General features: G+C 44.8%; 4 protein-coding genes across 4 annotated transcripts; 2 read left to right on the top strand and 2 right to left on the bottom strand.

Moving 5' to 3' along the window:
• Positions 1-19,101: 19,101 nt before the first annotated feature.
• On the bottom strand, positions 19,102-20,118 carry LOC101758981 (NAC domain-containing protein 48). Its single transcript, XM_004954749.1, has one exon. It carries the CDS (start codon positions 20,116-20,118, stop codon positions 19,102-19,104), a length of 1,017 nt encoding a protein of 338 aa, XP_004954806.1.
• A 1,702-nt stretch (positions 20,119-21,820) lies between these two features.
• Positions 21,821-24,336, bottom strand: LOC101754766 (UV-stimulated scaffold protein A homolog). Its single transcript, XM_004952223.3, has 2 exons — positions 24,025-24,336; positions 21,821-23,920 (listed from the first exon to the last, which is right to left on the bottom strand). The coding sequence occupies exons 1-2, from the start codon at positions 24,289-24,291 to the stop codon at positions 22,055-22,057; spliced, it is 2,133 nt and encodes a 710-aa protein (XP_004952280.1). The 5' UTR covers positions 24,292-24,336; the 3' UTR covers positions 21,821-22,054.
• Positions 24,337-29,523: 5,187 nt separating this feature from the next.
• On the top strand, positions 29,524-37,456 carry LOC101754110 (CLP protease regulatory subunit CLPX1, mitochondrial). Its single transcript, XM_004952222.2, has 15 exons — positions 29,524-30,177; positions 30,599-30,660; positions 30,743-30,843; positions 31,396-31,475; positions 32,034-32,084; positions 32,936-33,010; positions 33,106-33,183; positions 33,888-33,944; positions 34,611-34,681; positions 34,764-34,863; positions 35,007-35,111; positions 35,705-35,767; positions 35,854-35,976; positions 36,537-36,692; positions 37,165-37,456. Exons 1-15 carry the CDS (start codon positions 29,692-29,694, stop codon positions 37,237-37,239), a joined length of 1,683 nt encoding a protein of 560 aa, XP_004952279.1. The 5' UTR covers positions 29,524-29,691; the 3' UTR covers positions 37,240-37,456.
• Positions 37,457-52,509: 15,053 nt separating this feature from the next.
• LOC101753703 (E3 ubiquitin-protein ligase SINAT5) lies at positions 52,510-57,052 on the top strand. The gene is made up of 3 exons (XM_004952220.4): positions 52,510-53,074; positions 55,734-56,120; positions 56,359-57,052. Exons 1-3 carry the CDS (start codon positions 52,784-52,786, stop codon positions 56,719-56,721), a joined length of 1,041 nt encoding a protein of 346 aa, XP_004952277.1. The 5' UTR covers positions 52,510-52,783; the 3' UTR covers positions 56,722-57,052.
• Positions 57,053-69,152: the final 12,100 nt, after the last annotated feature.

The raw sequence follows: 69,152 nt of genomic DNA, 5'->3' as shown, positions 1-69,152 counted from the left end.
TGTCTTGCACAACCTAAATAGAACCAAACACAAGAAAGAATTTACACAGGAATGAAATCCAGCATGGTAACTCAAAGGTCAACACAACTATAGTAGATAACAAGCCGACCCCCTCCTATGGCACGAAATCGCGCTGGCACATAAGCATGGTTTAGGAACCGGATATCCCTGGTTTCGGCAAATGGACTCCGTCGAGGTAAAAAAAAACTTTAGGTTGTTCTAGCACCGGCAGGCCAGCAAGACACTTCCTTACGCTTAGTTTAAGAGGTTGTGTTTAAAAATGGTTTGCAATACATATACTCGAGGGACTTCCTCATGCTGTCAGTACTGAAATCTCTTATTTGCTAATCATATTGTGATGCACAGCCCCAATGGGCCCTGACCCTAGCCCTGAGTTGCAAAGCAGACATTGGTGAAGAACTGATCTCCGATCCTTGGACAAAAGTTTCTGACGATTTTTGACCCAGAACTAAAAAGGCATTAGCCCCGGGTCCAACAGCCACAGCCAACAGGAGCTCTTTAGTCCCGATTGGTAACAACAACCGAGATAACAACCGGGACTAAAGGGGGATGGGACTAAAGAACCCCCTTTAGTCCCGATTGTAACGGTCATCATCAACCGAGGGAATCTGATGGGCATTTAGTCCTGGTTGGTACCACCGACCGAGACTAAAGATTTAGTCCCGACTGGTTGGTGTGCATTAGTCCCGGTTGGTGTTACCAACCGAGACTAAATGCCCACCCTACAAAATGCAACGTCTTCCTCCCCGAGCCCGAGCCACTCATTGATCGAGAGCTCGGGCTCTTTCTTCTTCATGGCGACCAGGCAAGCTTAGAGGAGGTGTTGCCCGATTTTTTTGCGATTTCGTGGGGGTTTCACTCATCCAAAGTTTTGTAAAGGTTAGCTACTTCATCCTCCCTTCTTTCATTGTTAATATACTTTGTTTTATGCTTTAGAGATAGAGAAATTTGAGATTTTTAGAATGAGGGAGAATGGAGAGATGTTTTATTTATACATGCATTTGAGCTACAATTTTTTTATAGTTTGCATGTTATGCTTCGTATTAGTTAAATAACTTGATCAATATTACTTAGGAAAGAAATAGAGTAAATATGTTTATAATATTTGATCCTTGCAAACATGAGATAAATAAATTATAGATCAAAGAAAAAGAATTTTGTCCTTCATAAGTTACTAATATATTATGTCAAATTTTAAAAATAAAGTGTTGTCGAATTAATATGGATACTACTGCTAGAGGGAGTGGTGATGGTGGGGTAATCCTAGTTTCTCTCGCTGCAAGGGAAAACTCCAATTGACCCTCATGACAAGCCGAAGAAGAAAGGAGCGTTGGAGAGAGCAATGTTTCGATATTTACAAAGATGTCATGAAGATGCATTGGGAAAAAAATCAGGATTAAAGATAGGAACTTTTAGTCACAGTTGAAAATTGAGCTCTTTGCGGACTAAAGTCAGGTTTTCCGGCAATGAGATGAGCGATCATTGGATGTGGATATGAAGATTGGACCGAATGTAGAGCAAGTGTGAGTGTGACAAAGATCCAAAGGTCTGTCTTTAAAAAAAAACTCGAAACCAGACTTAAGTGCTCTCGATTACGATTCACATTAGTTTAGGTTTTGTACTGTGTATAGAAAAATGACCCACTTTCTAACTTTAGATGTCATACAACTACTCGGACTAATGTGCAGCTGTGTTCTCTCTGCTACTACTGACTAGAAACGTAGAGGCTGACAACATGTTATTGCTACTGTTAGAGTATATTAGGCAACTCCGGACTAATGTGCAGCTGTGTTCTCTCTGCTACTACTGACTAGAAACGTAGAGGCTGACAACATGTTATTGCTACTGTTAGAGTATATTAGGCAACTCCGGATATAGTTATAGTTAGTTTAGGATTGATTGTAATCCTGGAATAACCTTCCTTATCTCTAGGAGAGGCTACTTTCCCAACAAGCCATGTACTCCTATATAATCATCCTAAAGGTCTCAAGCAATATATCCCACACATTATACATAATCTTTCATGGTATCACGAGTCTAGGTTACAAACCCTATGTCTCCAGTTTCCGCTGCCATCGCGCCGCCCCCGGGGAGATCAATCTCCGCCGGGGGCAGCGCCCTCGTAGGATGCGTGGCCGATTCCTCTGATCCGCCGCGCCGATCGTGGTCAAGCAGCAAGCAGATCTAGGCCACGACAGCCCCCGGCGGCAACCGGTGCGCCTTCAGGCTGCGCCCCCGCGGCAGCCCTCGTGGCGACGGGCGCCCCTCCAGGCCGCAGCGGGCGCCCCACTAGGCGCATCCTAGCGCCGCCCCCAACCGCTCCGACCGGCGACCACCCCTGACCACCCCGGTGGCGGTGGGCGTCCCTCCAGGCCGCAGCAGCACCCGGCGGCGGTGGGCACCCCTCCAAGCGCAACCTGGCGCCGTCCCCGGCCGCCCCGACGGTGGCGGGCGCCTCTCCAAGCTGCAGCGTCACCTGGCGGCGGCGGGCGCCCTCCGACGAGCGCCCGACCGTGCAAGCGAGCGCTCCGACTGTGACAGCGAGCACCCGACCGCAACGACGAGCGCCCGACGGCGCGGTCGAACGCCCCAACCGCGCGGGCCAGCGCCCCGACCAGTGTATCCAGCTACCCCGACCGCTCCGTCGGCACCTCCGACCAGCGCATCCAACCACTCTGACCAGCAAGGTCCCCGACCGCCCCGGCGGCGGCGGGCGCCCCTCCAGGTCGCAGCGGCACCCGGCGGCGGCACGCCCTCCGACGAGCGCCCGACCGTGACGGTGAGCGCCCGACCGCGCGGGCAAGTGCCCGGGTTGGTGCATCCAGCTGCCTCGACCGCTCTCGACTGCTCCGTTGGCACCTCCGACCGGCGTATCCGACCGCTCCAACCAGCGCGGTCGGAGGTCAGACCGGTTCTCCGTGGGCCTCTTCCTGCTGCTGCTGTTTTTCTTTTTCCCGATCAGAGATCGAGTTGCGTAGCCCTGCCGTCCCGTCGCCGATTCATCATTGATACTCCCGACGATGAGGTTGTCATTGCGCCCTTCAGGCTGCAGCGGCACCGCTCGTGATCAAGCCATCCTCATCGGCGACGCCACCTTTTTTTAAGGCGGTGGCGCCACCCATGCTGCTAGTCCTCGTCACACTGGCTCTCGGTTCAAGTCGCACCTATTGCCGCACACTCGCGGACACCGCCGCCGATGCTGCTGAAGGAAGGTGCAATTGCGCTCTTGAGCTGCATCATCTACCATCACGCTCGGCTCATCGTTCTACTGACCCTGTCGACAAGAAGCTGCTACTTTTGTGTATTCGAGCACCTTCATTGACGTTTCGGACCCGTGCCCTCTTCCACGGCTTTGATCACGTCCACCTCAACCTCAGCTACTTCGGCACTAAGGGGCTACCATCTGCTTAACAAGCATTTTCGGCTCCCATTCCGGCCACAACATCTGCGACGCATCAACGGTTGCAACTGCAGGGGGAAGTCATCTCTTCGGCTTATTCTCCAGTCTTATCGTCTGCGTGCTCCCGTTGTGACTAGGGGGGATGTTAGAGTATATTAGGCAACTCCGAATATGGTTAGTTTAGGATTGATTGTAATCCTGGGATAACTCTAGGAGAGGCTACTTGCTCTCCAAACCATGTACTCCTATATAATTAGCCCAAAAGACTCCAGCAATATATCCCACACATCATGCATAATGTTTCAGTTACATGTACACTACTCCTGGTGTTCCGGGCGCGCCAACAAGTCATCAGGCACCGCCGGGCCATGAACTGCGCGCGCGCCACATCCTTGATCTCCTTGAGGTACCGCCACAGCGGTAGGCGGCCCTCCTGCAGCTCCCGGTCCAGAGCCTCCTCGGCCGCCTCGCTCTCCGCCGCCCCGCTGCTCGGCTACGACGGCGTCCATCAGCTCCCCCTCTCTGATCGAGATCCTCTGTAGCTCCAGCTCCAGGTGATCCCTATCGTCCTGCACCACTCGAAGCGCCCTCTGCGTGTCCGTGTCGCCGTCGAGGCGCCTGACGTCCTGGATGGCGCATGTCGAGTCCGTGGCGACCTCTTCCAATACGTCCTGTCTCAGCTCCTCCGGCGCCGGTGGCTGATCGTCGTGAAGCCTGACGAGGACGTCCAGAGACTGCACAAGGCCGACAAGGTCCGAGTCCGGCCACCGCCAGTGCCGGAGGTAGGGCGCCATCACGGCGCCGGAACCGTCGACGTAGGATGGGCGTTTCGTCGTCCCAGCGCCAGCAGAAGGCGGCACGAAGAAAACGAGTGGGGAGATGTGCGGGTAGGCCTCGACGAGCCACATGGACACCTCCGCGCCGGTGGCCGGGAGCGCGCCGGCGGCGTTGACGAGGACGACGTCGCGGTCGTCGTCGTGGGTGAAGGGCGACAGCGTGGCCTCGAAGGCGGACGAGAATGCCGCAGCGAGGGAGAGGAGGTGGTGCTCGATCTCGCGGCAGGCCGCCTGCGGGTACGGTAGGTAGGTGTGCCCGTCGAGGCCGAGCGAGCTCGCCGCCATGGACGGTTTTTTGTACGTACAAGCCCTGCGCGATGGATCACGGGCTCACGGCTCAACGACGCTCCGTGCATTAATTACGATCGATGCATGTCGTTGGATTCTTGTACTGCTCGTTCTGTTGTTGTGCCCCTATCTATGATTCCGTCTCAGATTGTGTGAAAAATCTGAAAAGAGGCCGTCAAGCCTGCCGAGAAGTGTCAGGTTTGTTTCTGCCGCCACATCAGGAATTCTGGATATCCCGGGATCTCAAGCAGCTGCAATATATCTCATTCTTCCAAGATCGCGAATTGGCCACTTCCATTCGAGCCAAGACCACGTCCAATCCACTTGGATTCGACGTCTCGGTCATTGCTAGCGACCACCTCAAAGGTTCTGGGTGACGACGATCTCCTCGGAGAGATCCTCATCCACCTCATCTTCCCCAGCAGCCTCGTTCGCGCCACCCTAGTCTACCGGCGCTGGCTCCAAGTCGCCTCCGAGCCGGCCTTCCGCCGCCGCTCCTCACCCTCCACCCGCCGCGCCTCCAGGGTTTCTACGCCGAGCACGCAAGCCCCAGTTCCCCAAGTTCGTGCCAATGCCTCACTCGTAGAGAATTGGCTTTCGATGCGCCCCCTTTTATCCCGGTTTAAAGTTGGCCCGGGATAAAAGGGAGTGCGCCACGGTAGGCAAAAATGGAGGGGAGAGTTAGTCCCGGTAGGTAATTGCAACCAGGACTAAAGGGGCGGTTGCAACGGCTAGTGGAGGGCTGTCGGTGGCGGCCCCCTTTTATCCCGGTTGGAGTCTCCAACCGGGATAAAAGGGTAGCCCTTTTGTCCCGGTTGGAGCTTCCGACCGGGACTAAACTTTCAACCGGGACAAAAGGTGTTCCTTTTTGTCCCGGTTGGAGTTTTTAACCGGGATAAAAACTCATCCCCATTAAATACGGCCAAGACAGAGGACTTTCTTCCTCCTCCAGCCCGAGCCAGTCCAGCACATTGACAGAGAGAGCTGAGCTTCACCTACTCTCCGGTGGTGCCGAAGCAAGGGAGGTGCTTCCCGAAGTTTTTTCCCTCATTTTTGTGGGAATTTCACTCGGCCAACACAAGTGTTGTGAAGGTTTGCTACTTCATCCTCGTGTTATGCTTTGATTTATACTTTGGAGATGGAAAGATTATTTGCTAGAATGTGATGATGAAGTAGAAAAATGGAGAGGTATTTTGAGCTAGAATGTGAGGGAGATTGATGTGTCATATATATAGTATGCATTATTGCAGTGGTTTAAGAATGATGCTACCTTGTCTAGACTGTTTATCTTATCAAATTCAATATGGTTTTTCAAATCCATACTTGTTGAACTTGCATACCGTGTTCATCTCTGCGATTATGTTCTCCGCCGAGCAGCAACGTATGTCAAGAAGGAGGTTCGATTCTACGAGAAAGAGTGGATACGGACATCGTGACCATGTCCCCTTTTCTGTAGCATCTAACCTCTTTCATGACGAAGTGCGGTGCCGCCCAGTTGAGGACATGCTCGCGAGATGATCACGGTCTTCAAGTTCAACAACTTCTGCAGTGGTAAGGAAAGAATTTTTGTACATAGATGACTTCTGCTACTTTTTGAACTTATCAAATTCAATAAGGTTTTTCAAATCCATACTTATTGAACTTGCATACCGTGTTCATCTCTCCGAGGATGTTCTCCGCCGAGCAGCAACGTATGTCAAGAAGGAGGTTCAATTCTACGAGAAAGAGTGGATACGGACATCGTGACCGTGTCCCCTTTTCCGTAGCATCTAACCTCTTTCATGACGAAGTGCGGTGCCGCCCAGTTGAGGACATGCTCGCGAGATGATCACGGTCTTCAAGTTCAACAACTTCTGCAGTGTTAAGGTAATAATTTTTGTACATAGATGGCTTCTGCTACTGGAGGAAGTGGCGATGGTGGGGGCGATCATGGTTCCTATTTCGGCAAGGCAAAAATCATAGTTGGCCCTCAGCATAAGCCGAAGAAAAAGAGCGTGCTGGAAAAAGCAATGCTTCGTTATTTGCAGCAACGTCATGAAGAAGTTGTTGCCGCGGGTCAGGAACCTCCTTTTGGTGGCCGTTATGCTCCACCCTCAGTCCCGGGTGTTTCATGTCCACTTAGTATTACCGTTTCAGGCGGCACAAATAAACCTAAGGATGAGGTTGGGTCAGCGGAACCTTCGTCTTCACCGTCCAAGGATGCTTAAAGTCCTCCTAGATAATAACCAATGGATGGCTTGTTGTATTGTATCATGTTGTTTGGGACTTTAATTTAAATATGTGTATTTGGATCTTCATGTTGTTGTATTGTACCATGTTGTTTGGATCTTTAATCGATTTTCACGCGTAATCCATTGTCAAGTGTAATCCATTTTCATGCGTAATACGATGCAGATGGACCGGCAATGGATGTATAATGCAGACAGGTGGAGCAAGGCGTTTATTGATGGCTTGCATTATTTTCTCGAAGTGGCCAAAGCGAACAAGCCAGAGAATGGGTTCGTATGTTGTCTATGCTTCCAATGCAATAACAAGAAGGAGTATTCAAAGGATTCCTGGGGGACTATTCACAGCCACTTGTTTAAATACAGTTTCATGCCTAACTATTTGGTTTGGACCAAGCACGGTGAACTAGGGGTCGTAATGGAAGATGGCGAGGAGGAGAAGGAGGAAGATGACACCATTCCGGACTGGGTTGCAGGCCAAGCTTTTGCAGGTACTACAATGGGTGAGGCTGATGAAGATGAGTTTGCAGAAAATGACCCTACTGATGACCTTGGTCAGATGATACGAGATGCATACAGAGATTGCGAAACTGAGAAGAAAGCAGCAAAGTTGCAGCGCATGATAGATGATCACCAAAAATTGTTGTACCCCGGTTGCCAGCAGGGCCATAAAAAACTAGGTATGACACTAGAATTTGTGCAATGGAAGGCAAAAAATGGTGTGTCCGATAAGGCATTTCAGGAGAAGTTGAACATTGTCAAGAAGATTCTCCCCGAGAATAATGAATTACCGTCCACAACATATGAAGCTAAACAGATTATTTGCCCCCTCAGATTGGATGTTCAGAAGAAAAACGCATGTCGTAATGACTGTATCCTCTATCGTGATGATGAATATGAGAAATTGGATGCTTGTCCCGTCTGCGAAGCCCTACGGTATAAGATCAGGCGAGATGATCCTGGTGATGTCGAGGGGCAGTCTCCCAAGAAGAGAGTTCCCACGAAGGTGATGTGGTATTTCCCTATAATACCACGCTTGAAGCACTTGTTCAGGAACAAGGCGAATGCTAAGTTGATGCGATGGCACAAAGAAGACCGTAAGGAATATGAGATGCTGAGACACCCCGCAGATGGGGCACAGTGGAGATCAATTGATAGAACATTCCCGGACTTTGAAAGTGAAGCAAGGAACATAAGGTTTGGTTTAAGTACTGATGGATTCAATCCATTCGGTGAGTTGAGTAGTGGCCATAGTACTTGGCCTGTGACCCTTTGTATGTTCAACCTTCCTCCTTGGCTGTGCATGAAGCGGAAGTTCATTATGATGCCGGCGCTTATCCAAGGCCCAAAACAACCCGGCAATGACATTGACGTGTACCTAAGGCCGTTGGTTGATGACCTTTTACAGCTCTGGAAGGAAGAAGGTGTACGTGTGTGGGATAAGGATAGATAAGAGATCTTTAATCTACGAGCATTGTTGTTCGTAACCATCAATGATTGGCCTGCATTGAGTAACCTTTCAGGACAGACAAATAAGGGATATCGGGCATGCACCCACTGTTTAGACGACACAGACAGCATGTACTTGAAGCATTGTAAGAAGGTCGTCTATATGGGTCATAGTCGATTTCTCCCTGCTCACCACCAGCTGAGAAAGATCGGGATGCATTTCAAAGGGGCGCCAGACCATCGTAAAAAACCTGCACACCATAATGGAAAGCGTGTCTTCGAGATGATGAAGGATGTAAATGTAGTCTTTGGAAAAGGACTTGGTAGCCAACCTGTTCCGAACGACGATAACGAACATGCACCCATGTGGAAGAAAAATTCAATATTTTGGGAGCTACCTTATTGGGAAATCCTAGAGGTTCGCAACGCAATAGATGTGATGCACCTGACGAAGAATCTTTGCGTGAATGTGCTAGGCTTCATGGGTGTTTATGGAACCTAAAAGGATACATTGGAAGCACGACAGGACCTGAAAGCCATGGGGCAATGAGATGACCTACATCTGGAAAAGAAAGATAATGGACAGCACTACTTACGTCCTACCAGTTACACTCTCAGCAAGGAAGAGAAGGATAGCATGTTTGAATGCTTGAATAGTATGAAGGTCCCGTCTGGGTACTCCTCGAATATAAAGGGAATAATAAATATGAAACAAAACAAGTTTACAAATCTCAAGGCTCATGACTGCCACATGTTGATGACCCAGTTGCTTCCGGTTGTACTAAGGGGTGTTCTACCAGAAAATGTTCGGTTGCCGCTCGTAAAGTTATGCGCGTTTCTCAATGCGATTTCGCAGAAGGCAATCGATCCATCCAAGCTATCAAAGCTACAGAACGATGTGGTGCAATGTCTTGTCAGTTTTGAATTGTTATTTCCACTATCCTTCTTCAATATTATGACGCACTTACTAGTTCACCTAGTAAAAGAGATTGGTATTCTCGGACCTGTATACCTGCACAATATGTGGCCTTTCGAGAGGTTCATGGCAGTCCTAAAAAACTATGTTCTTAATCGTGCTCGTCCAGAAGGAAGCATCGTCACGGGATATAGAACAGAGGAGGTGATCAAGTTTTGTGTTGATTTTATTGATTCAATTGACTCGATTGGGGTTCCAACTTCACGCCACGAGGGGAGGCTCCGAGGAATAAGCACCCTTGGAACGAAATCAAGTTTGAGCAATGATACTGATTTGTTCGACAAGGCACACTACACTATTCTACAACAGTCATCCTTTGTGTCTCCGTATATCGAGCAACACAGGCAGATGGTAGCTTCCAAAAACCTGACCAAATCCGATGCTTGGCTTACCCGTCATCACATGGAAACTTTTCCCTCCTGGTTGTGCCAACAACTTATGGGTAACTCTGAGATTTACCCACAGCTTGCCTGGTTAGCTAGGGGACCTGCTAGCACAATCGTCAAATTCCAAGGCTATGAGATAAATGGTTACACATTTTACACGAGAGCCCAGGACCAGAAAAGCACGAACCAGAATAGTGGTGTCCGCATAGATGCCATGGACAGAAATAATAGCAAGGAGTCGTATTATGGTTTCATACAGGAGATATGGGAACTCGAATACGGACCGCTGTACATCCCTCTATTTCTTTGCAATTGGGTGAAGCTAACTGCCCTAACCAAAGATCAGTACGGAATGACAATAGTAGATCTGAGCAAGACTAGATACAGTGATGACCCATTCGTACTTGCCAATGATGTGCATCAGGTGTTCTATGTGAAGGACATGTGTAGCAAACCCAAGAGGAATCCAAAAGAGACATGGTAGCCAAAGTGCCACATAGTTCTTCTAGGTAAAAGAAAAATCGTGGGAGTCGAGGATAAAACAGACCAATCAGATGATTATGATCAGTTTGATGGCATGCCTCCATTCGCCGTTGAAGTTGATCCAAGCATCCTGCTATCCAAAGAAGAGGCTCCGTACTTACGCTGCGATCATGATCAAGGAACTTTCATGAAGAAAAAATTTTACAACGTTGTATTGTAATGCGCTAAATTTACATGACCTTTGTGTATTAATTCATACAATTTTTAATTTACCCTATGTATGATTTCATGTGTTCTTAAATTTGTTAGGTGAAGATTTTTTAGATAAACATGAACAATGTTAACCACATACATACATGGATTTTTCTACGCATTGAAATTATTTAATTGAATAATTTCTTGATCACAGCGATGCAGTAAAATAAATATTTTAGAGGCTAAGTGAACTGGTATAGAATTAATGACTAAATCGTACTTATTGTCAATTTACTCGTTATTTAAATATATTTTTGCATGTACAAAATATGTGAAGGTTTAGTTTTTCATCCTGAAATGCAGTGAAAAGATAAAATAAAATCCATTTCCAAAAAACAGGCGGGAGAAGAAAACTAGGAAAAAGACCTTTTGTCTCGGGTGCCAACAGCAACCGGGACAAAAGGCCCCCCTTTTATCCCGGCTGCAAACGGCAACTGGGATAAAAGGGTACTTTTCGTCTCCCGCCTGGACGTACCCTTTTATCCCGGTTGCCAACTGCAACCTTATCCCGGTTGGTGGTGGAACCCGGGATAAAAGGGTAGGCTCCCAGCCCCACCTGGCGGATGCACCCTTTTGTCCCGGGTCCCGTCACAAACCGGGATAAAAGGGGGGGCCTTTTATCCCAGTTTGTAATGGCACCCGGGACAAAAGGCCCTTTAGTCCCGGGTGCCATTACGAACCGGGATAAAAGGGGGGGTTAGAAGGCATTGTACTCCCTTCTACCCCAACGCCAGTTACACTTAGCAAAAATTTTGCCAAGTCCCGCGCGTTCTGCTCCGTCGCCGCTCGTCCACCTCCCTCGCCGGCCGCCGCCTCGTCGTCCCCCATTGCCCCGGTTGTCGTCGTCCCGCCGCCGACCGCGCCCAGACATCCTCCTCCTCCATCGCCCCGGCCGGCCCGCCTCGATCCTCCTCGTCCGTCGCGCCCGGCCCCTACCTCGTCGCCGCCAGCCACCAGAGCTCCATCGCGGGCCTCGTTGCCGCCTCCATCCTCGTCACCGCCTCGTCGCCCCTCGTCGCTCCTCGAAGCCGTCCTGCGCGCCTTGGCTCCGTCGTCATCGCCTCGGCCGCCGTCCTCGCCGCACCGGCCACCGCCGTCCCGCCGACCCGGCCACCTCGTCGCCCCGGCCACCGTCGACGACCGCGCGCGAGAGGTCCGCCGCGCCGGCCGGCACTGGCGCCGGGAGGGCCCTTTTTTTAAGTTAGAAAATTAAGTTAGATTTTTAAGTTAGATTTTTGTATATGTGTTTAAGTTAGATTTTTAAGTTAGATTTTTTTTAAGTTAGATTTTTGTATATGTGTCCCCTCCGCCGTCCCGCCGCCGTGACCGCCGCCGTCACAACCTAGTACGCACCGCCCGTGATTCCGGGGAATCGTCCCCGCCTCCACCGTACCGCCGCCCTGACCACCGTCGTCACAACCTAGGCACCGCCCGTGGTTCCAGGGAACTGTCCCCGCCTCCGCCGTACCGCCGCCCTGACCGCCGCCGTCACAACCTAGGCACCGTATGTGGTTATTGCTAGAAATTCGTAAAAATTCATGTTATTGCTAGAAATTCGTAAAAATTCATGTTATTGCTAGAAATTCGTAAAAATTCATGTTATTGCTAGAAATTTGTAAAAATTCATGTTATTACTAGAAATTCGTAAAAATTCATGTTATTGCTAGAAATTCATCACAAAGTACTACTAATTTGTAGAAATTTGTATAAATATTCCGGACTTTGTAGGATTCATGTTATTTTATGATTTCATTATATACATATAAGTAAGGCAATTTCTATGACTGTCATGTATGATTCCATGTATGTTTAAATCATTAGTTGAAATGGCAGACGATGAGACCGCAAGATATATCATGGAGCAGATAATCGCAGGTGATGGTAGTGGCGACAACGTTCCACTATCATACACGGATGAAGAGGGCACCCAGGTGGACATGTTCCTCAACATGTCCGCCGATGGGAATAAAGAGCAATAGCCGCAGCAACACCTTGCCGTGGCGGAAGGTTCCGGCGAGGTATATATAACGATTCTTGTATTGTTTCACGCCACCATTACTACTACGTACTAATTAACGAATCTTGAACTGTTAGCCCTCCGGATCGACGCAAGGGCAGAATACCCGAGGTCGTATAAAGGTGATGGAAGGGAGGCTTGTCATCACGGAAGTGATAGAAGAGGGCAGGCCGGTTGCTCCCGAAAAAGTAGCAAAGAAGTACGTGAGTCAGATCGAGGCAATCGTCCGGGACAACGTGCCTATCAGCATCAGAAAATGGAAGGGCAGAAGCACTAATCCGTACGCCCTTCCGGAGACAGAAAAGAATATGTTGTGGGAAGACGTGAAGAGACATTTCACATTCCCCGAAGGATATATTGAGAAGGATGTCAAAGCGTGGACGCTTAAGAAGATGGCTACACAATTCCATACATTCAAGAAGATGCTGGATACCCACTACATTAAGAAGGGCCGAACTCCAGACTTCAACGCGTGGCCAAAGTTGAGGGACCACTGGGATGCATTTGTTGAATATAAGAGGAGTGAAGATGGTGTGAAAAAGATCATGACCAACACAACAAATGCTAGTCAGAAGGGCTACCACCATCATCTGGGGCGAGGTGGGTATGGCTCAGCAATTCCCAAGTGGAGGAAGATGGAACAAGATCTGATCAAACGGGGAATCGTACCTGCAACTATTGAATGGCCTGAATGATCAAAAAATTGGTACTACGCTCATGGAGGCTCCCTGAGCCAAGAGGATAGGACATTGATTTTTAATGACACAATACGTGAGAAGGCCGAACATCTTGTGAAGAACATTGAAAATTCTAAGGCTGGGAGGTTGAAGGTGGACCGAGAAAATGATGAGCTCACATTGGCCCTCGGTGATCCGGAGCACCCAGGACGTTGCCGAGGGTTCGGGGTGGTTCCGTGGAAGTTTGCTTTCCGAGGCGACAGCGCCTCGTATAGAAGCCGGAAGCGAAGAAAGGAACAGATCGAGGAGAGCTGGTGGCAGATGCTAGAATCTAAAGTGCAGGCACAAGAACAAAGAATGATGGATGAAATCAATCGTCGGGTGGCCCACACAGTTGCGGAGTTGGCCCAATCACGCCTCTTGAGCAGTTGTGCTTCTAATGGCGTCCCCGATGCGCAGACGCGCAGGTTACCCGTGGAGGAGCAACGGTTCCCTGTGGATGCCATCACACAACGGACCTCATGTGAGCTGCATGCACCGGTCGGCAACCTCACTATTAAGGTATACTTATACATAATATTTATGCAATCTTGTCAATTGATCCAGGCCTCGAGATCGGAGTTCAACTTGTTTACTTCTGCTATATGTACAGGTAGTGTACGGGAGTACGTTAGCAACCCTGGCGGGGCAGAGCAGTCATGGCATGAAGATTCCACCTGGCTACGCCAGCGTCCGCATAGAGAAAATAGTTGATAGCTAGTATGAAGGTCTAGAGCTCGACCTCCCGGGAGGCGACGGGGAAAAGACATTGGCAGATGCGCTTCATGGGATCATTCTATGGTGAAAATGCTACATCATTATTCCCGGCACGGAGCCATCTCCTCAGAGCTCAAGACCGCTCCCCGTAGATCCCCAGCAGCGACCTTCTCCTCATACCTCGAGACCGTCATCTCCTGCTCCAGGACCGTCCCTTCCATCTATATCAAGGTCTCAATCTCCACCACATCCTGGTGCTGGGAGCGATGACAACAATAACAACACCCCTCCCCAATCACCGTCGCCGGCACCAAGAGTGGTCCCCTTGAAGGAACTTGCACCACCACTAAAGAAGTCACGAGCACCGCCTCCCAAGCAAAGACAGAGAAAGAAGAAAACAAAGGAGCCTAAAGTGACTCGTAAGGAACGCTGGGAGGCAATGTCTCATGCGGAACAGTGGGCAGAAATCCAACGAGAGGCCAGTGAGTGGTTCAAGAAACAAGCCGAAGAAAAAAAAAGCAAGGGAGATGGAGCCACCGCCAGTAAGTCGACGAGATTTAAACTTTTTTATCAGGATGGAAGAAGGAGCCAAGAAAAGGATACCACTCTTATCAAACTATGAACGGGCTTTAGTAAAGGCTGATGAAAAGGATAAAAGGAAAGGAAAGTCATCTTCCAGCGGTCCTGTCCCCGACCTCAGCCATTTATCAAAAAAAGATGCTCAACGGGTAAAAGCAATGCCCTTGGATCAACAAGCAAATGTATTGAAGTTCATGGAAGAAACAGGTCTGGGACTTGATGAATGCATAGGGCAAGTTGAGACGTCAACTGCACCGCCCCCTGAGCCGAGATGGCCTTATGAGCTAGGCAAACCTCTAGTAAAGCCTTCATTGGTACGGAACCTATCAACAAAGATGTACGCATTCCATCAATGGTAGATGATGACATCCGCCGACTCGAGGGAGATGCTCGGCCTGAAGGTAAAACCGATAGATTTTCACGGCGAAGGGGAGAAAGTGTTGTGGCTAGACTTCAAGGATATATACGAAGTGTACCATCATGATGCCCTGGACGTCTCTCTGATCAGCGCTTGAGTTCTGTAAGTGTCCGTTTATCTCTACATGTAAATTTTGGCGTGCGTCACCGTACTAACTTCATCTTCCATTTCATGTAGGATGCTAATTCAGACATGCCGTCGAGAGGCGTACCTACATATAGGCTTCATGGATCCATCTGTAGTTAACCAACAACAGATACAATTAGCGCCGGAAAAAACCTTGGTGGAAGTATACAATTTCCTAGACAAACAAACATTCAAGGATTTCATACTACTTCCATACAACTTCAAATAAGTGTGTGTATACCGTCTACTTTCGATGTCTTTTTCCTCATCTCTACATGTTAGTTAGCTCTAATATGCATGAACATTTTACGCACGCAGCTTCCACTGGATCCTTATTATAATTGAGCCTGAAAGAAGCCACGTCACTGTCTTCGATTCGTTGAGGAAAGATCCGATGGAGTACCAAGAAGTGGAAGACATGCTAGGCTTGTAATAATTCTGGACCTTTATCTCTATGCAAAAGTTTATTTCCTAAATTTTATCCCTGTTACACTATATCATTCATTATTCTAATCCGCAGCGCATGGAAACAATTCATAAGGACACACAAAGGTCCATTCAAAGAAAAACTTACATGGAACACAGACTTCCCGGTACGTATGAAGTCTGCACATTTATTACATTGTATAACACGAATATTTCATAACTTATTTTTTTCCGCACTAAAATGCTTAAGACAGGAACCCGGGAATAATCTATGTGGCTACTACATCTGTGAGCACATGCACAGTTTTATGGGACCCAAGGGACTGAAGATGACGCCGCACAACTTTAAAGTACGTAAAATAAAACTATTACTAGTTAATTATTTTCTAGCTCCTTATATGTATTTGTTCGTGTAACATTCACAAATTTCTAAATTATAGATGTTAAATATTCAACAAGGACTCTTGAAGGAAGAAAGAGTAGCGGTAATATGTGAAGGTCTCATTGGATTTCTAATGGACGAGGTGGTAGATCCAAAAGGAGAATTTTATTACGATGGACGACAATTAGACACTCCGATCAGCAACACCACGATGGGAAGATTGTAGATAGATACTTTGATTTATTTGTATATATAATACGCGCTAATTATGATCGATTTGTACTAAGCTAATTGAATTGTGTATATGAATTGTGTATATATATAGTAATTGTATAATTACAGATCCCATTCGTTTAAATACTAGTTGATTTCGTTCTAAATAAATCTCAACTACTAAAGGTTAACAAAAGGGCCGCGGTACTACGTACGTGATGCATGCATGAAAAATTCAGGCGCCAGGCAGTGCCATGCAGGCGCCATTTAGTCCCGGTTGGAATCCAATCGGGACTAAAGGCTAACCCTTTACTCCCGGTTGGGAAATCCAACCGGGACTAAAGGGGCACCCTTTAGTCCCGGTCGCTTTTACCAACCGGGACTAAAGGGCCTGTCCCGCGCCTGGCTGGCAGGCCCTTTAGTCCCGGTTGGTGACAGCTACCGGGACTAAAGGGGACCTTTACTCCCGGTTAAAAGACCTGGGACTAAAGACCCTCCTTTTGTCCCGGTTGGTTTATCCCAAATGGATTTTTGAGAGACATGCACCCTACTAACCGGGACTAAAGGTCAATTCTCTACTAGTGCCTAACACACCGTCAGAGCTCGCCAGCGCGGCCTTTGACGAGGCCTGCGTATCGGGCACATCGGTGATGTCCATCTTGAATTGCCTGGACGGCCGCCTCCTCGTCAGACTCTACAGCCCAGGCCGCAGAGACGCCGTGCTCAGCCCACTGCACCAGGCAGAGCCGCCGTCATCCTCCCGCCGCCGCCGTCCACGAATACCTTCGACGGCACGACATGGCTCAACAGGTGCTTGCCTGATGGTGGCGTAGCCGCCTGCGCCGTCTGGTGTTACTGGGAGCAGAATAAGTGGATCATGCAGATACACGAGCTACAAGATGATGGTGCTTGGCACAACCTCGCCTCGCCACCGGTACAGCTCCCGGCGGCCTGTCACACTCACCTTATTCACATTCTTCCCATGGACGGCAAGATCTTTTTGGTTTCCTCGGCGAGTAACGTCGCCGCATTGCGCTCGGCCTCCTCAGCGCCATCATATATGCAAACCATTGCATTCCCGGATGTGCTGGAGTTAACTGGAGCTGGAATAAACTACACGCTGACACCAATGGTAAACCGTTCCAATGCCACGTTTTGTATGATCCACGTAAAAGATCTTCAGATTCACATTTGGCTCCACAATCTGGATGGCGGCAAATGGATGCTAGAGGAAACCATCTGCTTGCGCACGATTTGTGCTAATTCTGGGGTGACGATTTCAGTTGCTCAGGATGGGCTTACTACCACCGGTGGTGCTGTTAAACTTCATGGAATTGAACACGGTGCCAAGTCTGCGTTCATACAGGTGGGTGATGATGTCCTCTACGTCCACACGAAGAGCAGAGTCGTGGAGAAAGTGTATAGCATAATACCAGGTGATGGATACTTGATTAACCTTGTTCCCTTTATGATGATCCAGTCTCCTGTCTTCCCCGCGAGTAAGGAAATCAGTGATTGAATGGAATGATCCTGTAAGGATTGCCTGGATGTAGAATAACCTCTGGTTTATTTAAACTTTCAAATGTTTTGCAAGGCGCCTTATGCTAGACTCTAGTTTCACGTATCATGATTCTGCATAATGATTCCTCTTTTTTCCTGAAATTGCATTGTGATTCCTTGTTTCTGGTTATGAATGTAGTTTTTCCATGATTGTTTGATTGATACGCGAACAAACACAATATATATTTCTTCATGTGCTTTAGTAGCTGCTTCATAACTTCTGATTAATGTGTTTGTTGACATAACTGAAGTAGTAAGGCTATTCCCAATGGGAGTTTCATTCTCATTTAATAATTCGACACATGAGCAATTCTGATGACATGGCATGTTAAATATGAAGAGAGAGAGGGAAGGAGTTTCATCAGGATGAAATTCAGTATATATTGTTTCCAAGACTACGAAACCTGATGAAACTAGAATTGAGGATTAGAGAGTTTCATCTCATCTCATCCACATCCAATCACATGCCTCGCAATTACATGGTATGTCTAGCCTATGAAACCGCGAAATGAAACTCTGCATTGAGAGACCTCTTGTTTTTTTCATCTACTCAAATCTCTTTTGATGGCATATCACTTTTGGAAACCGTGATATAAAACTTCACATTGGGAATAGCCTAATAAGTTGGTGAATGGTTTGCCTTTTTCATTTTTATTGCCAGTAGTGAACTGTAATTTGCTAGGATTAGCCGACGTGGTCGTATAGCTGGAGATAGGCCAGGATGAATTTTGGCGGGTGGAAGAGGAACGTTCAGTTTTGTAGACTAGACGAGCAAGAAGCTGATCATGTTGGCGAAATTGATTCCACACTGATCATTGTATCCCCAAGATGAGAAAAAGCTTCATTACCTTAGTCCGATCACGTACGGCGTTGTCCAAACATTCACTACCACCGTCTCTTTAATTGTTACTAGAGTTATCTGATTGCAGCTGTTTTATGGGTCCATCATTAGATGTGCTCTGAAAACTTTCCTTTTGTAAACATGAGATCCTTTACTGTAACTTTGATGTACAATTTTACACTAACAAACTTGAGAGGCTTAAACCTTACATATACATAGATAGACAATAAGGTTATATACGTATGAGCACGTGCCAAAGCTGGTTACAAAAGCTTGGTTCTAACTTTTCACCAGAAAAACAAAGAACAATGGTATCAACTGTTCCATTCACATCATGCAGTGTGCAAGCTGCTTACATCCAACACGGAACGAAAACACTACCGGAATGTCCAAGTTTGCCGTGTGTCCACGGCGAAGCCAAAAAACACTCGTCAAAGCCTTTGCCGAGTGTTACACTCAGCAAACAGTATACACAGTGTTGACAAAAGTTTCTTTACCGAGTGTTTTTTATCGGACACTCGGCAAAGACTTTGCCGAGTGCTAAAACCAATGCCGAGAGGAAAGATGGTCATGGCGCGTTTGCCGAGTGTCTAACGGCATAGGAACTCGGCAAATATGCCTTGTTTGCCAAGTGTCTGGGTCAGGACACTCGGCAAACATGACTCGTTTGCCTAGTGTTTTTCCGTAGATAGTGGGCAAACAAGGCCTCTTTGCTGAGTGTCGCAGCCCAGACACTCAGCAAACGCTAGAGTTCTTGCCCAGAAAGTAGTAGTTGTCAGTCAATCTCCTAGTAGAACTGGACGCCTCCCCAATTAACGAAGGCCGGTTGCGCTCCGGCGTCCATGTCGCCGAAGCCTGACGCGCCACCGAATCCATCGAGAGTAATCCCCATCGGTGCCACGAACTCCTGTTGGCCCTCGTCTCCTCCACACAGATACTGGTGCTCTAACTCTGCCATGCCGGCGCTTTCCTGAACCATCGGCATCATGACGTGCTCGGGCACTAGCTGCTCTGTTGCTGCATCGGCGGCCGACGCTGCCAAAGGAATTCCCTGCAAGTCATCGCGGCAAAGTTCAGGAACCCACTCCGAGATGCCTTCGCCGGTAAAAGCAGCCTGCGGCGCGGGTCCTGAAGTGCACCCGACGCCGGAGTCTTGATCGGCCGTCGTCGTCGTCGATCCAGCAGAACCAGAACTCGACGAACCACCGGCGGTGGCGGTGGCGGCGACGCGCGCACGCTTCATCATCGGCGCGGATTCGCTCTGGCCGTCGACGGCGCTGCCCGGCATGCGCTTGCGGTTCTTGCCGTGCCCGGTGAAGGACACGTGGCAGATCTTGACGGACGGGAAGGACGAGTCGGTGAGGACGTACTCGTGCATCACCCACCCCACGCTGCCGCCGCGGCCCATGTGCAGGTTGAGGTTATGCATACTCCAGTGTACCTTCTCGCCGGCGGTGACGCGCTTGTCGTCGGGGACATGGCGCTTCTGCGACACCCACTTCCCGCCGCCGCCGCAGCCGCGCTCCTGGCGCGCACCGGGCTTCCTCGCCTCGCCGTCAGCGCTGCCGCGCACGAAGAAGTAGGCCTCATCGTCACCGCCGCGGCCGTGGCGCTCGAGGAGGTCCCAGGGCAGCGTGATGCCCGCCGCGTCGTCGTCGATGATGGTGACGCTGGGGAACGGGGCCGGCTCGCCGCGGGCGCGTGGGAGGAGGTAGAACTCGACGAGCTCGTCGTCGTCGGGGCGGAATTGGACGCCCGGCGGGAGCCCAAGGATCTCCGGCACCGACGATGACATGGATGACATGGTGCGGTGGTTTCTGCTTGTTCTTGGAGCGAGAGAACGATCGGAGGGGACAGGAATAATCTAGCGAGTGCTAGTGGCTGCGCTTTGATCACGATGGGAAGATGGAGGGAAGAGAAGGCACTGTGTGGTTTTTTTATCTTGCCGATGCCCTGCCATGCGGTCGGTTTGACTCGTCTCCGGGTTTTCGACTTCCGAGCCGGTCGATGAAACATAGCCGGAAACGGAAACTAGACACCGTTCCGTTTGTGTCCGATCGTCAGCGGCTTCGCGCTCGGAAAAAGCGCAACGGACTCCGAAACCTCCCGATCGGATTGCCGCCCTCACCAGAACCCGAGCGGCCAGCAAAATCATCCAACCGCATCTGCCTGCGGATCCGCCACCCGGCGGCAGCGTGTTGGCCGGCGGATAGGGTCGATGACAGGCGGCTGACTGGCTGAGAGATTCCTCACAGTCACGGCGAGGACGATGACATGGAAAGGAATGAACGAGCGCCGTGGTGGCACGGTGCGGTGCGGCCATGCCGCCTTAGAAGCAACGCCATAGCGTGCAGGTGACCGCCGGCACATTAACCATCGCCTGCCGCGGCCGTAGCTCACAAGGTAGGCGTTCGTTTAGGATCCGGTGAGGGGCAGAGCCGCTGAGGCGTGCAGCGCGTATGGAGCATAAGATACCGGGGAGCTGGTTGCGTTTGCTTGATTGCTGTGTTTGTGGCTGCAGAACTTATGAACCTTGAAGATCAAGCAGATGTGTGGAAAACAAGAAAGGTACCTGGCTAATCTATCAGTTCTTGACTTCTGGTGTGCTCTGTACAAAGTACAAACACGTACAATTTCCACCGATCGATTGCTATATGTTTTCCTTTCGAGTGCTGTGTACAATCAGTTCGGCAGATTATGGTTACCCACCTCTTAAATTTTGTAGGTTGGTTAGGTATGGAATAATTTGGTTCAGATCCCTACCTATGCTGCGCCTCCAGTTTTGTGTTCTTCCTGGTATGTCGGTATCGCACTTTGTACCAAGCTACATGCTACCCAAGCATCCTGATTTGCACAAATTCCTAAATTTGTGGATATGAAAACATGTAGTTCAGCTATGACTATGAGAATCAGATCATGTGCAACTGTACTGCAATGGTACGTGAAACTTTGCTGCCATCAAATGGACTTCAAACCATGATTTGCGCATATGCCAATCTAAGCCATGCTGCTGCTGCTTCTAATGCTCTTGGATTATCTCCACTTTTAAGATAACCATTCTTAATCAAGTTCTGTCACTTTTTTCTGTACGTAGAAAAATAGACGAAATAAAAAAAAATCCATGTCAAGGAGAAGGATAGCAACGCAAAAGTAGCTCACTAGAAGCATCATTCACATTGGTTCAACTAGGTAGTGCTCTTCTGCTTATACAAATTCCCTTGTGATTCATTTATCCTGTTAGAAGAATGGTGAAATGGTGAAGAAGCTAGCAACAACTGATAAAACTGGAGCTGAAACGAATCAAAATCGACAGAAGGGGTCCGACACAACGGTAATTCAGTTGTTGACTTTTCGTGCATTGCAAACATTACTTGGACAGCAAAGGTGAAAAAAGGCATTACCAACATAAGCAACATAAAGCGTAGTTTTGTCAGATTCCAAAGCATCACTGTAAGGGATGCTGATACATCATGACACGGCAGTTCCTCAAAAAGGTTCACTTTGAATGGAACAACGATACGAGAGTGCACAGTCAAAACTTAACATTAGAAGAAATGTACAAGGAACTTATTTGGTCAACTGTACAAGAACTGAATATCGGAAAATGAACCCATAGTTTTCGCTGATCTAGGTAGCTACACATATCGTATTATTTGCTGACAATTGTACACTAATACCCAACATTGATTTCATTCATATCATTTTTATCCATCTATACAAGAACAACTCAGCTGCTTCTGTTACCACTGGTTTGGAAATGCTTCCCTGTAGCTCATATCTTCATCATGAGAAGCCTCTCTTATTGTCGCATCTGTGGCTCGAGTGTTCAGAAGCCTCTCTGCAATTCTATCCTTGCTGGTAACTTTCTTCTTCAGCATTGATGCCAGCGTTGGTGCTTTTGCCTTACCTCGGCGACCCCGTCGACCCCATGATTCTGGAGGCTGCTCATAGGCTGCTGCAGAGTAGGAAGTTGAAGCAATAGCTGCCTCCCGCAGAACGTCTTCATTGTGCTGACGGATTCTCTGGCGTTGTGCTCTTTCCCGGGCCTTATGATCCATATCTCTTTTCCGGACATTTTTAATTGCCTGTCTTGCCAGCTCTACAGTAACGTTACCTAGATCATGAGTTCCAGCAATATTTCCATAGTCATTACTTATGTCTGTCATTCTTGAAGAAGAGGCCTCCTCCATATAATCACCATCTCTGTTTCCATTCAGCTCATTTGAGTTTCCTCTTATGTCACAGTGCTCAACAGGATCTACTTCAGCACCAAAACTACCGCTGTGCTGCTCAAATGGATTTCCTTCAGCATCACGTGGGACAATTGGTCCATGAAAAGGACAGACCTTAAGATCCCTTCTCTGGCAAAGCCCTCCTTTCTTTAGTGGGGCATGACATGGTAGGATCTCAACTGGGGCTTCTCTATAAACTGAGCTATGAACATTCAACTCTGCAATTTTTGCTGCAGGTATAACGGCATCATTATCCACCCTTCCCCAATGACTCTCGAGCTCAAGCCCTCTCTGGTTTACATGTGCATCCCCGCTGGAGCCCCAACGATCCAAGACAGAGCTCCATGGCACCACAGGGGCTTCAGCAAAGAGCTTTGATTTCTCTGGGTCAAGATTCCTAGTTCCATTACCAGCAACTGGCGCCTTGCCAATATCAGATTTCACTCCACCCACCACCTTCTTTCCCTTTCCGGTGTCCCGGCTGGTGCTTGCAACATCTACACTGCTCTGGACTTTGGCAGGACTAGGGGCCTCTATGTTTCCCTCCACCCAAAACTCATCATCCTCTTCCTCTTGGTCACCCTTCCTCCTACGAACATTGTCAAGGTCGAGTCCAAGCTCACTGCACCGATCTCTCACTGCCCGTATCTCATTCTTAACATCAATGAACTCCTTCAGTGCAGAATCTCTGAACCGGTTATCTTGAAGATTGACCCTTACAAGAACAGATATCCACTCCTGGACAGTTACCAGATGCTTTGACACAAGCAGCCGGTACGCTTCCCTCAGGGCATCAAAAACTGCTTCGTTCTCCTGAGTCTCAGGCAACCACTCCCCAGCCATCAATGAAGCCATTCTAATACTCCGCATTGACAGGGATGCAATCTCCTGCTCTGCATCATCATCATCATTCACATAGCCCTCAAATTTTTCATATTCAGCACGGATGATCTCCAACCCATTGCGAATCTCATCCATCGTGGACCGGATTTCAGCCTTGATTGAAGCGAGGCTTTGACGCAATTGCTCAACCTTGGCGGTCAGGATCTCCTGCGTGCGTGCCTCGCGGGCTGCTCGAGCCTCAACGGTGGCCCGTAGGCCCGGGAACTGGACGCGGGCGGACACCTTGAGGTACTCGACGGCCAGGCGGAGCTGGCGGTAGTGCGCGCCGAAGAGGTGGTGCCAGCGCTCGAGTGCTTGGACGGCGGCCTTCCGGAGGAGCCCCGCCGAGGCGGCCGGCGGCGGGAGCGGGTGCGCCCGACGGAACCCTACGGCGAGCGGGAGGAAGCCGTCGAGCGCGTCGGTCAGGAGGGAGCGGAAGAGCTTGGAGCGCATGAAGAGCTCGTCGGCGACGCTGAAGGCAAGAAGCCGCACCTGCGCGGGATGGGGAATCAGCGCGTTAGGGTTGGGGAGAATTGGGGGCAGATTGGTACGGGGGGAGAGATTTGAGAGAGAGATGGGGGAGAAGGCTTACGCACGTGGGAGTGGGGCTTGGACATGAGGGAGAGGAGGAGGTGGAAGGCGTCGCGGATGGCGCCGTCGGAGGCGCGGCCCGAGGACTTGATGGCGCGGAGGAGGACCGGGTCGACGGCGGGCGCGGTGGTGGAGGTGGCGCGCTCGATGAGGGACGCCATGGAGGACTCCGCCGCCGCGGCAGCGGAGGAGGAGGGGTTCGAGCCCATCTCTGCTTCGGCCGCCGGAGTGCGGTGGCCGGCGAAGGAGGAGGAGACTGTCGATCGCGGCATGGCGGCGATTCGCGGGGACAGGAGGGATCGTGCGGTGGATGCGACTCGTGGGCGGCGGTGGAGCCGTGATGTTGGACCGGGTTTTCATCTCGCTGGAGTGTGGGCCCGAACCAGCCTTTTGTCGGTTCAGTCGAAGAAGTTAGCTACTCTGTTCCAACAACCCGACTAAGGGGGCGATTGGTTACAGCTGGTTATTTTTAGCAGACGTGACCTCAAATATTTAGATATTAATTAGAAGTATTAAATGTATGATATTTATAAAATCCATTATACAGATGGAGACTAAACGGTGAGATGAATCTATTAAGTCTAATTAGTCTATGATTTGACAATATGCTGCTACAGTAAACATTTGCTAATTATGAATTAATTAGGCTTAATAGATTTGTCTTGCCGTTTAGCCTCATCTGTGCAATTAGTTATAATTAACTCATATTTAGTCCTCCTAATTAGCCTCCGAATATTTAATGTGACAGGAATTAAACTTTAGCTCGAGGAACCAAACGCCTCCTAAGGCTACGTTTGTTTCACATTATAATCCATGTAGATTATATATTCTAGATTATGGGTTACGAGTACTATGATAAAAAGAATATTTAAGGACTACCACGGGATCACAAATAATCTCAAATAAATTATTATTGGGTAGCTTACTTCAGATTATTTGTGGTCTTCAAGTGGTCTCTATTATCTATGATCATAATCCAGCTTATATAATCTTGGGACAAACAAATAGGGCCTAAGAAAATGTAAGGACCAATTCAACCGTAAATAAATATCTCACCTTAAATTAACTACTCCCTCCATTTTAAAATGTAGGTTGTTTTGGTTTTTCTAGTATATAGATTCGGCTATGTATCTAGACATAATCCTATATTTAGGAGCATAGAAAAATCTTTGTATCTAAAAAAGTTAAAACGATCTATATTTTGGAATAAAGTGAGTATAAATAAATATATGTAGCCTATTCAAAATGTTGTATCAGAGTCGTCGAATCGGTTATAAGAAAATATTGAAGCGTATATCACATGTGGAAAAGTTCCAAGTGAGGTGGGAGGAGCACGTCAAAAATAAATATCTATTACCGTACAATGTTGAGTTAGCATATTTGGAACGTTGACATAGGATTTACGAATTGTTGAATCAAGTGTAAGATATTCGTGGAAAAAGATTGATGGGTTGCAATGGTTATACTAGGTGGGCTTAACGGGTTTTAAAGTCATATGTTTAACTAGCTTCCGCAAGCAACATAGGAGCCTTGAGCATTTCAGCCCTGATCCAACCAGGCCCGCGGGTCCAATCCAAGCTGGCTAGATTTTAGTCTACCCATGCATCTATGTGAAAACAATGTCTGAAATATCAGGCCGATTCAAATCCAGATAATTTATTTTATTTACTTTTTAAAAATGTAAAGCTCGAGCCAATTCAACAACGTCCATGGAATAATCGTAGGCAACTAGACATAACATTTAGCTAAAATGAATTGAGCTTTTCCTTCGACCCAACCTAACCCACAAAATACTTAGGTCTACTTCTAAGAAACCTACTGAGTAGAGAACAAAAGGGAAGGGAGTCTGAGTTTACTTGCCCGCGCTCCAACTCAATCATGTATTTGTTCTTTATCTATTTTTGTTTTGGGTCCTTTTGTCAAAAACATATAGTATATGCATTTTTCCTTAGTTAATATCTTTTATGAAGGGAAATAGTTGTATCAAATGAGCTATAAGATGCCAAGTTTATCATTCAATATGGTTATATGTGTGGGATCTTATTCCGACACGATGTATAACATGCCCCAATGTTAAAATTGGTAACGTAATTGCAACGTCGAGGCTATGTAATGTACTTTACTATCACGGAAGTGTATGAACGTTGAGGGCTCAGAGCTTTTGTTAATGTTCTAATGGTATAGAACAGACATCCGAAATCTTAAAAAAAAATCGGACGCTCCGACATATGTTGGAATAGTTAAGTATCGTTGTTGCAATTATTATTTCTGCATGTTTCACAGTGAATGTTGCACGAAACATAGTGTTTATGTTGCGACGGGAATTTTCTATCCCAGAGTTGAACGACGTAGTCATTTTTACATATTATTTTTCATATTGCAAACAGTGACAACTGATATTGCACTAGGTAATTTTTAATATTTCATCGGAGCGTTCGATGGGAAATTTTCCATCGGACGTCCGGTTGCCGTTTAATCTTTGGTCCAAGGGCGAGCTATTGAGAAATGGTCTCTTAGATTTTATGCAACATGGATTTAAACCTACCTTATTAGCAAATCTGCCGATGTTCAGAAATGACAGACCGTATTTGAAAGGGGGAAATGTCTTTCAGAGTAGATTTTTATTCTCAATTTCTCTTGAAATATAATATCAATTGCTAAATACTCAATATCATCTGAAAATGACTTTGAGTATAAATATATTGATGCAAATTGTACGCACTGAATGTGCTTATAATTTAACTAATTATTGATGAAACTTTGTAATGTTTACTTTTTCCTTATCAAAATATGACTATCATTTCTGAACAGAGGAAGTAGTAACATGTGGGCCTCTGACCTTGTGTAATGTAACTATCCTTTTTATTTATAAATGAAAAAAATAGTAAGGGCATCTCCTGCTTTTCACCTCAAAAAAGATGGTAATGAGAGAGGAAATAAAGAAAATGCGATAGCTAGACACCACATATCATACTAGTTGCCTTCTGTGTAAAGTTTAGATAATTTGGTATAGGCCCCCTTGGCTGAGTTTTTAGCAGCTTCGGCTTCTCCCAGCAAGTACTGCCACTGTAGCGATCACTGTGAACCGGGATCCGGTGAATCCACTATTTTGGTTCCCACCGGCTCCTGGGAGCCGTTTGCTACAGTTCTCCTCCGACATGATACGGTGATAGGAGGGAGCGGGAGCTGTTGAGAGCTATGCCAAAGGGGCTCATAGTTTAAAGATCATGAGAGGTTTCTAGCCAACTGATTTTGCGATGGTTTGAGTGAAAAACGATTTTGCTAAGGATGAGCCTTCTCTGCAGTCCTGTAGAGGACCACTTTCCCTAAGTAAGGTCCCATTCTGTAGGGATTTTAGATTGTGTATCTCATTATGAACAAGTGAATTCCTACTAAAACGATGTTTTGGCAAGTGATTCAAATTAGAAACCAAATAAACGTTTATATTTTTCACACTACGAGGGAGGCAAAATGTGGTCTAACTGATTATGATGGGCATCCTTCACATTTCGATCATCATCCTCTCTTCAGAATAAGAAACTAGCCAAGTAACTTTATCACAAAAGGTGATTCTGCTTCATTCATAAAAAAATATTTTCACGTCTAGAAAAATCTGAAACTACCAAATAGGACTGCAACAACACAAAATGATGCGAGTTTACTAATAACAAAAAAAAAGTATTGAAAATTTTCGTGTGGTTTTTTCAAGCATGTGGAACTATCAAGAATGTATAAATATTTGTTTTCCTATAATAACAAAAGGGCATGTTCCTTCGCAAAGTTAGGATATTGTACACAATGTAAATATTCTGTTAAAAAGTTTGATTCTAATGCAAAATGGTTAATATGTAGAATCCGAATAAGTAATTGCGGAGATTCGTGCTGTAACGTCCACTTTGCTTTTTTTCTTTTGAAAGAGATCACTCTGCTTATATTGAAAGCAATAAAGTTTCGAGTACAAATGTAACTGGGGACACCAGTTTTAGAAAAAAACTTAACAAAAAGAAACCGAAGCGCTAGACAGTTGCAGTTCAAATAAATATATATGCCTACAGAACGGGGCTTGGAGCGTAGGATTTCAGCCAATTTTTCATCTTCTCCACTAGCTCGAAATTCTTGCTTGGTCATCAGATTTCAACAGCACTCGCTATGTCTACACAAAAGAGATGCAAGAGTATATGATATCCAGGGGATTAGTAGGAAATTAGTAGGAAAACTCCTCTGTGGCCATCTTGGCCACGCAAGACCTGCATACGAGAATAAACTAAAGGGGTGTTTGGGAACACATGCTAAACTTTAGCACCTGTCACATTGGATGTTTGGATGCTAATTAGGAGTATTAAATATAGACTAGTTATAAAACTAATTGCACAGATGGAGTCTAATTCGCGAGATGAATCTATTAAGCCTAATTAGCACATGATTTGACAATGTGGTGCTGCAGTAACCATTTGCTAATGATGGATTAATTAGGCTTAATAGATTCGTCTCGCGAATTAGCACAGGGGTTCTACAATTAGTTTTATAATTAGCTCATGTTTAGTCCTCCTAATTAGCATTCGAACATCCAATGTGACATTGCTAAAGTTTAGCACTAGGTATCCAAACACCCCCTAAGGCGCTTAGGGACACCATAACTTCCCATTTTTTAATTAAGGAAAATATCCGATTTTAAACATTCATATGTGAATGTCTACAATCATAAAGAAACAAATCTGGCCACATAGCCGAAGATACACGGTACTTAGACTCGAAGTCTCAAACTGAGAAGGACATAAAACCAGAAAGAAAGAAAAGCTAGAAAGACTAAGGTTCAAACTTCTTCTATGCCCTTACTTCAACCTTGCTTTGGTCATTGTGCAGCAACAAACACCTTACATCCGATGTTTTCTTAGAAACTTTTGATGTACATGGTAAACCATGATCCCCAAAATGCCTGTAGCAGCAACCAACAGAGTTTTCAAGATGACGCCTCCATAGGGAGGTACCGGCATCACTAAGGCCACGATCGTCCAACCAACATGGTCAAAATTTTCACTTGGAAAGCTTGTCGGAGAGGAGGAAGAGGCGCAATAAATGACGGTTCCCTCACCAGCTCAAGAAATCGGAAACTCATCCCAACTGAACATATCACCATGCAAACCTCGCCAAGGGACATTTAAAGAAAATGTGATCCACGTTCTCCTGATTACCACAAAGACAACAACACAAACTGCTCTTCCAACCTTGTTTTTTAAGAAATACAAGTACGTGTCCCTTAATTAATTAAGCGTACCTACCATTCATCCATGGCTCTGAGCCTCTGACAGACAACTAACCCATCATCAGTTCCTATCTTTATCTTCTCGCGCTAATAATCTGATGACCCCAGTTTAATATTTTTTTGAGACGGACCCGAGCTTAAAATACTAGCACCACTCCTACCCGTCAATCGTCAGGCACTCATGCTAGCCCCGAAGCCGCCCCCACGGAAAGGGATAGGAACTACCAGCCCCACAAGCAAGAAACACCGGCGCCCCACTCGTCGAAGGTGGGCGAGACCCTCCCTGGCTTTGCGTCCCAAAAATCCACAGATATTTCCCCTCCGGTGGGGTGCTTCCATTCGCGATTCATCCCATCCCATTCCATTCCGGAGACCCTTACCTCCCTCCCCCGCACGAAACCCCCACTCCATGTCAGCCGCCGTCCGCTCCCGCGCCGCGGCGGCCGCACTCTCCGCCGCGCGCCGCATCCACGCGGGCCGCGCTGCGGAGCAGAAGCAGCAGGGCAGCGGCGTCCCGGGCGCGCTCCGCCGGCCGTGGACCCTCTTCCGGCGCCAGCAGCAGCAGAGCCATCTCCCCCGCGCCGCCGCCGCCGCTCCTCCCGCCCTGGACGCCGTCGCCGACCGCGGGGCCGGTGGCTCGGACGGCGGGGAGCCGCCGGAGATCTGGCGCCAGCCCGGGGAGGCCCCCGGCGAGCGCGCGGGCGCTGCGGCAGCCGTGGGGAGGATCGATTTGGTTAGGGTTGCGGGCCCCGGTGGGGAAGGGTTTGATGGCAAGGACGGGGCCGGGGAAACCGGGGGCTGGGGCGGCTCCAACCTGGGCCGACGGTTCCCCACGCCCAAGGAGATTTGCCGTGGCCTCGATAAGTTTGTCATCGGCCAGCAGCGGGCCAAGAAGGTGAAGCTTTCTCATACAAACTATTAGGAAATTTCGCGCCTGTTTTTTATCCAATTTGAGCCATCTACTACCTAGTACGTCCGATGCATGTGCTTGACCATTAATCTCTCGGAAATTCGTTTTGTATAATTTGCTACAAACATAGTCATTTGAAAGTATTTGGCATGACTAATCGACCAAAAACATTTCCATGTAAAAAATGGTAAATACTTCTGTGTGTATTAATGGTCAAAGTTTCTAAAGTTTGACTTGCATGTATCTGTTTGAGAACAGAGGGAGTATTATGCAATATGGATCACCAAATAGGCAAATAGGCAGTGAGTTGTTAATAAACTGTTTGTTCTTATGACATTTAGTGATAGTGAAACTCGGGTAATTTTCAGACTGTTTTATGAGTTCGTTTTCCTCTCTCTAAACGCAGGTGTTGTCTGTAGCAGTTTATAATCACTATAAAAGGATATATTGCGAGTCACTCTCCAGCAGGTAGGTATTGTACAAGCGTCAGGTTTCCAAGAGTTGGTGTGTAGCATGAGGTGGTTAATTGGACAGAACATGTGGGCTGCAGATCTGCTGGGAATTGTAGCGAAAGCGATTCTTGCATGAGCGACACTGACATGGTAGAGCTTGAGAAAAGCAACATCCTTGTCATGGGTCCGACGGGCTCGGGTACATGCTCTGACCCTTGAGTATCTTAATGTTGTATTTTGCCATCGTCTTGTACTGTTCATAAATGGAGACTGCATTGAAATTGGTCTCTACTTAAAAGTTAAAATTTAACTATACTGTTCAAGTGTTCATGCAGCCATGCTAACACTGTTTACTGGATAGTCAGTTGTAGATTTGTACAAACATCCATGTCTAAAACAAGCAACTATTGGGTGGTTATTATAACACTGCCTATTAGCCATGCAATCATGTATGTAATGTAAAGTGATATGCTATGTGTGGTAGAATTCCCAAGCATATCAAGTAATACATTTGATATTTTCTGAACATGATGTCTCATTTATTTGAATGTGAAACTGAGATTTCATCTTCTTAATCTCTTCTTTCTTGCAACTGGTACATTCTGTTTGGCTGAAACAAATATTCAGAGTATCCCTATTGAGCTTGAGCTTATCTCTATGTTTCATGTTAAGTACTGTATGCAATCATAATCTTGTGGTCCTTATGTTACGAATGTTTTACTTATTATTCTAAAATCTTTCCCAAAGTCAGGGAAAACATTGCTGGCAAAAACACTAGCAAGATTTGTGAACGTGCCCTTTGTTATAGCTGATGCAACAACTCTCACTCAGGTATGCTGAATTATGTTTATCAGTTCATTCACTTTGATCTTGCAATTACTCTAGTACAAGTATTTTGATCCTGCTACAATTTAAATAGCACATTATTAGAATTTTACTATTCTTAAGTTTCAGCTTGTTATCCTGTTTTGGCTGAAGCGACTAATATCCTGATATTCCAAACCATTGTGTATGCTCTTGTGAAGGTTTTTCTGTTCAGTTCATATTTTTATGATTTGTGGTCTAGTCTAGTTCCTTTTCCCACTGCAGTGTTGGAGTAAATTGTTTGTTCTACTGTTGATACTATTATTGCTATCTTTAAAAAAACCTATTATTGCTGTTTTTTTCCCTTCAACTGCTGATATTTTCATGGAGTAGATATTATGGCACAACATAGATTTTTTTAACTCCCTTTTCTTGCTTAAAATTCTTGAGTGCAGTCTGTAATGACTAATAAGTGTAATGCTTTACTTTGAGAATGTTGGTCTTGCCCCAGCTTGATACAACTGCTTGGGTTGCTGCTCTGAAGTTCAGCTTAGTTTGACTGTATTTTTTTTTTCATTTTTGTAGGCTGGATATGTTGGTGAGGATGTTGAATCTATTTTGTATAAGCTCCTAGCGGTACAACTCAACTCTCTGTTTATATGGTCCTTTCATTTTATTTTATCTGCATTGTGGTTGTTAACATGGAAAACAATCTGTTCTTCCTGTTTTGGTCTTGAAAGCTTTTTTGTATGCTAATAATAATTGAGTTCTAGAAGATTTAAGTACCTATCAGAACTAGAAGATGTGTTCTCAAGGGGAAATTAGCGAAGGCATTTATTTTAGGTAGCTTATAGCCAGCATAAGTCATTGCAAAGCTGAGCTCATATGCTGTTATGGGTGTTGGACCAGCCCTCCATGGGGATTAAGATGGTCAATTCCCTCCCTCATGTGAAGATATGATTAGACGAAGTTAGAGATTGTTCTCTTCTAGTTATGGTTTGTTGGGAGTAGATTAGATACCTTAGGAGTCAAGTAAACCTTTCTATGTATCAGTCAAAGGCAAGCATGAACCAATGATCTAGTTATTCCTTCAATGTTCGTCCCTCTCAGCTGTGATCTAGTCTTTCAGCCCTAGTACTAGCAGCCAATGCCACATGGCCATCCTCTTGTATGCAATATGTGAGGATCCTAAAATATATGAACTTTACATTTGTTTCCAAGCTAGGAAGACTTTAGGATACAAACAAAAATAGAAGTGAAGTCTGACTTATTTTTGTCGACCTAAGCTTGCCTAACTATCCTCTAATAGCTTAATTAACGTTATCAATAGTAGCTGAATGAAGTTATAAGAAGTATTTTGACTTATCATTCTTTCTTGGGCATGACCTGAATAGTTTACTAATTATGTTAGGAAAATAGGACAAAAGTTCATATTTTGTTTTCCAGTGCTGCTGCTAGACTTTTTACCTTTCTCTTTTGCACCTTAGGCTGCTGATTTTGACGTAGCTGCTGCTCAGCAAGGGATTGTATATATTGACGAAGTTGATAAAATAACAAAGAAGGTTTGCTCTTTGAATTATAAGTTCATTTATGCATTCGTCATATATCTTACCTTTTTTTTTATCTTTTTTACATTTCGGATTGTAATGCTTCGCAGGCTGAAAGCATCAATCTTAGCAGAGATGTTTCCGGTGAAGGTGTGCAACAAGCACTGTTAAAAATGCTTGAGGGAACGGTACATTTGTCAACCTTTGATATAAGTTCTTTAATTATTTATTATTTTGCGCTTCTCTTTTCGGAGAGATATTTTTTCGCAGTTTCTCAATATAGAGTCAACATCCAATGGATTGCCAGCCACATTAACATTGTTCTGTGCATAAATTGTGATATCTGGTCCATTGCAAAAACATTTGTCTGCTTTTAATCCTATATTGAGCATCAAGCTATATAGTATTTATACCATCTAGAACTCATTAACTTCCCATTTCCAGCATGTATGTAAGGGTTCCGGTATATGCATTTGTGACTTTTACAAAACACCGTGTTTCCAGCAAGTAAATCATTTGTTTATGAGCAGTGCAAAACGAACTGCAAATGTTGGATCATTATTAATATTAACTGATTAAAGAATAATTAACAGTAGTGCATTTAAGGAATTTGAGAGGGCATCCTTTTTAGCAGACGACAGATTTGTTAAGTTCCATGTTTCACTGCTGAAATTAGCTGTTCAAAACTTCAAATTCCTTTTTATTCTTTTTCCAAAGTTGTTAGGTTTGTAAGATTTTCCAGGTCCAATTTGTGATAGCGTCTTTTATTTTCAGAATGATATATATATATATATATATATATATATATATATATATATATATATATATATATATATGGCAAAATAATTTCTTACTTGCCTTCTTACAATTTATGTTTGTGCTGTCAAGATAGGTTGTTAGTGTTCCTGAGAAAGGCGCCAGAAGGCATCCAAGGGGTGACAATATCCAGGTATCCTTTTATATGATTTCGTTGTTGTTGGTATTTATCAGAAGTCAGGGTAATACTAGTATACTTCTTTATGGTTCCCTGCATCTGCTATGAGGATGAATATTCTCTGGCTCAGAATAATAGTGATCATTTCTGTGGTGCAAAAACATTTGGATGGTCTTATATTGTTGTTCTTATCACATGTGTAACCTGGGATCCAAAGCAGGGCATGCCTGATTTTTAGGATTACCTTTCCCCCTGAAAGCTAAAATAGGTATTTAGTATTTTTATAAAAAAAATTATGACAGTGAAGATGATGGAACATATGAGAACAATAGAGCATTAGAATTTGACATTTAATAATATTGCTGTTATGTCTTCTGATATTGATAATAGCATATCCGTTCGAGGTTTTGTTTAGTATTTTTCATGTCCTTTTCATCTACAACATTACTTATGATCTCTGGTCAACTTTAAAAAAGATTAGAAGACTTAAAGACTGAATTTTTTCCATGCCCCTTCTACTTTTATTAACATATTAAACACAACCATTTTTTTAATCCTAATGTACCTGTGATCTGTGAGCCAAAAGGCATATTTATTACTTGTTTTCATCAGTGTTCATTCAATAGCTAAACCAGCAAAAGTAAAACATTCAGACTGCTGTTCATTTGTCTTGCACTGCAGATTGATACAAAAAACATTCTCTTCATTTGTGGTGGTGCTTTTGTGGGCTTGGAGAAAACTATTTCGGAAAGGTTGTAGACATGGTCTTTTATGTTTTACAGTTGTGATATCACAAGGTTTGAATTTTCATGTTTCCCCTATAATTTTTTCTAGGAGACACGATTCTTCAATTGGTTTCCGGGCACAGGTTCGTTCAAATATGCGAACTGGTGGTGTCATAAATGCTGAAATCACATCTTCTCTACTCGAATCAGTGAGTAAAATTAAGGAACTAGTTCCATTTAGTATGCTCTACTGGCCGTTGGCCCCTTTCCAAGTAGTACAAATATAATTTTCTGTTCTGCTTTCACTCTAGACTCTGTAGTCTTTTAAACTATTCGGATGGCATTTCTGCAGGTTGAAAGTGGTGATCTCATTGCATATGGATTAATTCCAGAGTTTGTTGGTAGATTTCCAATTCTTGTTAGTCTATCCTCCCTCAGCGAAGATCAACTTGTTGAGGTAATTTTGTCATTCCTTTCTCACTTGCATGTAACAGGCCCATCTTCATTTTAGTATGGTTCTTTAGACAAGCCCCTATGTTTTGTTTGTTGCCCCGATTTCAATGCATCTGCGTTCTGTTTTGCCTTTATCACTGAGCATTTTTAATGAAGTAATTTATGCAGAGTTGATCAGTTGCATGGCTGAATTTATTCTTAGATTTGTGCCAGATGTGTCATAATCTGGAACATAAATCAGAATTGGCATGCATGCCACTTTTATTTTCCGGGTACTATGCAGAGGCCTTCTGTGATTACAGGCTAGTTTTAGCTATTATACATTGACTGTTACTTGTTACTTTGTTAGTTAGAGCCTGGTTGTCTTGTGACCACTGACCAGGAAGCATATGGATTTCCTTTTTTAAAAAATAACCATTTTGTACGACCATTATCCATTACACACTATCGTCTTAAAGGCATGCTTCTGCATATCATGAAGTTTTGCAAATGCAAATGTTATCTTCACATATTTGCTAAACACCCTTTGTTCCAGGTAGAACTGTAGAAGGCTTATATTTAATTTCATAGCTAATACAGCTGTGCTTCTCTCTGTAGGTTCTCACAGAGCCAAAGAATGCCCTTGGCAGGCAGTATACAAAGTTGTTTGAAATGAATGATGTGAGGATTTGTTTGAGACCCTGCTGCCTAACTTCTGTAATATTACCCCTTAATGCCTGTGTATTTATCTTGTGTTGTTACTTTAGGTCAAATTGCATTTTACGGAGAAGGCTTTGCGTCTTATTGCCAAAAGAGCAATAGTGAAGAATACTGGTGCTCGAGGTTTAAGGTCCATATTAGAAAGTATATTGACCGAAGCAATGTATGAGGTATATACTCTTTCGCTTCCCACCACAGCAATACTGACGTCCATTAATTGGGTTGGTACAACCTTTTTAGAATATTTGACGCAGCACCTTTCCAGACAGGCAATGCTTTGAGTACATATGACTTTGTAATTTTGTTCTAGCTTTTGTGGAACTGTCTCTTGAGGACTGCACCATAAAAACGGTGAAAAACTAAGAGCCTCTAACAATGCTGGTGGGTCATACAGAGCTATTACCAACAATGAACCTAAGGCTCTTTTCGAGAAAACAAACCTAAGGACCGACATGCGTAACCATACATATTACTATGGCGTAAAATCAGTTCTTGTCATTTTTCTTGATGCTAAATTGCCGCTATCCAATTAGGTACAGGGCTTAGTGGTAAACTATCAAATTAGACACCACATATTCACTGTATATAGGAAATTGGTGTATCCTTGCATTGAATTATATTCTTGGTGGTTGGATTGTAACATCGTGATGTTCAATTAGCTGAGAATATGTTGTTCCGTTGTACCATGAGTCCTGTTTTCCACTGCTCTAAAAAAATAATTTTCTAACAGATCCCAGAGACACGAACTGGACAAGACAAAATAGATGCTGTGGTTGTTGAAGAGTCTGTTGGATCTGCAAATCAACATGGAATCGGAGCAAAGATTCTTTGTGGTGAAGGAGCATTGGAGCTCTATCTGGCCAAGCATGATAATAAAGAATCAATGGTATTTGTTGTTTTCGTTAATTTCACAGCAATTGACTGCATCGTATGGTTGAAAGAAACTGAAAAGCCTGGCCATCTTACCAATTGGTTGTTAGGCATTTGGTGTTTTACAGCTGACTTCAGAGATTTTGACATAAGTTCATGTCTTACTATTTTCAATGATAGTCTAGAGGCATGTTGGACATTTTGGAGGCAGAGCATCTCCATAATCACTTCAAATATTAAGGAATGCCCATATCTGTGTTTCATTGGTCATGAAATACCTTTATGCATAGGGGTAGGAATGTGCATTGATACATGCAAAGAACAAAGTGGTTACTGTGCATGACAATTAGTGAAGTGACCAGGCATTGGGTGAAGGATGATTAACATGAATTTGTTTGTGTTGATCAAAACTACTCAGGTTTTAGCACTCCACGACCAATTGTTGCTTGATTGGTTTGCTATTCTTATGCTGCTTGTTATTTTTGCAGCATCAACAGCTGGAGAAATCGAATGGGGAATCTGAGATCGATGCAGAAGCCCCCTCTAGAGTGGCCAGCATGTAGGGTTCCTGACAACAGTAATTATGTATATAAATAACGGCCTTGTAATTGTAGCCAATTCAAATGTAAAGCCATGCTCATGAATTCATCATGTATAAGGTCGGCTCTGGGGTTGTAGTTTGTTATGTCGAATTGGTAACTGGAGCTTGATCCTTGAGACTTTACGTTCAAGAAAAGTAATGGGGATAGCTTAGCTTCTTTTGCCTGGCCCAGGCTCCCAGCATATGCATATCATGTTGCAGGTCTTCTAGGTTGGACAAACCTGGCTGCCCCTACCCAGTGCCCACCAGGGTTTCTCAATTCCTCCTACACGCAATGGACGATAGCAATGCCCTTTTCCGATTTTTATGTTGTGCCTCGTGCGACACCAGTTTGTACTGTGAGTGTTTCCGTGTTTCTGTATGGTTCATGTATTTTGTGTGTTTTTACGTCCACCGTATTTGTATATAGTTCGCGTAACTGTGCTCTTTGAATTATACTGTGCCGCACGGTCCTGACGAGGGATCCTGAGTAAGGCCGCCTTTAGCGTTGCTCCGGCTCCTCCTAAACGTGAAGTCGTTGGAGGAGTCAATTTTTTTCTTCTCCAGCTTCTCAGTAGAAAAAGGGCTCGACTCCTCTAGTGCTCTATGTGTGTTGTTGTTTTCGGCTTTTCTGGAGAAATCGGAGCACTACCAAAGGGCTCTAGGTTTCTGCAGCACGAGTTTGTTCCAGAGTGTTATTGTAAGCGTGTTATAGTGTTAGTGCAGGACAAAAAGATTAAGCAAACATCCCAGTAGCTTAATTACGTATTTCTGCACCATTGTAAGTACACAAATCTTGATAGTTACTCCAAGAAAATGTTTTCCTTGAAGCACAGCTGCACATGTCATCGAAAATTGAGAACACGTTACTTTATTTCATGAGATATAGTCCAATCTACTAGCATTTAAAGGACATAATTCGTCAAGTCCCAAGAATAGTGTGAACCTCACATGGCCCCCGTGGCAAAAACGAATCTTTAAATGGTATACAGCGACGACCTTGAATCCTCGATCCATCGAAATGATCCACATCTAGCAATACAAGGCTTACTTTTTTACATTTTATTACATTAACTCCCTTCAAATATAAACTTCGAAGTTTGGATAACCTCCTAAAGTATTTATTGGTTCAGTTTACCCCACAAACTATGCCATTAGATTCAATTTACTCTTAACATAATTTATCTTTTTGTGTCTCTCCATGCACAAGTGAAGTCTTAAATTCAAAATTTGCAAGATGATAGCAGACATAATAAGATATATTAGAAAAATATATCATGAATCTTTTATCATTATTTTGATAAGTATGATATTTAATAATAAAATTTATTCTTGAGATAAAAAATATATAAAAATAATGATAAAAATTCATAAAGTAATTTTTAATATAGATTATGATGTCCACCACCACCATGCAAATTCTCAAATTAAAATTCAACTTGTGTATGGAGAAACAAAAAGGAGGGGTAAGTTAATAACATAGTTTAGGGGTAAATTGAACCAAAATATAGTTTAGGGGTTACCTAGACTTTCACTGTACTTGAAGGAGTAATTTGAACTGTGACACCCGGCCCAATTTGGATGGCCCAGTGTGGCCCATTAGCGCAGGTGCGCATGTTTAGTACCACATTGCTAATTTAGCAAGGGTGGAGGCAACTTATAAGCCTTCGTCAACCAGCCATAGCACCTTCGGGTTAACCCTTTTACACGAAGCGAGGACGAAAGTGTAAGCAGGGTGCTATGTGTACGCGTGCCCGCCCCTCGGAAGGGTTGGGCGGTGCGGCTTTGGAGGACGGGGTGTTACAAATGGTATCAGAGCTGACCCTCGCGGTTGCGCGTACGGGTCAGTGTGCGGGCATATGGCGCATGGCGCGTGTGGGCCTGAGATGGGACACACGGCATGGCATATTGCGCCGGCACTGGACGTACGGTCGTGCGCTTAAAGGGAACGTTCCTGAACATTTTCCCATGCGTGGGTGAGTTGGACCGACGAGGACGTCGGGTTCTTTGAGGGGGGTGAATGTGACACCCGGCCCAATTTGGATGGCCCAGTGTGGCCCATTAGCGCAGGTGCGCATGTTTAGTACCACATTGCTAATTTAGCAAGGGTGGAGGCAATTTATAAGCCTTCGTCAACCAGCCATAGCACCTTCGGGTTAACCCTTTTACACGAAGCGAGGACGAAAGTGTAAGCAAGGTGCTATGTGTACGCGTGCCCGCCCCTCGGAAGGGTTGGGCGGTGCGGCTTTGGAGGACGGGGTGTTACATGAACTTTTTTCTTACATTAATAAAGGAGCGTAGGAAGTAATATGTTGGAAGCTCTTGAGCTTGCTGTAAATTAAAAAATTTATACCGCCACCCTATAGTAAGTCGTGCTCGCTCGCTAGAGTTCTTGACATTGCCCTCGTCAGAAGCTGCTCTGTCCTACTAGGGAGCTGTACCGCCACCAACGGTACACAAACTCGCGGAAGCGGACCCGATTGGATAGTTTACACATAACTCGATCTCACTCATCACCACTCACGAACGTCGATTGACAGAAATGATTGAAGATGAGTAATGAAACCAACCAGATTTCCGTGTGAGAAATCCAACTTCATGTATCCTCATAATAGTTTCTAGATCAGTAGCTATTATACAGTTCACATTCATACTACGATAACAGTACAATTTTATTTATTAGATCTCAGAATGTGAGAGTACAATTTGGTACATGCCCCTTGGGTTAAACCACATGAATAAAACCAACGTAACGGTAGCTAGCTTCTGGAAGCATCTCATCTTCATGATCATCTCCATAGGCAATCTTGAGCATAGCACTTCAACCCTCAGTCGTACCAACCGTCGTGGTTGTTGTCGAAATCGGACTCGTAACCTGCAACGAGCTGTCCCCAAGGATTGGGACATGTTCACGTCATCATCCATATGCAAGCTTTAAGTAGCTTAATACTACTGGTCAAAAATGTAGTCAAGGAATAGGCTCGGGTTTCCTATGCAGCAGCAAGCATAAATAATAAAAATCCATATCCATCATCCCAATCTCTCGACACATCGGGTACCACCTGCCTCGATAAGGTCCCTATCACCATCAACCTATCTTCGTACTAGGGTCGAGGCGAAGACTCTCTCGCTTCGCCTCACAACAACTACAACCAGATCCTAAAGGGAAATGGAGCAACTTCCCCTCTTCCTGACTGCAGTTGCGGCTCACAACACAAAAGTAGCTATAAGGGGAAGGTAGAGATATCCCAAAACAATGGAGAGTCGTCGCGACATAGGGTTGTCCATGACCGAGGATGCGGCTATACGTATAGTTTTAACTTTATAGCGTGTGTACACCTGTACCCATCTCGGAGTGAGACAACCGGGGATTAGCCGATTGAACATCACTTTGAGCGAAGAACCTAGGAGTTACGATACCATCCTGCATCCGGGCTCGGATGCGATCCCCCGCAGTGGACCACCTCGGAACTGTAATGCACTCTCACCGGGGCCAATCGCGGGCAAAAGCAAATAAGGGGGCAAAAGGTCAGCACCACTCCCCCGTACACTGATACTCTATCATACGATAGGTATGGTACAGCACTTGCCAGTCTCGAATCGGGCCTAGACCCACAATTCGGTGAGTGGCATGCACGTTTAACATATTACCGTGAAGCATGACGACCCACTCGGTTTTAGACCGAGGCGAGCTCCTAACTCCCAAAAGCGTATCCACAACGTGGTCCGCAACGGCACCCATAATAGGTATCAACACCAACTCCTATGCTCCTTAGCTGTGTACTCGCAACAAGTACCAAACAGGGAACGTCCAAGAACGGACCCTAAGCCCCCGATCCGAAGATTGGGTTGTGTAAAGCTCACCCCTGCCAAGTATCTAAAAATACCTTCTCCTGCCGGTTTTAACCCCACACACACCAAGAATCCTAATCACAATATCCCATACACATGCAAGCATCGCACATCACGTATATATGTAGCATAGTAGTAGGTCCAACAAGGATATAAGGTATAAAGAAGGTTATGCAAGGTTTATCATCATCATGCGAGGAAATAAAGCGCTAGCATACTAATTCAGCAATGCCTAATGGATATTCAAATCGAATAGGCATGAACCTAAGTAGTCTTCCTCCTCGTACTAGTCCTCGAATGGCTCTGGCTTCGGATTCAACTCCGAGTCTCCGGCAGCTCCTAATTATGCAATTACCATAATTACCAGATATCTAGTTGCAAAGTAAATTCAAAATAGACCTAAGAAGAACCAAACAAGAACAAAACCTAGTCTAACGCGTGCTGCATGATTTTAGAGAAATTATAAAACTAGTTTCATAATTTTTGGAATTAGAATGACTCAGTTATGACCTTTTGAATTTGAAAATATTTTTCGGTATTTTGATATGATAGGCGAAAATAGGAAACAAAGAAGTTAGCTGTTATCTGGCCGTAGGTCAACTGCAATCTGGATGCAAACTGCCACTAAGGTTCACAGGTAGCTTTGGAAGGTTTTTAGGCCGGTGGCTAAGCTGTCGTGGGGTGTTTCTGGTGTCTGTGGTAAAAACCGAAAGTTCCGACTTTGGAAAATCGGAAGTTGCGATTTGGGGTAACCGGATGTTTCGATTTTTAGCTCACTTAGGGAGGTCTCCCGAGAAGAACTTTGGATGCTCTGGACAGATCAAAACCGGATGTTCCGGTTTGGGAACTGGAAGCTCCAATTTTCTACGGGTAGATCTCTCCCCTTGGGGGGATCTCCTGGGAAAGACCTTGGGATGGTCCTGGGAAGTTAGGGTTCACTATTCATGGGTTTGGAGTTTGCTTGGTTGGGTTCAACCGTGTCGGGCTTTTCGTACAGTAATCAAGGAGTATATACTCAATCGAGGATGTTTAGGCTGCCCTAAGCTAACGTCCATGTCTAGGGCCACATGCTACGGTCAAGTATGGCTCTGATACTAATTGTAATGAATCGGATTTCCGTAAGGAGAAATCCGACTTCCTGTATCTTCGTGGTAATCCCTAGATCAGTAGCTATCACATATATAACTCATTTCAGTATAAATATCACATCCATACCACGATAATAGTACAATTTTATTTATTAGATCCCAGAATGTGAGAGTACGATTTGGTACATGCCCCTTAGGCTAAACCACATGAATAAAACCAACGCAGCGGTAGCTAGCTTCTGGAAGCATCTCCATCTTCACAATCATCTCCACAGGCATTCTTGAGCATAGCACTTCAACCCTCAGTCATACCAACCATCGTGGTTGTTGTCGAAGTTCGTGTGGCAGAATTGCCTAAATTAGACTAGCTTAAGTGTGCTAACCATCATCTTAATGGTTAATCTGGTCACACGCACTTAAAATCGTGTAATCCGACAGTCTGTCGGGTCAAGCCCGATTCAACCACTGAATACCTCGATCGAAACAACATGCAACAAGTCTCACATGAAGATGAGCGCAGATGATACAACATGGTATTTCAGTTTACAAATATAGAGTTCCCATCTTAATTCACAAACCGAGTTCAAAATTCATAACAGATTACAAGCCAGAGTTCTTAAATAAAATACAGTGGAAGTCTAAATGATAGAGCGCGAATAATGATACATGATGACATGAGTAGCCTGCCAACATGTCATCCAATACGAGACCACCTCAAGGCAAGGTCGGAGACCACTCAACTGACCACCCTTCAGGTAAAGGACGGCCATCCCAAGGTTGACCAGCAACCAACTCTATCATTTATTCACTTAGACCTGAAAGTAAACAACAAAACAAGATTGAGTATACTAATACTCAACAAGACTTACCTAATTATGGTATATACTTAGCAGACTCCTAATATGAAAAGCTTTTGGCTGAGAGGTTTGTTTTGCCAAAAAGTAACTAAGAGTGCATCATTACTTTCAAGTTTTAGCATCCAATTTAAAGTTGAGCTAACCATTCTTCATGAGCAACATTTTCAAAACTTTTCAGTGTGGAAAAACAATTCATTAGATAACAACATCAACATCATTTTGCATTTCCTTTCATTCTACTTCTTACTACATGTGACACGATGATCAAGGTTCTCTTAACTAAGAGCGGTGGCGAAACAATTCGATTTATTAACCTTGCAAGGTGGACTTATACACACGACATATGCATGCCCTGTCGAACTGCATAGGGCAAATGGTTCCCTTAAAGAGTAATGGTAGTTGCGAACTCCTGCGACCCTTGAGTGCTAATCCCCACCGGTACCTCCCCAGGTCAGCCGTGAGTTACTAACTAGCACACGAATAGGAAACAAGACCAACTCAATCTACAATCGCGCCATAAGGTACTAGGTTTTACCAGTTTCAACTACCTCTTACTTCCAGCATGTGTATAGTACAGTTCAAACTCGATCAGTAGGGCCACAATGAACGGACCTTAATCGACACAGACGGAGCGCAACCAACAACACTAACTTCAACTTCATTTCTATCTCCGCCTGGTCTCCAACTTTTTTTCATCAGTGATTCATTCTCAAGTAACTTGCCATAGATATCGAAAGGTCCTATGTCTCAACGGGCAATCACTCGACTTTTACTATTCTTAATTAAGCATGGCACTTCTATCAACCTACACATACTAGTATTTGAACTTGGGAGTCCTAGGGATCATGCAACTAAGGTTCCATTCAACTCCTAGGAACTTAATGCATAAAGTAAACACTTATTTAAGGTAATTGGATAGTTTTGAAATTAGGGGTCATGCTCCAGGGCTTCCTCCCAAGTGGTAGAGTTAGAGTCAACTAAGCCTTGGGCCCTTCCACCTTGGGTCGGGTCTTTGGACTTCTGCTGTTGATCCTTTCTCCTTGTTCACCCACGATCTGGTACACCACATCCTCAGCTACGGAATCTACATGTATGCCATGATGCAATGCAAGTGAGTGAATAAATTGTAAACACAACAATGCAACTTCAAGTTTTATGCAACAACTCAATTATACATCAAGTTAAATTTGCAGCAACTCAATCATACAACATTTAAAGACCAAAGAAGAGCATACAAGTATATCATTATCTACACAAGGAAACACTAGAGTTTTCATGTGAGACATACCATTATCAAACTAAGCTAATAACATTTCAGTAACTTTGGTTGCAGCATGGCATGAATACCAGGATCTAAATAAGTGATTTGGCATGTCATGATGGCAACAAGATCTATGTAAAACATGCTTATGAGTGAAACTATAGCAATAACATACTAGAGGTCAAATAAATGACATATACAAGTAACCATATAGATTCTGCTAGCAATTTTTTTAGGGATGAACATGCTATTGATAAATAGCGTAAAAATAATTTATTAGCTCCCAATTTCAATATCAAGTATTTTTTCAATAATTTAAACTAGTTTACAACAAGAATAATTATTCAAGAAGCATTCTGTGTTATACGAACATGAACCATTTAAAGGAGCTCACTAATCACATAAACTCATAAGTGTAAAAAAAATTTCAGCATGATTGGACTACCACGGAATTTATTAAAAATCAAATATTGTAAAACTGCAGATCTGAAGAATGAATTATAACTAGAGTTCTATAAGTAATTTGGTGCTACAAACTTCCCAGAATAGCTATAAATACTAAAGTACATTACTGAGAATTTATGAGGAGTTTTAGAGCACTAGAGCTATTTATTCTAATTTAAGGAGGTTAAACAACATGCATTTTATTGAGCAACAAAAAGATAGACTTCCCATGAACAAGTATTTTTTCTAAGTAGAACTGAGAATCAGGAAATTGACCAAATTTAGTTTGCATTTTTACGATTTTTATACAATTTTATACACCTTTCTAAAGTTACCACGGATTTAAAAGAGAAAACAACCAAAACAGCCTTACACCGAGGTCCCTACAAAGTTTCTCTTCGAACAAAACTACCCTTCCTTTTACGAATTGGCCCTTAACTCTAAACCTTACCCCCTGAAATGAATTCCACCTAACACTTAACTCCAGCATATTTCCAGAACAACCCCTAATCTTCTATTCTTCTCTCACCCACACCCTTCGCCCCTTCTTCCACCTCTGGCTCACGCCCGAGCGCACGGTGAGCGCCGACGGCATGCCGGCGCCGACGTGGGGGCTCCGTCTCCCTCACCAAAAACTACCCCTAGGGCTTGCCCAAACCCTAGCACATCTTCTCCCCCCCTCTTTTCTCCTCAAAACCTAATCCTACTCTTGCCCGCGACTAGGGCTGGCGCACACATGGTGGCGCCCTCAGGAACACGCGTGGAAACTTGATGATGATGACTAACTGGCGAGGGCTTGAGGATCAGGAGCTCACCGGAGTTCTATTTGTATGGTTGGTTCGGCTGGAGGAGGCCGGGAAGGTGGAGCTCGGCGGTGGGGTGGAGCTTAAGCGGGTGGCAGCAATGGCGGGTACGGGGACTTCAATCCTCGATGCCAGAGGCCATGGCACATGGCAAGGAGAGGTGGAGGAGGTACCTGGGAGGGTGAGGTAGCTGTGGGCGGTGGTGATTTGAAAATGGCAGAGGGGAGTGGGTAGATTTGGTTGGCGGACAGGAGTGGTTGCTCGGCTCAGTTTGCTATGTCTAGAGGAAAAAGAAAGGAAGAAAAGGAGGGAGATGAGGGAGGAGACTGGTGGTCAAGGGAGGATAAGGCCGGGGCTGGGCGTCCATCAATGCCAAGCAGTGGGCAAGGACGTCAAGGATGAGCTCAAGCAGTGGCGAGCACCAGGCAAGGAGGGACGGGTATGCGCTCGCGCGACCGGAGTTTAGCAGCGCCTTGACCGGCACGCGCGGTCACGGCATGGGCGGAGCGTGGGTGCGGTACGACGAGGGATGGACAGTGGCATGGCGAGGTGGAGGAGACGGTGCTTGGAGGGGGTGGTCGTTGATGTGATGCTAGCGGACTGTGGCCGACGCCAATGACGAGGACAACCAGACGGTGGCGACACGGCGTACACGAACTGAACCATTCAGTTCATGAAGAAGCCAAGGGAGTCACGAGTTTGGATACAATTTCTTGCGGTTTCAAATAGAATCGTTCAAATCGTCTAAACTAAAAGTGCTAGCTGAAACATAGAGCTACAACATTTGTAAAAGGTCATAGGAGGTTTAGTGCATAGATTAGGAGATCGCTGAGCCAAGAGCAGTGGATTTCCTGCAAGGCTGAAATTCATAGATGTGTCACTCTATTGCATTTACACGAGTTTGACCTATTTAAAAAAATACTTTGCTCTTTGAAACCTGCGTGCTGATCATGACACAAGTGTAGGCTGACGATAGGGATACAAAGTGTAGTATGAATTTTTGACATGTTCGTGAGTCAAGAATGATGTATTTGAGATTTTAACTATATTTGAGCAAAATTTTAGACTCCTCATATTTATACTTTTAATTCATATTTAGCTATAAACAATAACATAAACACCGTAACAAGCACATTTTAAAAGATAAAACATAGCCACATGTGCTTGCATGCTAACAAAATAATTAGATGCATTTATTTGTTTAATTTTATTGTTAGTGACTGCAATTAACACCAGGGGTGTCACAGTCAGACTCGTAACATGCAAACTCACGAGCTGTCCCCAAGTATTGGGACAGCTTCATGTCACCATCCGTATGCAATCTTTAAGTGGGCTAATGCTAGTGGTCAAAAATGTAGTCAAGGAATAGGCTCAAGTTTCCTATGCAGCATCAAGCATAAAGAATAAAACTCCATATCCATCATCCCAATCTCTCAACACATCGGGTACCACCTACCTCGATAGGATCCCTATCACCATCATCCTATCTCCATACTAGGGTCGAGACGAAGACTCCCTCTCTTCGCCTCTCAACAACTACAACCGGATCCTAAAGGGAAAAGGAGCAACTTCCCTCATCCCGACTGCAGTTGCGGCTGACAACACACAAGTAGCTATAAGGGAAAGTTAGAGATATCCTAAAATAATGGAGAGTCGTCACGACACAGGGTTGTCCATGACCAAGGATGTGGCTATACATATAGTTTTAACTTTGCAGAGTGTGTACACCTGGATCCATCTCGGAGTGAGACAACTGGGGATCAACCGATTGAACATCACCCTACCGAGCGAAGAACCTGGGAGTTATGATACCATTCTGCATCCGGGCTCGGATGCGATCCCCCGTAGTGGACCACCCTGGAACTGTGAAGCACTCCTACCGGGGCCAATTGGGGGCAAAAGCAAATCAAGGGGCAAAAGGTCAGCACCACTCCCTCCTACATTGATACTCTATCCTACGGCAGGTATGGTACCGCACTTGCCAGTCTCGACCCGGACGTAGACCCATAATTCGATGAGTGGCATGCACATTTAACATATTCCCGTGAAGCACGGCGACCCACTCGGTTTCAGAACGGGGCGAGCTCCTAACTCCCAAAAGCGTATCCACAATGTGGTCCGCAATGACACCCATAATAGGTATCACCACCAACTCCTATGCTCCTCAGCTGTGTACTCACAACAAATACCAAATAGGGAACGTCTGAGAATGGACCCTAAGCCCCCAATCCGAAGATTGGGTTGTGTAAGGCTCACCCCCGTCAAGTATCCCAAAAACACCTTCTCCTGCCAGTTTTAACCCCACACACACCAAGAATCTTAATCACAATATCCCATACACATGCAAGCATCACACATCGCGTATATATGTAGCATAGTAGTAGGTCAAACAAGGATATAAGGCATAAAGAAGGCTATGAAAGTTTTATCATCATCATGCGAGAAAATAAAACACTAGCATACTATTTCAGCAATGCCTAATGGGTATTCAAATTGAATGGGCGTGAACCTGAGTAGTCTTTCTCCTCGTAGTAGTCCTCGAATGGATCCAGCTCTGGGTTCAGCTCCAAGTCTCCGGCAGCTCCTAATTACGCAATTACCATAATTACCGGATGTCTAGTTGCAAAGTAAATCCAAAAGAGACCCAAGAAGAACCAAACAAGAACAAAGCCTAGTCTAACGTATGATTTTAGAGAAATTATGAAACTGGTTTATAATTTTTGGAATTAGAATGACTCAGTTATGACTTTTTGAAGTTGAAAACATTTTTTGGTATTTTGATATGATAGGCGAAAATAGGAAACAAAGAAGTTAGCTGTTATCGGGCCGTAGGTCAGCTACAATCTGGATGCAAACTGCTACTAAGGTTCACAGGTAGCTTTGGAAGGTTTTTAGGTCGATGGCTAGGGTGTCGTGGGGTGTTTCTTGTTTCTGGGGTAAAAACTGGAAGTTCCGACTTTAGAAAACCGGAAGTTGCGATTTGGGGTAACCGGATGTTCCAGTTTTTAGCTCACTTAGAGAGATCTCACGGGAAGAACTCTGGACACTCTGGACAGATCAAAAGCGGATGTTCCGGTTTGGGAACTGAAAGTTCCGGTTTTCTATGGGTAGATCTCTCCCCTTGGGGAGATCTCCTCGGAAAGACCTTGGGATGGTCCTGGGAAGTTAGGGTTCACCATTGATGGGTTTGGGGTTTGCTTGGTTCGGTTCCTCTCATGTTTCTAGAGCTACTGCTGGTTGACAGATCAGAACCGGAAGTTCCAATTTTGCTACAGGTTCACCCGTGATGGGCTTTGCGTCCGCGAGCTCGAGATTCAAGTCTCAGTTGCGATGGAGGTTCGTCCAGGCAAGCGGAAATCGTGGTGCTCACCTGGTGGGCCTGCTGGTGAGGGGAAGGTGACGCGGTGATGAGGTGAGGCGGTGACGGTGGTCCGACGGGCAGCAGGGGTCTCCTTCTTCTCCGATGTCCTCTCCCCGCCCCCTACGTCCCCTCCTTCCTCCCCTTCTTCTCCAAACGACGGCAGGTGAAGGGGAAAAATCCAATTTCGGTGGTGACCAAGAGTGGTTGGTGTGGGGCTATAACAAGCGGTAGCCAGGGTTTTGGGCTGCTATGGACGGTGTAGGATGTGGTCAGGCGGCGTGGCATGCATCTGCAGGGGCCAGTGCAAAAAGGGGCGGGCGCGGCCGGCGTCCTGCGTGGCGTGCACGTCACTGTCACGCTCATGCCGCGCGCGTGACTACCGTGGGAAGGAAGATGTACAGTGGTGTTGGAGGTATGCCCTAGAGGCAATCATAGAGATGATGATATTCCATTTGTATCCATGATTTGTATATTGTGTTCATTGAATATCCATTAAAGGCAACTTGAATTGATTTGCAATTATGTGAATTGTATGTGAAACTCTTTACTTGTATGGTTATTCTAAAGTTGTCCCTAGTCGGAGTTCATGTGAGGACACACATGAATATTAGACTAGCACATGTATTAGTTGATGACTATGTTTCACAAGTCATGGATATGGAGATGTTGAACTAATAATGTGGACACATGTGGACACATGTGTTAGGACTGACCCAACAAGAGAAGTAGTTCTCTCTTTAAACAACATATACGCTTTGTCCTTAGACCTGAGATTGTCGCATGTATTCTAGATGTGGATCGACCTACTTAGGGGCTATCAAACGCTACGCCGTAACAGGGTAGTTATAAAGGTAGCTTTCGGGTTTGTCAAGAAGCATGCTATGAGACATGGTCAATCAAGATGGGATTTGCCCCTCTCTGATTGAGAGTGATATCTCTGGGCCCCTCGAGTGATCGGATCCGAAAATGCATGGCCATGCTACGTACGGTTAAGAGTTAACCTACAAAGGGATTCCGAATCACAGGATCGAGAAAGAGCGGTCGGCTTGAAGCTAGACCAAATATCGTGAGGCAAAGGGAATAGCATGTATATTATGTTGTGATGGTTCGTCTGATATGATCTTCGTGTGCGTATAGGAGTTGGCACGTCTTGCTAGAGGCCGCTACCGACTATTGGGCCGAGTAGGAGTACTCGGGCCATGTCTATACGTATCCGAACCCATAGAGTCGCACACTTAAGGGGCTGGAAGCCCAATTCGGATCTGATCCGAGTTGGATTAGGTTAGGAGTACTAATGGGCCTCGGATCCAGAGGCCCATCAGGAACCTCTATAAATAGAGGGGTGGGGGCGCCCTAGGGTTTACACCTTTTGGCTGAACAGACTTGCCGCGCCTCCCACGCCCTCGCCTGTTGCAACTCGCGGATCTAGCAGTCCGGCTTGCGACGCTTCCTCCCTGCACGTGTGGATACTTGGAGGTGTTGCGCCTGCAGCACTTGGACGAGCCATCGACGAGCCGCCGACGAGCCACGACGAGCCGACGACGAGCCGCGGCACCGGAGGCGATCTTGCTGTGCACGTGGACGAGCTGCTGAGGAGCTGCTGGACGTGATCGACTACGTACGACTACGTTGATTGACTACGTACGACTACGTGATCGTCTTCACTGCACCGACGCATATCTACATCTTCCGCACCAGTAGTGTGTCGAGTGGTAATCCCGTGATCCTTATACGGTAGCTCTTCCTGGTTATACGCGGTAGAAAAAATTTTGTTTTGCGCTAGCGTAGCCTACCTCGTATCCCCACAAGTGGCGCAAGTGGCTGACATGTGGGCCCCAGCGGTCAGCGGCTACGGTGTGGAGGCGGTCTGGGTAAAAAACCGGAGGTTTCGATTTTGGAAAACCGGAAGTTCCGGATTTTGCACCGGCCTTAGGTTGGGTTGTTAGTTAGGTGGGGTGGTGGGGTTAGCTAGGTTGGTTTGGGCCTAGGTTAGGTTTAGTTAGCTATTCAAATACAAATCCCACCCAAACAAATCCAAATAAATTTCAAATGAACTCCAAATATTCACACTAGCACATAATGCACCTTAGCGATTCAATTTAGTTTATAATTTCATTCTAAGAATTTTGGGAAAGGTTCAATGAAGACAATCTTATAGTTCGGAACAAATTCACACCACATCACAAGATTTTTGAAACCCACATTTTTGCAAATTCAAAAATCTCGTAAAATACGGGATGTTACAAGTATGTACGTAGAAAATAAGGTTGTAGATCAAGTACTTTTGTTAGGTTTTATGGGTGGAGCTGTTAATGGCAATGATGCCATGCGGGTTTTGCTATGAGCGGCGGACTTAAGGAGGGTCTAGGAGGGCACATGCTCGCACTAGCTTCTGGGTTTCTCGACCCTGTTTCGAGAAGATATGAAAGCTCATGCATTAGGAAAAAAACCACACTTAACTATTAGATCAGATCCATTAGTATAACCATTTTGAACCGAGTCCACTACTATTCGATGGTGCTAATATCTATGGCAAAGTCTCTAGTTATATATGTCTCTGATCCCCTTCGTCCACATAAAAAACGATTTTGTCATTTTGAATCGCTGTCTTTGGTCCCTTTGGTCCGCATAAAAAGTGACTTTGTCTTTTCAGGTGCCGACTATGGCGTGTTCGAATGTTCGTCAATAGAGTGCTAGAGTTGTTGTGGCTAGTCTGTTCTCTTTGGTTTCCAATGTAGTGTGTTTACCTACTAGTTTAAATTTAAATTCCCATATTTTACCAAGAAATAAAAGACACTTGACGTCATATCCCTCGAGGGTCTTGTTAATCTATTATTGCTAATTTTTCTTCATTCTTCATCGTATATCCGGCATATAGACTTTACACGTATCATTTAAAAATACATGACATTTATGACAAACTAAACACCTTCACCAAAATAGTATATCCACACGACTTGGCAAATGCAGAAACATGTTTTTTTCATAAATAAAGCATCATGAGGATGAACTCACCCAATTTGGCATGAAGCATGATATCCATGTGATGGATTTTCTCTGATCAAATACTGTCGATTTAATGAGGATGGCTGATTGTTGGAGTTCATATGTAATAGAGTCGGAGGAAATTTCATCAATCCCTAATATATGGTGTTGGATTGGCCCATATAATCAACACGCAAAATTAAACATAAGCGGCGAAGGAGAGAGGTTGGACTTGAGTGACAAAACAAGAGAAACAAAAAAGAAATCGCAGATAACCAATATTCGCTAGACATGCACATACTGCACTAGAAATTCCTGGCCTTGTCCCCGAGCCCAACCCACGACGGCAGCGCAAATTCCTGAGACCACATGTGTGCCCCCCCGCCGGTTGTCTGTCCCCGGCGGCGGCCAGCCCACGCCCGCTGTCCTCCTCCGTCCGCCGGGCGACAAGTTCAAATTTGAACGTGCACCGCACCCACCTGCTCCGCTCTCTCTGTCAGCAATAAAACCACCCCCCCAAAAAAACGCAGCAAAAGCGTGTACCCCACCCGCAGCATAATAGCGCCATCAAGTGCCCCCACCATCACGCCACCCGCCGCAACCCCCGACCCCACACACATTCCTCTCCCCCTTCCCTTCCCCTCCCATTTCCTCCCAATTCCCTTCGCCGTCAGGACTCATCGCCTCCCCTGCTCCTCTCCTCCCCTCCCTCGCAGCCCGCGCCGCGCCCGGTGGAGTTCCGAGTCCTCGGAGGGCGGAGCAGCTTGTTCTCGAACTTGCCGAGCCCACCCGAGGAGGGGGAGAGAGAGGGAGGGAGGGAGGGGGACGGACCCAGACCCAGGGCCCGGCAAGATTCGGCTCGATCTGCGGCGGGCCATGGAGCTGGACAGCATCGAGTGCGTGTCCTACTCCGACGGCATGGAGGACGACGACGACGCCGCGGCCGTCACGTCCGCCCAGCTCCCACGCCCCTTCCTCAAGTCCGCCTCCTCCGCTGGCAGCGCCGCCGCCGCGGCCGTCAACGTGGTCGTCGTCTCCGACCGGGCCGGGGGCCCGGTGCCGGGCGGGACGGGAGCGGGGCCGCTCGTCATTTCGCCGGCCACGGGCGTGCACGAGCTGCTCGAGTGCCCCGTCTGCACCAACTCCATGTACCCGCCCATCCACCAGGTCCGCCCCGATTCGTTTCTTGCCTTCCTTTTCGGATCTTGGCTTGTTGGTCTACCGGGTTTGCAATTGCGTGATCTGGTGGTGCTTGCCGCAATATAGGATCTTGGTTGCTTGTGAGCTTAATCCCCCGCAATCTTTCTTCCATAAGGCATAGCGTAATCGGTACATTTGACTCGTGGGAATAACTTTTGCTTCACCAACTAGTGCAAATGCTTGGCCATGCGCCCTGCTGATGCTGTGCTTCCTGCAGACAGTGTAGATTACTTTGAAATTGCAGTTTTGATGCAGCTTACATATATGAATGTTGGCATACACAAGTTTAGTTTCCTTCCCTATTTGCTCATGGACTGTGTTTAGTTGTTACTCCGAAGTCTAGTCTGGAATCAAATCAGGCACTGCATTGAGCAGTATCTCATTGCAGTGAATTTATGCTTGTGTCTGCAATCAGAATGTGCGGTAGAGCATTAACAGATAAGGACTTCTTTAGCATTCTCCTGCTACATCTCTCTCTGATTCTCTTAACTTTTTGGACCTGATTCATTGTATTAGATGCTTGGTAGTGGAATCTAACACCAGGGAGCGAGAATGAGGGTTAGGCCAGATGTTTATGGGGTGTTGTGTTGTTTTGAACACGACGTTTATGCACTTCTACATCAAATAACAAAGGCCACATGGCCTGTTCTTCTAATTCATTTCGGCTTTTAAGGATGTGCTTGCATGCTTTCATGCCGATGTACAAGGGTAAGGTAAGGATTGGGGACTAGAACTGACCTTTAGTTTAATTTGAGCAATTGTTCTTTGTTTACTGTTAGGTATTTTGATTTTCTCTAAGCTTAAAAATTCCATGCTGGAGTACAGCTAGTTCTCAACCCTCCAACACATCCAATCTTCTCTTTTCCTGAACTGAACATTTTGTAACCAACTATTCTTCAAAATAATCGCTTCTTCCACATTCTACATAGTTTTTAAGAACTAATCTTGATATATCGATCAGGTTCTATGGATGTGCATACTTTTCTGAATAGCACACCACGGACCAATCAAGTTTTTGTTTTTTCATCGACACTAATAAGATGGCATCAATTCAACCATGGATGCTCCAATGCTGCTATGTTTGTGTCTGAATTGACCAGTCAAAATGTTGATAATAGGTTTCTGTTGCTTGATGAGTTATGGCATTTTCTTCTATAGTACAGTTTGTTGTCTATGCATCTGTTTACACAGTGCAGATATTGTTCCTGAGCTCTATATATGTTAATTTCATCCATTTGAGAGTGACTAACAACAACAACAACAACATAGCCTTTCAGTCCCAAGCAAGTTGGGGTAGGCTAGAGTTGAAACCCAACAAGAGCCACAAATCAGGGTTCGGACACATGAATAGCTGTTTTCCAAGCACTTCTATCCAGGGCTAAATCTTTGGGTATATTCCATCCCTTCAAATTTCCTTTTATTGCCTCTTCCCATGTCAATTTTGGTCTTCCTCTGCCTCTCTTCACATTACTGTTACGCCTTAGGGTTCCACTACGCACCGGTGCCTTCGGAGGCCTTTGTTGGACATGTCCAAACCATCTCAGCCGAAGTTGGATAAGCTTTTCTTCAATTGGTGCTACCCCTAGCCTATTACGTATATCCTTATTCCGGACTCGATCCCTTCTCGTATGACCTCAAATCCAACGCAACATACGCATTTCCGTAACACTTATCTGCTGAACATGTCGTCTTTTTGTAGGCCAACATTCTGCACCATACAACATTGCAGGTCTAATTGCCGTCCTATAAAACTTGCTTTTTAGCTTCAATGGTACCCTCTTGTCATATAAAATTCCTTATGCTTGGCACCACTTCATCCACCCCGCTTTGATTCTATGACTAACATCATCATCAATATCCCCATCTCGTTGTAGCATTGATCCCAAATATCGAAATGTATCCTTCAGTAGTGCCAAAGTCACATCTCATTTATTCCCTCTTCATTTGAGAGTGACTAAAAGAAAAAAAAACACTTATGTACTTGCTAAACATAATCTGGCATATAACAAGTATCAGACTGCTGTAGTATCATGCCTTTTCCTTTTTATTTGGCAACTAATTAGATTCCTTTTGTTCCTTTTCTTTTCTTGCACTCATTTTTTTTCTTGTGCAATCTTTGGTTGGTTCCTACTCATAGGAGATAGGACTGCAAATTTCTGTCTCTCTCTCTCTCTCTCTCTCTCTCTCTCAAGCTGACTATAATGACAGTCGTAATTTGGAAATTGGTTGACAGCATGACAAATAACCCAAAAGGTTTCTCATATCATGTGTATAAAAAATTAGGGTCTACATATGTAAAAAAGCTACTTAGTTGTATATTGAAGTAAAAGCATTGAGGTCATGTGCTTTCGTCACTGCTAGTTATCTTGCTTGGAGCCTTTAAAATTCTCAAGTCAAGAAATTTGTTCTCTACACAAGTGAAAGTTCAAAACTAAGTACGTACCAAATGTTAGCATGACTTTCCTGTTTCGTTTTGTACTTTTTTCTCTATCTTTAAACTTTTTCATCCAAGTACATTGAATAATATGTTTCTTCACATAACTAAGTTTCAATTCTTCCCATTCTCTTTTCAAGAATCAACATAACTAGTAGCTTATAAACGACTAATATTTTCCCTATGTTACAGTGCCAAAATGGTCATACTCTGTGCTCCACCTGCAAAACTCGGGTGCACAACCGGTGCCCAACCTGTCGACAGGAGCTTGGTGACATCAGGTGTCTGGCATTAGAAAAAGTGGCCGAATCACTTGAACTGCCTTGCAAATACTACTCTCTTGGTTGTCCAGAAGTCTTCCCATACTACAGCAAACTCAAGCATGAATCACAGTGCAATTTTAGGCCATACAACTGCCCATATGCAGGTTCTGAATGCTCAGTTGTAGGGGATATTCCTTTTCTTGTCGCGCATCTACGAGATGATCATAAAGTTGACATGCACTCTGGGTGTACTTTTAATCACCGCTATGTCAAGTCCAACCCAAGAGAGGTTGAAAACGCAACCTGGATGTTAACTGTAAGTACCCACATTATTTTCTTTGTCTCTTGATTGCCTTCTTTTATCAGCCTATATCGCATTCAGTGATCTTGAACATTCCTTATTGGAAATGCTTAAGTTGTAACACAAGAACAAGTTTTTTTTTTTTAAATTCTGAAGAGATAAAAAGTTATGCTTTCTGAAGTGATAAAAAGTTATGCTTTATCTGTGTTTGAATCAAGTGATATTAGTCTGATACTATCTTCTCTGTTTCTAGGTTTTTCATTGTTTTGGGCAGTACTTTTGCTTGCACTTTGAGGCCTTCCAGCTTGGAATGGCACCGGTATACATGGCTTTTCTCCGTTTTATGGGAGATGAAAATGATGCTAGGAACTACAGCTATAGCCTTGAGGTCGGGGCAAATGGCAGGAAGATGATATGGGAGGGCACTCCCCGCAGCATCCGTGACAGCCACCGGAAGGTTAGGGACAGCCATGATGGCCTAATAATTCAGCGAAACATGGCTCTCTTCTTCTCAGGTGGGGATAGGAAAGAGTTGAAACTGCGTGTCACAGGTCGTATCTGGAAGGAACAACAGAATCCAGACTCAGGAGCCTGTATTCCCAATCTATTCAGCTGAATCCAGTAACAAGGATGGATCCAGGTGTATATTGATACGGCCATTTGCTTGTGTGTGTTTGTCTGTGATTTGTGTTTTGTCACTGTCATTGTCCTGCCAAGCTGCCATTGTGGCCTGCCCTAAATTAGTTAGGGCTTATTGTTGGCACAATCATGAAATTGCTGAGTGCCGCCTGTTGTGCGCTGTGACTAAGCTCTCATGAATCACATGATAAGTGTTTTTCTCGATCCATTGGTATCCTGTGTCATTTTGAGATGAAGACTGCAGCTTTCTGCTGCAATGTTTGTTTCACTGTATTCTTTGTGTCTGGAAATAAACTGTTGAACATTAACTGGGGTATCTCTTAGACTCTTACAAAGTTCTGTTGCCTTTTAACTTTCCTATTAAGGTCTGCATGTTGGTGCCGGGACATGATCAGGTCTCAAGAAACCATTGTAATTATTGCTAGTGGGGACAAGGTGAGGAGCAGAAGCGGCTGACAGGGAAGGTGTAGTGTTTGGCTTGAGAGGGGCAATTCTGTTTGCAGGGTTATTGTAGTTAAGACTAGGGAAACGCAACCTCAATTGTAAAGCATTATTGTCTGTGGAAATAGCATTTTTAGAAGCTGTTTTTTTTTTTGCATAGTTTGTTTCTACATCAGTAGAGGCCTGGGAAAGAACTAGGAGAGCAAGTGACTGTCGTGCCATATTTGTATCGTTTTGTTTCATAAGAGCACATTATAAGGTGTTTGCCATCTAAACCTCTGTTGCTCAACCCAGGACACTCCCCTTGTGCCGGAAAGGAAGAGCGCTTATATGCACCAAGTCGAGGAACTCGTTGCGCCGACGGATGAAATGCAGCGGCTCACCATCTGACCGATCGGTGTGTGGCAGTTGAGCTGATGGACAAGAGGCCGGCCAGGGCAAAAACAATAGCCGTTAATTGGGAGCTGACGCTTTCAAGTACAAAAAATGAATTGATCAGGATCTGATGCTGTCAAGCAGGAAGCCATTGCCAGTCAATTACAAGGGGACTTGCAGCAGCGGGAGGTGAGAGTTTTCGTGCTGAAACCAACCAGAAGCCCATAATTCTCACAAGAACCTCGCATGCTGCATCGATCACTCTTCGTAGCAGTGTAGCACCATGATGCGGCCTGAGGATGGATGCAGCAGTGTAGCACTACGGAGGCGAAGCTGAAATCACTAGTGTATAACAACATTTCTTGGTCACGTGTGGTTTTAAATTGCACAGTGCCTCCTAAGTTTTCATTTTGCACTCGCTTAAACTTGTTTGCTTTGTCCTTCTGGGTGAAATGAGCAAGCACATCATACGCTCGCTGTAATTTCTTGCCATTCCAGGGTCCAGGCTAGTATTGAGGAAGTAGGAATGTAGGATCAAGGAACCCAGGCCCGAATACGGTGCTGTTTAAGAAAGGGCACAAGACAGCCCAACAACTAAAGCTGGGCCTAATTTTGTCTTGCCAAGTTGCCACCAAACTCACGGAAAGACCGGAATTGTATCTTCAATTGTTTAAGATTGGCGCAAATCTGAAAGAACCTGTGAGATTGATCCAAACAGAAGGAGCACCATGTGGAGCACGAGTGCACACAGCTACATGGGTGGACCAGACACGTGTCACCATGGGAGAGGAGGGGGTGGATGGGATGTTAAACGAAATTCAAATTTCAAATGATTTTTTTCTCTTAAACCATAAATCAGATTTGAAATCCATTTAAACCATAATATTTGTTGGAATTTATGCGGTACAATGAGCTCCAATATGTTATTTTAAATTTTTTATTTTAACATTTCAACATTTTTAATAACTACTTCAACATTTTTATTTTAATATTCCAACTGTCGAATTGAGTGACCGGCAGTCCACCAGGGGTTACCCAAGTGGTAGATTTGTAGGCGGGGGAGATTGCAAGATCAAGAACTCGAATGGTAACACAGAGACGCAAAGTTTAGATTGGTTCGAGCCTCTGGAGAGTAATACCCAACGTCCTGTGTTCTAGTAGATTGTATTGTTGATCGCGGGTGCGAAGAGTTAACATTTGTTGGGTTGAGTTCCGGCCCCCCTCGAGGGTGTCCCTGGCCGCCTTATATAGGATGATGACTTAGAGTTACAATCAGATAGGATCTAATCCTAGTCGGTTATTACATGGAAAGCAATCTGAGTTGGACTACAACGTGTATCCCGTAATATCCGGGTAGAATCCGTTCGCCCGGCCTCCGAGCTTATACTCCACGCGTCTTTATGCCTTGCCCTGCACGCCACGGGAGGGTGGGGCCCACTTGTTAGGCCGACCAGTATACTAGTCGGTGGGAATTCGTGGGTACCCGTATCCCTCAAACCCCCGAGCAATGTGGAGTCGAACAGGAACTTTACGGATGTATAGCGAGGCCTTCAATGTATTCGGCTGATGGTAGATTTCCGTCATGATGACAACGAGGTTGTGTAGTGCTCAAAAAGAAGAAAGAATTATATTTTGAGCAAGTGTTGACCAAATGCACGTGACGCAAGCAACTGCCGAGCTTCAAGATGTTGGGCATCCTTCAGGTTGAAGAGAAGCATATGGAGGGTGTCGCAAGACGCACTCCATATGGAGTAGCCCCGAGCCTTGAAGCAATTAAAGTAATCGGTCCAAGGGTCTAGAATCTTGTATTTCATATAGTTGGTATAGCGTTTAAGATCGGTCCAAGGAGGTACGCCGACCTGAAATAGGCGCACAGTTCCCGACCACAAGGGCTGGAGGGGCCAAGGAGACACGCCAACCTAAATACGATGCTCAGCCCCTGAGCATGAGGACTAGCGGAGCCAAGGAAGCACGCCGAACTGAATACGGTGCCCAGCCCCCGAGCGCGAGGACTGACGGAGCTAGGAGGCACGCCGACCAAAGTAAGGCACCCAGCCCCCGAGCGCAAGGACTAGCGGAGCCACGGAGGCACGTCGATCTGAATACAGTGCACAACCCTCGAGTGCGAGGACTAGCGGAGCCAAGGAGGCACGTCAACCAAAGTAAGGCACCTAGCCCCCAAGCCTGGGAGCCCGCAGAGTCCTGGAAGTACGCCGAATCACCTCCCGCCCCGAGCCAGAGGTGTTGCCCGGGCAACGGGAGGCACGTCGAGTCATCTGTGGCACCCAACCCCCCGAGTCTGGGAGCTGACCGAGCCACAGAAGCACGCTAAGTCATCTGTGGCACCCAGCTCTCAAGCCTAGGAGCTAGGTGAGCCCGGAAGCAAGCTGAGTCGCCTTCCGTCCCGAGCCAGAGAGGTTAGCCGGGTGACAGGAGGCACGCCGAGTCGTCTAGAGCGCCCAGCCCCCGAGCTTGGGAGCCAGCCGAGCCACGGAAGCACACCGAGTCGCCTGCCGTACTCGGCCTCCGGGCTTAGGAGCCAGCTGACCACGGAAGCACGCCGAGTCACCTGCCGCACCCAGCCCCCGAGCTTGGGAGCTGGACGAGCTGCAGAAGCACACCGAGTTACCTCCAGCACCCAGCCCCCGAGCCAGGAAGGTCAGCCAGGTGGTAGGAGGCACGCTGAGTCGTTTGTGGCACCCAACCCCCGAGCCTGGGAGGTCGGCTGAGCCGTAGGAGGCACGCAGAGTCGCCTCCCGTACCTAGCCTCCGAGCTTGGGAGGTCGGCCGAGTGGCAGGAGGCTCGTCAAGTAGTTTCTGAGCTATAAAAGTACAATGCAAATATTATGTAACATACTGTGGAACATTTAATAATTGAATAACTCGGAGTTTTATTCAGCGTATAAATAAATCCTTGCACGTCCTTCTTTTGTGGGCCATGTAATTTCCTTGGGTAGTTAGCATGTTATGTTTAAGCATCTAGCCTTGCTTAGCTAGCAGTCTGCTGAGAGCGGATCTCGAGCTTGTAGATGGGGCATCACAAGATGAGTCGAGGTTTCACGGATCAAAGTGTGTGCTACCCGAGTACTTTAGCAACCGTTAAGAGAGACGGACAAGCCACAAAGCAGTCGGAACTATGCGGAAAAGCAGAAGCGTGCGTTGGGCACTTGTAGGACGCAGCCCCGACTGCCCATTTAGCAGTCAGGGTATGACCAGGGTGGTCGGTGAAAGCCATAGAGACATAGGAGAACCAAGGCATGTGGAGATATACGGAAGCTATAAAATATTTAATTAAAAATAAGACTTAGCTTGATTTGTGCCGAGGTGGAATGATCATCATCGTCCTTGCAGTCTGGCTCCGTCTTGGTTGTTGTGATTGGCGGATGTTGATGAAGAGAATCGAGTACTCATCCTAAGGCCAATCCTACCGAGCCAAAGCTGCTACTGGACCGTCTGAGAAGTGCTCCTGGTCGGCTGAAGGCGTTGATGAAGGAAACCACCATGGTGTGCGCGAAGAATGTCATTGCGCTTCTCAAGATGCATTTCTCTCGGCTAGACGTGGAGCGCATCGGAGTGGGGGTTGCCAAGGGCTTCGATCCTGATAGCCTTCCGGAGTTGGCTGACCAGTATCAACAACCCGTGGAGGAGGTAGTCAAAGAGTTGGACCTGTAATAGAAAAACTATGATGTGTATCAATCTGTATTGTGAGACAAGTAAGCTAGGCAATTAACTTGTGCAAATGAAAAGCGTCCATCCCTCCTTTGGTGGATACGACAGGACATCATGTAGATTAGGCCTGTAGCCGCTAAGCGTTCAGCCTTGCCTGGTCAGCACTCTGCTAAGAGCGAATCTCAAGCTTGTGGAGGGGGCGGATGCAAAGTTGTCTGGGTTTCATGAGTAGGACGCCGTCCATATGAGTTAGTTGTATTTGCCGTGAGAGGGGTAGGAGAAGGGGTGTGACCCAGAGGTCGGCGCGTAACGAGGGAAGCCCCTGAGCATAACGATGAGGGTTTGTTCTGTCGATTAGATTGGATAGCTCCCGAGCATGAGTAAGGGCTCAGGTAAGAAAGCAAGAAGGTAGTGGGTACACAAAGAACCTTGGAGGTTTTATTTATTCAATGCAAAATGTGAAAAGAGTACATAGCTTTTAAGGTTTGTCAGCGGAGACAGCGAAGACTTCCCGATCTAGTGATGTAGAGCTTCCGTCGTCACCCTCGCCGTAAGGGTTTGGGGTTAGGGTGAAGCGAGGTACCTAGAACTCGCCGCAGTCTGGAAACTAGGTGGGTCGTTAGATTGGATTTGGAAAGACTGCACGAGTTTTTCGGAAAACACGGCAGCCGAGTTCTTGATGCCAAAAGGAGCACAGGGAGAGCCCTACGCTGACCTTCCGGGGTGGAGTGCTGCCTTGGAGAGGTTGATGCACTCAGCAATGGTGTTGCTGATGCGATCTAGCCCGTGATTAGATCAGAGGGTTTTGGGTGGGCGGGTTACCGCGAGGATGCGCGGGATCCTCTTTGAGAGAGAGAGAGAGATCGCCGACCTGCTGGGCATGTGGCATGATGATCCTTGGGTGAAGACCTTGCTCTATCGATGTAGGTCCGACGGATGCCAAGCTGGTAGCGGACACCGAGTCGGCGATGGAGGCGATGGAGTCGGAGTCCACCGGCATGCTCCCAAAGTGGAGTTGGATCGAATTGGCGGGAAGTCCTTCATGCTCTTGGGGAAGAGTACGGTGTTTGGATGGAAGGAGCGACAATGTGTTTTGATAATGTTATCGCATCAATAACTCTGATTTTCCTGTGCCACTAGTATTTTCTAGCTAGGTATGATTGCCCTTTTGCATAGAAATAAGTTGTATCCATCCGAGTTCATATAAAAAACTATAAATCTCCAAACACTTAGATTTTATTTCTAGTATTACTAAATCAATTAGATTTCACCAAGGGAGATGAGAAATCTTATTCCTAGTATTTCTCGTCTAGCAAATGAATTAGAATTGATTTCTCCCGTGAATTGAAATACTTAGAAATTATCGAGAAATTTTATGATGTTGTCATTTATTGTTACAAAATTCATCAAATAGTTCAATCAACTATAGAAATGTGCAAACCACTGTAAATATTTTTGTACTCAATTATTGTATAAGTGTTCCATTCTATTTTTGCTCTCATTTTCTAGCAGTGCTTCATTTTATTTTTGTTGTCAATTCTTTTTATTTTTTTTATTTCTGCAGTATATGAATTACCTAAAAATTGTTGGAAAAGCTTATTAATTGTACATGTTACATATATGTCATTCTTATTATAAGTGTTTAATTCTTTTTGTTTATTGTTACAAATTGTTATTTTTTAGTCATTTATTTATTGTTACAAATTGTCATTTATTTAGCCATGTTACGTACTAGAAAAAGCTTTCTTTAGTCATTTATTTATTGTTACAAATTGTATAAGTGTTTAATTCTTTTTGTAGTCACCCTTTTATATTGTACTAGTTACAATGGAACGATCAGAGGATGAGCATGACGTACAAACGGCACAGGAGCTCATATTTCAGATGATTGCTGAAGGCGGCAATCAACCAAATGAAGAGATCGATCACAACCAGGCTGACATCTACCTCAACATGGCTGGTGATGGCAATGAGGAGCAAACAATTGCCGAGGGAGGCAATGAGGAGCAACCAGTTGCCGAGGGAAGCAATGATGGGCAACAAGGCAAGGTATATCAAGTATTATATGTAAACATTATTTGAATTCTCTTCTTATCAAAAGAAACATCATCACGCAACATTCCAATCATGCAACATTTCAATTGTCATTTTTCAGCGATCTGGATCGAGCAGCAGGCATCAAAAGAAACGAGGCAAGAACAAGAAGTTAGAGGGCTGTAACATCATCACAGAAATTGCTGAAGATGGTGAACCGATTGCTGCTGCCAATGCTAAGACAAAGTTGGTGAATCAGATTGGGTTCCTTGTCAGAGATAATATCCCAATCAGCTTTCAGAATTGGAAAAAACCTAACAACGTCCCAGTTGCCACAAACCCGGTCCTTTACGTACCTGACCTAGAGAAGGCTATGTGATGGCAACAAGTAAAAGAAAACTTCACATTCGAAGATGTAGATGAAGACAAATTGAAAGAATAGGGCTTAAAGAAGGTTGCAATTGCGTTTTAGACGTACAAGAAAAACTTGAACAAAGAGTACATAAAGAAGGGGCTTACACCTGATTTCAATAAGCACCCAAAGTTAAGGGATCACTGGGATTCCTTTGTACAGTTCAAGGAGTCAGACAAGAGCCAGTCGTCAACTCAAACCAATACCAGCAATGCCCAGAAGAAGCAATATTTCTATCATCTTGGGATAGGAGGTTACAAGTCGGGGGTCATGAAATGGCAAAGGATGGAAGATGACCTAATTGCTAGGGCAATAGTACCATATACTCTCGAATGGCCTGAGCGAGCAAAGAATTGGTTTTATGCTCATGGCGGCAAGCTCAATTCCGAAGATGGATCAATTGTATTCGGCAATGAAATAAGAGAAGCAGCTACGTGACTTGATGACTTAGTAAAGAATACGGTCGATGGATCCTTCGTGCCTGATCAAGAGAGGGATGAGTCGACAATGGCACTTGGAAATTCCGAACACCCTGGACGATGCCGAGGCAAAGGAGTCATTCGGTGTAAGTTTGCCTTTCGTGAGCACATTGAATCATATAGAAGTCGCCAAAGAAGCAAGGCCGACCAAGCACGACAGTTGTGAGAGCTGCAAGAACAAGTAGCAACATTAGAGGAAAGAATGAAGGAAATAATAGACCGGCGAGTGGCGCAAGCTCTGAGCAAACAAGCCAGTGAACAAGCAGCTATTGCAGCATCAGGACCACATGTCGACGTAAGCCTGACTCAGCGTTGAAGCAGTGTCGCTTCCATGGAGGACCCAGTTGGAGGATCCACTAAGATACTTGAGGAACACCACCCAGTGGATGACACCACTGGGAGAGCCCCTTGTGAGCTTGTTACTCCCGTGAAAAACAAGCTCATAGTGGTGGCTTATGGTGTGGCTGAGCAACCGACGCAAGGTCAAACACTACATGACTTGGAGATTCTAGCTCGTAGTTATGCCAAAGTTGGAGTGGACTGAGTAGCCGACGATTGGGATGACCTGGAACTTGAGATCCTTGGAGGTGTCGGGGAAAAGAATCTAGGAGAAGCTATCCATGGTTCGATTCTATGGCTCAAGCGCTACATAAGGATTACGCAGCCGAATCCCCTGACCTTGGGATCATCTCCTCAAAGCTCAAGGGCAAGATCACCTACGCCATCTGCCAGGCCACCCTCTCCGCTACCAGCAGGTCTCCTAGTATAAGTCCAGTACCAGAAAGGGATCCAAGCATGAGTCCACCTCCCCCTCCTATGAAGAAGCGTTCAGTTCCTCGTCCACCTCCTAAGAAGAAGGAGAAGAAGTAGAAGGAGAAGCAACCAGTTGAGAAATTACCATATGATATGACAAATAAGGAACTGAAGGAAGCAGTGGAAGCTGAGTACAAAGCATGGAGTGAGGCTCAAAAAGAAGCATGGAGGCAGAAACAGAATCAGGAGCCACCACTTGATAAGCGTAAACTTCGGTCTTTCATCAGAAGAATAGAGGCAGAGTAAAGGAAACAGCTAGAGAAACCTCCGCTAACTGGTTACAAAGACAGATAACAAAGCAGGTAGCTAAGAAGAGGAAGAAAAGTGGGACAACTATTCCTCAACTTGGAACCCAATCTAGCCAATCGGTTGCCCCGCTTGTGGTGCTTTCTGAGTTTGAGAAGAACCTGCTGCAATTCAGTAAAGATACAAGTCTGATAGCAACACAATTTCGAGGGGAGGATCACATCCCAACGCACCCTGTGCCTACTAAATGAAAATATGAGTATGGTAAATTGCTCATGTGGTCGCAGTTGGTGAAACGTCTCCCAACGAAGATGTACAAGTTCACGAATGGTACATGGAGGCTACAGCACAGGGTTCGGCCGTGATGGAAGTTCGAATTGGTGATGAACATTATTTCCATGACGATGACAACATAAATGTTCTGCTGGAGGAACTATATATGCTATTCAATCAAGATGCACTAGACAAGTCACTGATCAGTTGCTGGGTCCTGTAAGTCTTTAGTACATTCCTCTAACTTCAAAATCCCCGCTCTAGTCAATTTGCAATGTCTTAACTCTTATTCGATTTTGTATCATGCAGGATGGAGATTCAAACTTGTCGTAGGAACGGATACCATGACGTAGGCTTCATGGACCCCTAAGTTATACACCAGGGAAATCTAAGGGATAAACCAAATCGGACCTTGAAGAATATATTTACGTTCAAGCATTTTTACAAGAAGTACATATTACTACCATACAACTTCAAGTGAGCATGTTTCCTATCTCTTTCTTTTCCGAACTTGCAGTTAAATATAATACTAACTAGCTTTAATTTGGCTATACAGTTTTCATTGTATATTCCTTGTTATTGTGCCCGATATTGAGCTTCGTGTATGCCTTCGACTCTTTGAGTAAACCAAAAATAGAATATGCTGACATCATCATGCTGTGAACAAAGCCTGGGCTCGATTCCGTCGAACTCACACGGGTGAATTTAAGGAGGAACTTGTTTGGAAGACAAATTTCCTGGTATGTGTTGAATTCTCACATCTCGTGACACTTCCTTTAACACAACAAATATTTCATAACTTTTTTTTCCATATATATAGTGTTCGAGACAGCTGTCGGGAACTAATTTATGTAGATACTACGTTTGTGACTGCATCCACGACTTTATGCGTCCGAACCGTATCACCGACCACAATTTAACCGTACGTATACAAAATTATCAACAATAAATTAGTTCGTGTGTATATACTTCAAAAACCAATTCATGTGTATATACTTAGAAAAATTAGATCAAGTTTTTCAATTCATTTGCTTATACTTCAAAAACCAATCCATGTGTATATACTTAGAAAAATTAGATTAACTATTTCAATTCATATGCTTATACTTCAAAAACCAATCCATGTGTATATACTTAGAAAAATTAGATTAAGTATTTCAATTCATTTGCTTATACTTCAAAAACTAATCCATGTGGTTTTTCAATTTATTTGCTTATACTTCAAAAACCAATCCATGTGTATATACTTAGAAAAATTAGATTAAGTATTTCAATTAATATACTTATACTTCAAAAACCAATGCATGTGTATATACTTAGAAAAATTAGATTAAGTATTTCAATTCATTTGCTTATACTTCAAAAACCAATCCATATGTATATACTTAGAAAAATTAGATTAAGTATTTCAATTCATATGCTTATACTTAAAAAAAAACCAATCCATGAGTATATACTTAAAAAAATTTAGATTAAGTATTTTCATTTATTTGCGTATACTTTAAAAACTAATCCATGTGTACATACTTAGAGAAATTAGATTAAGTACTTTAGATCATTTGCTTATACTTCAAAAACCAATTCATGTGTACATACTAAGAAAAATTAGATTAAAATTTTCAATTCATTTGCTAATACTTCAAAAACCAATCCATGTGTATATACTTGGAAAAATTAGATTAAGTATTTTAATTCATATACTTATACTTCAAAAACCAATCCATGTATTTATACTTAGAAAAATTAGATTAAGTATTTCAATTCATTTTCTTATACCTCAAAAATCAATCCATGTGTATATACTTAGAAAAATTAGATTAACTATTTCAATTCATATGCTTATACTTCAAAAACCAATCCATGTGTATATACTTAGAAAAATTAGATTAAGTATTTCAATTCATTTGCTTATACTTCAAAAATCAATCCATGTGTACATACTTAGAGAAATTAGATTAAGTACTTCAGATCATTTATTTATATTTCAAAATCTAATCCATGTATATATACTTAGAAAAATTAGATTGAGTATTTCAATTCATTTGCTTATACTTCAAAAATCAATCCATGTGTATATCCTTAGGAAAATTAGATTAAGTATTTCTGATCACTTGCTTGTACTTCAAAAAAGTTTCAATTCTGCAAACCCACTGTGCAAACCCATTGATCTACTATATATATAATAAACTTTGCCAATGACACAGATGATGTACAAGAAGGAAAAACTCCTCGAGACGGAAGTTTTTAGGGCAATACAAGAACAACTATGTGGATTTCTTCTGGACAAGGTCGTAAGGTCGTAAATCCTGCAGGCAGATCAAATCTACAGCACCGTAAGGACTCAGGTTCAGATTAGTAGATACGATATGTGTATGCACAATATGTCTATATATATGTGTAATATTATTCATATATATGTATGCACAATATGTATATTGCATCTTAAATGTAATATTAAAGATAAATAGAACTTTATATATATTAGCGTATTAGAACTAGTATATGTAAAGGAAATAAGTATGAAATACGAATATAGAATAAAGAAACAAAAAATAAGGAAAGAAAGAAAAAAATTAGTACGGTTGGGGATAGCAACCAGTACTAAAAGGTACCCTTTAGTACCGGTTATTTCAAATGGTACTAAACGACCCCCCTCTAGTGCCGGATTGCTAGTACCGGTTGCACAACCGGTACTAGAGGAGGGTTATGAAACGGTACTAGAGGCGGTTTTTCCAGTAGTGTAATTCGTAGTCATCCTGAAAACATACACTACCCTTTATGACTAAATAATGTCCCATTATGGACTGACCCCAAGTCTATACTAGACTACTCTGAATCATGCAAAGATGCAACCAGTTTAACTTATAATCAGTAGGAGCACAGTTTCACAGCTATCCGAATAAAATTCGCCATTATAATATCCTAACGTAGCAATGATAGTCAAACCTTAAGATGCCGCCTCCTCACATGGCTTTTGCTTGAAAGTTAAGTCTAAGATATCAACTTCAATTCTAAATGCAATTTTGCTCCGTTCAAATCACCATCCTAAGTGAAAAATTCAGTGGATTGCTTATGAAGTGATGTGAGGGAGACGCTGAGTACTAGTCGTTCAGTTTTTATCCAAGGTATGCTTAGTTAGGGAAAAGCAGATCTGGCAAAAGTTTCACCAGAAAGAAGCAATCCGTGCATGTTTTCGTTGCAAGAGGATATCGTAAGGACCCATTGGTCTCATTACATTGTAATACGGCGTGCAAGACAGATTTCATACATTTGTTTTTTTAATCACACAGCACAGAAGCAAACGCTCGTATACACGCACGCACACTCATCCCTACGAACACACGCACATAACCCTACCCCTATGAGCATCTCCGGAAGACTGAACTGGAAAATTCTCGAGATTGACGAAGTCACCATCACCTACTATTGAATGAAGAGCGCCGATTAAATTCTGAAATAAATCCAAGAAAATGAAAGCATCAGTACCGAGTTGAGAATTCGAATCCTGGTGAGCAGATTCTACCACAAGGAACCTTGCATTAGTTGATACTTCATGAAAACCAGTATATTGTAGCTGCAAGACTACAAGTAGACACTAATTTGTCTTGGCATTTTAAACATACTTACACATCAACCGTAAACACACACTCTAGCTCTGTGCACACA

Source organism: Setaria italica, chromosome I (assembly GCF_000263155.2).
Source record: "Setaria italica strain Yugu1 chromosome I, Setaria_italica_v2.0, whole genome shotgun sequence".
Lineage (NCBI taxonomy): Eukaryota > Viridiplantae > Streptophyta > Magnoliopsida > Poales > Poaceae > Setaria > Setaria italica.
Note: the sequence above shows the minus strand (reverse complement) of the source record. Positions and strands in the feature narration are given on the sequence as shown.

Excerpts from the sequence above, each read along its gene's own strand:
- LOC101758981 (XM_004954749.1), bottom strand. The coding sequence starts at position 20,118 with ATGTCATCCATGTCATCGTCGGTGCCGGAGATCCTTGGGCTCCCGCCG.
- LOC101754766 (XM_004952223.3), bottom strand. The coding sequence starts at position 24,291 with ATGCCGCGATCGACAGTCTCCTCCTCCTTCGCCGGCCACCGCACTCCG. Across the intron at positions 23,921-24,024 it reads TGTCCAAGCCCCACTCCCAC|GTGCGGCTTCTTGCCTTCAG; the intron begins GTGCGTAAGCCT and ends CATCCCGCGCAG.
- LOC101754110 (XM_004952222.2), top strand. The coding sequence starts at position 29,692 with ATGTCAGCCGCCGTCCGCTCCCGCGCCGCGGCGGCCGCACTCTCCGCC. Across the intron at positions 33,945-34,610 it reads CAAGGGGTGACAATATCCAG|ATTGATACAAAAAACATTCT; the intron begins GTATCCTTTTAT and ends CTTGCACTGCAG. Across the intron at positions 34,864-35,006 it reads CATCTTCTCTACTCGAATCA|GTTGAAAGTGGTGATCTCAT; the intron begins GTGAGTAAAATT and ends GCATTTCTGCAG.
- LOC101753703 (XM_004952220.4), top strand. The coding sequence starts at position 52,784 with ATGGAGCTGGACAGCATCGAGTGCGTGTCCTACTCCGACGGCATGGAG. Across the intron at positions 53,075-55,733 it reads TGTACCCGCCCATCCACCAG|TGCCAAAATGGTCATACTCT; the intron begins GTCCGCCCCGAT and ends CCTATGTTACAG. Across the intron at positions 56,121-56,358 it reads ACGCAACCTGGATGTTAACT|GTTTTTCATTGTTTTGGGCA; the intron begins GTAAGTACCCAC and ends CTCTGTTTCTAG.